We start from the raw sequence: 67,406 nt of genomic DNA on the forward strand, positions 1-67,406 counted from the left end.
GACAGCCAAGGACAGATGCGACGCTGCTCCAGCACGCACCTGGTCCTACATACCTGTGCCCTTGGCTGCAGTCCCCATTTGGGGATGGCTCCAGAGGGCTGCCAGGGCCTGCTGGCACCCTTTTCCTTGCACTGACTGCTCCTTCTTGCAGCCACCTACCAGAAGATCAGCCCGCTGGCCGTGCCCAAGGAGCCGGTGGAGGCCGGGAGCAGTTACTCCGTCACTCTGTACATAGGGGAGCAGGTGTCGGCCATGCCCCGAGCACGCTGCCACTCCTTCGTGGCCCGAACAGGGAGCCCCCGGGACACACGAGGGGAGAAGACCACCAGCCCCCCTCGCACCAAGAACAAATCTGTCTTCAAGAAGTTCTTTGGGAAGAAAGAGTGAGACCCAGACAAAGGGAGAAAATGCCTTAACCTGCCTCTTATCCTCCTCTTGGGCCACTCTGGCATGGTCTCTACTCCCAGCATCGGTTCATGGCTCACTGCCTTCCCGGGGGCAAGAGGCTGTGCCAAGGGGCTCTGCTTCAGCCAGCCCCGGGGCTGCCCTGTGCCCCAGCCACTGCAGCCCCAAGCCTCAGCCTGGTGCTGAGCACCCCTCCTGCCCAGTGCTCTCCCTGGGTGCTGCTGGCTCCCCAGGCATCCTAATGACACACAGCACAAGCAGAGGGGGGTGGGTGATGGTTTTTATTAAAAGAAAAATAGACACTTAGTGTGGGAGCTTCTTTGTCCAGCAGCACGCGTCAGCACAGGAGGAAAGGAGCTTTCTGCAAGGGGGTCCTTGCTAAGGAGTCAGGGGAGCTTCAGATGAGCCCTGCAGTGAGGTTCAGTCCTGCTTGGGGGGAAGCCTGAGCTGTTTGGTGCCTTTCACAAGGATGCTTTGTCCTGTGCTTCCTCTCTGCCTGCACTCAGCCCAGCTAATCCCACAGGCTATCTGGGCCCCTTTTCCCTGCCCTGGGAGCTTAGCAGGGAAGTCACTACCTACAGAGTAAATACTCCTGCCTGCACAGCCCTGCCAAGCCTGCCTAGCCTTGCTCTCTCACAGGATGGCTGCCAGCCTAGATCACGGCAGGTGAATGCTGCATGACACAGGGGCAGGGGTGTGTGGATAGACCCCCATTCCTACAGCCCAGATATTTTTGCAGTAACTTCACCAGAGCATGCCAGTTTCAACTGCCCCATTTTGCCGCCTGTACTGGGAAGGGGTAAAAGCAGCTGGTCCAACCTGCCCTGAGCCTGTACCAGCCCTAGAGGGAGAAGGGGAAGTTTCCAGGGACGTAGGTAGCAGGGCCTCTCCCTGTCGGGCTGTGAGGCTCAGCTGTGCACACCACTCGCCTCCTCAAACACATTGTGGGGCTTAAAATAGAAGTGCTGGCTGCAGCCCAGCTCTGCAGCAAGGGCTGTGAGAGCAGAAATGCTCCTGCCACTCCATCTCCTTCCTGCAGTGTTCCTGGGGCCGGAGACAGGCAGTGAGGTGGAGGTGGGCACACCAGGGTCACCAGCAGATGGACTTTCTCCACATTCCCAGCAAGGGGTGGGGAATGCCCTGGTGTGGGCAGGGGTGTGCTTTCTGAGCTTCCCCTGTGTCTTACCACCCCCACTTGGCTCCATGACTCTTGGCTCTGACACCTGTTTTCCTCCAGCACCAAAGCTCAGCTGCCTGCACTTCCTTAATGGGAAAAGACAAGCAGGATGGTAAGGCTGGGAGGGGAGATGCCCTGGGCAGGGGCCAGGCTTGTCCAGACCAGCGAGGAGGTCAAGGCACAGCATTCCGGCTCCGGCTGCGCATACCAGGAGAGCAGCTGGTGGGCTGGTGCCAGTTCATTCCTGAGCAGCTGCGGGGCCCGGCACAGGGGCAGTGGGTGCAGGGTGCTTTTCTGAGAGCCCCTCTGCTGGCCTTAGGGGTCGATGCTGACCCATAGTGGGGTGGGAGCTCAACAAGAGTCCCACCATGGCCCAGGTCCAGCACAGGAGCATGGGGTGACATGTGCCACTCAAGAGATAACACCATCCCAGGGACGATGCTGGCACCTGCAGCACCATTTTCACTACCCCTGTTGTACAAGCTTCGTTGTCCCCCCCGAGGCAGCTGCCGACCCAGAGCCTCCCCTCTCTCCTCCCCTGTGCTGGCACTTGGCCCCACGGCAACCCGCTGACGAATCCCGCCTGTAGTTCCTATGGCAGAAGCCAATTCCTCCCCCCCCCACTAATCTGCCCGTGCATGCAGCCTCCACCTGCTGAGCCAGCGGAAGCCGTGCTCAGCCAGCCCCAGCCAGCGCCAGGGCTCTAAAACCCACTCCGGCTGCAGAGCCTGTGGGGTGGCAAAGCCTTTGCACCCTGGTCCTGCTGCCGTGGGAAATCCCAGCCCTGCTTGGCACCAGGCAGTGAGGAGTCTGCAGGCAGCATCATCTGGCACCGGGAGAGTTGAGCTATCAAGGTAAGGGCCGGGCGCAGGCAGGGAGGTGACCAGAGTAAGCACTGTTCCTGCTGTGCCTTGTTCTGCCAGGCACCAAGGAGAGGGTCTGGTTCCAGCCTCCTCCGCTGAGCCAAGGTCTTGTTCCCCGTTTCGGCGGCTCGGCAGTCCTGCTCAAGGTCACCCTGCAGCCGGGAGCCTGTGCTGAGCTCTGGGGCCATCACACACTGAGGGACCCCAACCAGGGTCCGGAGCTTTCTAGTCCCAGAGCTGCAAGGAGGGCTCGGAGCCTGAGCCCGGCGCAGAGGGGAGTGAAAGCGGGCAGCAGCAGTGGAGGGGCTGGCTGCCGGCACCCTGCCCTCCTTGCCTAGGCAGAAGGACAGCACGGCTATGCCCCCCTCCCAGGGCAGTAGGGCCAGCCGTCTCTTCCAGGAAGAGGGGAGACACTGGCGAAAAGCCAGAGCCCTGGACACTCCTGTGCCGGAGCTGTGGTAGCGGGGAGACCCCAGCAGCCTCCCGCTCTCAGGTGCGGCCGATGCAGCTGCGGGGGGAGTCGCGGGGTCAAAGCGGGGTGCGAGGGGTGGGGGCGCCGGGCTGCGGTCCGGCGGCCGCGGAGCCGAGGGCTGTCCCAGCCCGCCCGCGCGGTGCCCTTGGCGCGGCGGGAAGCGCTAGGACCCGGCCTGCCGCGGCCGGCAGCGCTGGCACCGGGCGCTGCGGGACGGGACCGTGCCCTGCAGGCGCCGGCGCGGCGGGAAGGAGCCGGCAGCCGCCGGGGAAACGTGTAAGCGACGCGGCGGTGCCCCGGCTGCCTCGGGTGCGGGGGGGTGCTGGGGCGGAGCGGGGCCCGCGGCGGCGGCAGCGCTCGGGGAAGCCCCGGCAGCCGTGCCGCGGCCGTCCGACCGGGGCTCCGAGCCCGGCGCGCTTTCCCTTCCCCTTCCTCTGCAGGAGCGCCGCGGGGCCAGGGAGCCTGTCCGGGAACGCTGTACCACGGGGCAAGGCACGCTTCCCCTTTCGCCATCCCCCGAAACAGTCAGCTGGGGACGGTGCGTGGTTAACCCTGCCCGTGGGGATGTCAGCCGACCACTGGCACGGCCACCACTTACTGGCTCCGTCACCTTCCTGTGTCAGTCCCAGCCTTCTCTGAGTGCTGCCTCCCTCCCTGCCCCGTCAGTCACATGTTCCTGTACGGCCTCGGGGGTGCCTGCACCACAGGGAACAGCTCCAGGCAGCCCTCCCGTTTTGGGGTTCCTGGGGCTGCGCCACCGCTCACCTCCCTGCCAAAACAACTTCTACAACCCCATTCGCCTGTCGCAGGCCCTTTGTCCCAGTAGCTGGGCAGTCTCCCATGACCCTTTCTATTTGTAGGCTGACCGCTGGGACCTTGCCCTGCCCCCTTGCACCATTCCCCATGCAGGTCCTTTCTCCCCAGGCGCCATTCCCTGGCTGCCCTCGGTGTGATTTGGCCCAGGGCAGAGGTCCTGGCTGCATTCTGAGTCCAAGGCATGGCCCAAGGCTTGTTTGCAGGAGCCTGACCTCATGTGCAGGCGGAAGAGAGATGAAGGTACAGACAGAGCAGGGTTTGTAGCATGGCCCTTGACCCAAATCAGTCCAAATCAGTGGTGCTTCTCAAGGTCAGGGCACTGCTCTGCTACCCCTGTAAAGGTCTTAATGCAAGAGATTAGTAAACAGGGTCCCTGCTGCTCCTTTTTGTCCTTATCCCTTCAGTGCCCTGGTGCTGTCCTGGGAAGGGAGTGAACAGGTGCTGTAGGGGCTGAAATGGATCATAAAATGTAGGGAGTGAGGGAAGCTGGCACAGCTGGGTGGTAGGAGATAGTGAAATTTATTAATGGACCTCAGGCTTGTACAGGGAAGGTGATGGAGAATGCGGTGGAGGAGCACCAGCTGTGCTGCCCTGTTTTCTGCACAAACATATAAGAAGTCCTGGCATTCCCTGCCAGGAAATACCTGGAGCATCCCTGAAGGCAAGCTGGATGTCACTGGGACCAGCAGGATGGGACAGACCCAGCAGCAGTGGCAGAGAAGCCTGTCCTCCATCAGAGCAGGCAGCCCTGCCTTGAGCTACTGCCAGCAACAAGACCCTCCAGGGCTCTCCAGAAAGCTAGGGGTTTGTGGAGCTCTTTTTCTTCTTGAGAAGCCTGCTTTTTTGCAGGGAACCCAGCAGCTCCATGACTGCAGATGCAAAGCAGGGCCAGCAGCAGCACAGCTGGGAACTGCATGGCAGTTCAGCTCTGCTGGGAAGCTTCCCGACTTTACCGTCCCAGGACACAGCACTAGCAAAAGTCAGAAGAGACTTTCCCACCTGCTTGCATCCTCTGGAGATGGCAGATCCTGTGTGGAGAGTGGAGAAAGACAGGGGGTTGGTGATGTCTGCAGCTGCTCCCCAGAAGAGGGATCTTTGTGGGAAGCCAGCCACCCCTGTTGTCCAGGCTGACTTTTGTCATCGGGCTTGCCAGAAAAGAGATTTACCGTGTCTGGGCAGCAGTGTTAGAAGAGCAGGCTGTTTCCCTGGAGACTGAGTCCCTATCAGCTGAGTATGGATGTACAGAATAAAGCCTGAGGCCCCGAGTCCCTGGGAGGGTAGTGCCAGGAGCCCCTCTTGTCCCTGTGGCACTCGGTCCCTGGCACAAGGGTGCTCCTGGATGTCTCACAGCCCAGGACCAAGGAGAGAAGCAGGCAAGCTGCCTTTTGAGAAGTAACCTATGCTGAGGAGGTGCGCTTCAAGCCTTTTCCCATCCCATCCCTGTGGAACTTGGGGTTCTCAGCAGGGGGACCAGCCAGAACTCCTTCCTCTGTGGCCTGCAGCTGAGCAGCAAGCACAGCCCTGCAGGACAGCTACCGTGTTCAGGGTGACTGTCACAGTCTTATGTCCTCATGTGATCCATCCTGACCCTGAAATCTGCTTCCTAACACTATCCCTGCCCTTCTGCATAGTGTGTTACCCATAGGCAAACTCTGCTTCTTAAACCACCTTCAGACAAAAAGCTCCTGCTTCTGCCCTTGGACTTCCCTGCTAACTCCCAGATTTCCCGGCTCCCACTCATCCCCAGTCCCTCCATGGGTTAGCACAGCGCACACAAAACAAGCCCACACTTCGGGGCGCCCTGTCCCACTTTGTGCACTTGGCTCCCAGTGCCGTTTATTCCCCCGTGTCCCTGCTGCCGCTCACCGCCTCCTCATCCTCACGGTGACCCAGTGCTCGGGGCCGTGCCAACCCTTCCCTCATCGCCCCGCCCGAGGGGTGGCTTGGGATCCCTCCCCACCGTGGAATGCCAGACCCTCTCCCACCAGCCACCAGCTCGCCACTGCTGCGCTCCCCCAGGCTGGCTCCCGCATTCCGCGGAGCCGCTCAAGCCCGCTCCCGGCTAATTCCTTCCCCGTGCGCTCCCCGCGCTCCCGGAGCGCGCGCCCGGTCTCGCCGGGGCGGGCCCGCGGCTGCCGCCAGGGGGCAGCGCCGGCCCGCGCCCGCCGAGCCGGGGCCACCCCCGGAGCCCCCCGGGATGGGGCAGCTCTGCAGAGGGGCTGCGAAGGGGCCCGAGGCCAGTGCCTCTCCCCGGGGACGGGCAAACTGCCGCGCTCCCCCGGCAGCATGGCCGCGGGGCACTGTAGGCTCCCCGCCGCTCCTGTGAGGGGTGCAGGACCCCCCGAGGGTTCCCTCCTCCCTGGTCCGTGCGAGAGCATTCTCTGCCCACCGGTGGACACTCAGCTTTGCAGAGGGGCTGAGGAAGTGGAGGAGGGCAGTCCCAGTGGTACCCCGGCAGCTGGGCTGCTGGTCATGGGTTTGGCCTGCCCTTCTTTTGATGTCCCATGTTTGTGCTCCGCTGGGTGGCCTGGGGGCCTCGTTTCAGCTTGGGAACCTGCGGAAGCGTGACTGGCAAGGAGAAGAAATGATGAACGGCTGGTACTGTTGGAAACTGTGGGAAAGGGCCCTCCTGGAGACCTCCCTGGGGGATGTTTGGGAGCATTCAGCCGCAGCTCCGCTGCTGATTTGCCCAAAGGGGAAAGCATGACTGGATGGACTTAAGTCTCCAGACGGGATTTAGTCAGCCCTGCCAGACATTTGCACAGAGCGGAATTCCTCCACGCCAGCCAGAAAATGTTGGGCCAGGCACAGACCAGGGCTGGCACGGCTGGGACAGCTCCTGGACCGGTGTTTGGAACCCTTGTCTCTGCGGGTGGCTATGTGCCATGGTCCCCGTGGTGTGGGTGACCACAGAGACTGCCCAGGGAGCAGGCTGGCTGGGAGAACAGGTGGGCCCTGGGCCCTGCCCTGCCACGCAGGGTGGGCAGACTCTGGCTGCAGCAGCATTCTCGGAGAGCTGGAGCTCTGTCTGCTGCCACCAAGGTGCCTCGGGAAGGCTGATGGGGAGCCATGGCTTCAGGCTATCCTCCGGAGCTGGCATTCACCCATCCTACAGAAAGCCACCTTGTGCCTTTGAGATGGTTCTCAGAGACCCTGGGACTCACTGGGTACCTGGCTCCATCGGGCTGTGGATGGACTTTGTCAAAGGGGAAACAGGACCACACAGCAGCTGCCACCCCTCTTCCTCTCACCAGGTTCCCTGGTTCCCAGCAGCCCACAGCTCCCCTGCGGTGTTTTACAAGTGTGGCTGAGTGCCAGCCACTTCTTTCTTAATGGCTGTGCTCCATCGTGGGAGACTGGTGCTGCCAGTTAAGGAGGAGGATATGCCCTCGGCACTGCTTCAATGGGCCAGAGGACCTTGGCTATAGAGTGGCTCCCTCTGCCAGCACCAGCTCCATCCTCAGCCAAGGAGACCTGGAGTGACACCATGACAGGGTGCTTGGAGTGGTCTGTGCCCTGAGTGCCACAGGGTGTTCCTGCCTGCCGCTGAGCCAGGGGTTAACCCTATTTCCTGTGGTACAAGTGGGAGCCTGAACATCTTGAATTTACCCAAGTCTCAGCTTGGGCCCTGGCAGGTGGAGGCTGCCTGCAGTGAGGTAACATTTCACCCTTGGCCCGTGGCGGCACAGCTGTCACTCAGTAACTAGCACCCAGCAGCTCAGCTGCTAATTGGTACCATTAGTCAGTATTTACTCTCTTAATGCTTGTAGGAGAAAGCAAATGGGCAGCTGGAGCTCAGGAGAGGGCAGCAGCCGCGCAGGAAGGGAGGCAGAGGGATGGGGATGGGGATGGAGATGGAGGAGGGAGGGATTGCTGGTGGAGGGATTGTGCCCAGGAGATGGTGAGGATGAGAGACCCTCAGAAGCGGCTTGGGCAGAGGGGCTTGTGTCCCCCAGCCTGACAGCAGGGAGATATCCTGTGTCCCAAAGATGCTGCTGTTCCACTGGGGCAGGCTGCCCCCACCTCCAGCAGCCTGAGAGGGGGCTGGAGCTTGACTGGACCCCACCGTCCATGCCAGGAGCCCTGTAGGCACCGTGGGCCCCTTGCTGAGCTGTGACCAATCAGCAGACAATGGGATTTGTTTCTGCTTGCCCAGCTGGAAAACACCCATGGCCCTGCCACTGGGCTGGAGGCGTGTGGAGGCCCTTCCTTGTCATGTCTCCAGACCATTTGCTCACCAGGGCTGTGAGTGCTTCGGGGGTAGTGGTGTCACCACATTGCATCTCAGTGCTACCAGCGAAGGGCGATGCTTAGCTTGGGGAGGTGGCAGGGGCAGCAAGGGACTCCGTCTCCCCTGCCTTTCCTTGCAGGGTTTCACCCAGGGCTGCTCTGCTGCTGGCAGCGAGATCCTGCTGCCCTCAGGCCACAAGTGAAGAAGTCACAGGCAGCTGCCTGAATTTATCCCTGCAGGTCGAGCCGTGCAAGGAAGCAGAGGGACGACAGGATGCTGGAGGTGTGCGTGGCTCCCTGCAAGCAGTGATGTGCCAGCTGGATCTCTGTGCCACAAGCAGAGCTCAGGAGGGTATCGCAGCCCACTCCTTCCCCAGCTCGTCCCAGCAAGGCTCAGGCCAACAGGTGAGCATGACCTCTGTTCTACAACCTCAACCCAAAATACAGGGCAGGGCACCAAGAGCCCAGAGATCACCATCAGGAGTCCTGCAAGCAATGACTGGAGACCTCCCACCCCAAAAACAGTCTGCCAGCAGCTCTTCAGCCAGGATCCTGCTCCAGGGTCAGCCAGGACCAGCAAGGGAGTAGCAAAACTAAAACAATCGGTCCTCAAGCCATTCACTGACCCCAGCAACAGGCTGAGATGCTTTGCTGGCTATCAAAGCATCCATGATCACTGCAGTCTTGCTGTAACTGGATTCCCAGGAGCCTGTAGTAGGTTTTTTTGCCCTCATTAGCTAATAGATTAATAACCTGCTTGACAGAGCTTCAGTATCTTCTATGTTTCCCTTCATGTGACTGATTAAAATGCCCCTTTTCCCCCTTTCCCTGTACAGCTGCCTTGTCACACATGCAGGCACTCGCATACAGCTGCTAATCTGTTTGCCATTCCACTCCTGCCTGCCTGCTCTGCCTTTCAGACATACTGGCTCTCTGTTTCTCTGTTCTGTGGCACCGAGGGCCAGCGCAGAGGCTCTAGGAGCTGCCCTGCCCATGCCTTTCTCTGGAATGGGGCAGGCAGCATCCAGTGGAGGGAAATGCAGTCAGTGTGAGTCATGCTCACAAAGGGAAGGGTGCTTTTGCAACGGAAAGGAGAGCTGGGTGGCATGCAGCCCCCTGGCCTCAGCTCTGCTGCAGGCTGATGGCCTTGCCGTGCCTCAGTTTACCCAGTCCCTAGCACAGGCACATTACAGGGGAAGGGAAATGTCATTGCAGAGGAGGGCCAGTGGGTTAATTAATGTATGGTTGCAAAGTGCTTGCAAATCTCCAAGGAAAACGGTGGATGTGGGTGCCAAGTGTAAAGGATTCTGGAAACATTAAGTGCCTGCAAATACTTGCTAGCTCCTCAAGCCCTAAAACCCTGATGTTGCCCAAGAGGCACTAAAAATATTCCTTTAGCTCCTCTGATGCAATATCCACTGCCTGGAATAAATCTCCCTTTTTGCTCTTGCTTTCCAAACCAGCTGTTTGTTTGTTTTCCCCTTTTTGGATTTCACAGCTTTAGTTAAAGCAGAGAATTGCTACAAAGGAGGAAGGGGAAAAAAAAGCAGCTTTTGTGGAAGGTTTGGCAGCAAGCGTCACTGAAGGGAGAGCACTTTGCCTGTTTGTTCTTCCTGTCACAAACTAGCTGTGAGCAGAGTGTACAAATTGGGCTCCAGGTGATGGCATGGCAATGCCTGCAGTGCACGTTTGAGTTTTCAGAAAGAAAACTCAAAGGGCTGGGCAGCTTCAGCCCCACCAGAATGTTCTGGGAAGCATGTCCGTGGGACTCCCAGCCTTATGTAAGGGAGGCTTTGCTGGCTGCCTTCCTCCCTTGCTTTCTCCCTTTGCTCTGGGGAGCGCAGCAATCTGCCAACAGCAGCAGCGTGTTCTGGCACCGAGCTGCTGCTTTGGGGACAGAGAGGGTGGGAACACAGCAAGCCCCCGGGCCCCACTCAAGGCTGCCTTTTCTCCTTGCCTGAATTACACAGGGGAGAAACACCCAGCTCTGTGGGTCATACAGTGGTGGGCCCGGTACCAGTGCTGGGCAAAGCACAGCTGGTTCCAGTTAGGAACAGAGACTATTTTCGTAGCTGTTTCCTATTTCAAGGAGGTTTGTTATTGTACACACAGAGGTGAAGATGATAACATGAGAGTCACTAGGGAACAGAGGGTTCTTCAAATGCAACACCTTTGCCAAGATGAAGCAAGGCTGCTTGGCCCTGCAGCAAGAGCTCATGTTTGTGGGGCAATAAATGAGTTGTTACTGGCTGTGCAATTTGTTACCTTCCCATGCACTACAGAGGAGGTGTCCCCCCTCTGAAGCTGCATGCTGCCATTGACATTCCACCACCCAAGGACTTCCATCGCTCTTGGGAGCAGCCGAGTTCCCTGAGGGGCTAAAGTGCCTCTACGGAGAAGAGAACTTTGAGCGAAATGTCTCCTGTCCTGCAGCAGCCAGGGCTGGATTTTAAAGGACGCTCACTCTCTCCCAGACTTTGCCTGCTTCACCCCACGGTGTCTTGCTCGCTCCAGGTCTTCTGCCTACACAAGAGAAGACATCGTTAGACCCTGTCCTGCCAGCTGGTGGTGGGTGGGGGCACAGGTCTGTGCAGGAAGCAGCCAGCAGCCGGTGCTATGCTTAGGAGCTGGAAGCCGCCTTTGTCCGTGCCTCCCCTCGGCTCTGTCTGCTGGCCTCCTGTCTGCCTGTGGTCACCAGCGGCTGGGACGCTGTTCTGCGCTAATGGATTTCATCCCCCATCTCCAGTGAGAGGCGTCTCTATAGAGAGATGTTTGATTCCAGTGACTGGGGAGTGGCTGTGCAGGCAGGACCAGAGCTGCAAATTAGAGAACATTTAATCCTGTACTTTGGTGATGGTAAGTGCTACGCGCCCTGCTGCTGAAAGCCTGGGGTGAGGCAGCGGCTACACCCGCCCTGTTCTGAAGGAGAAACTTCCTGGAATATCCACTCAAAGGTAAATTTTGTGGTGTTTCTCCACCCGATGGGGTCTAAGGTTATAATGGTTGAGGCTGAGAGCCTTGTCCTGGCTTCTGGAAGCACAAGTGTCAGTTTGGCTGGGCAGCGCCAGTCTGGACCCTGGGCTCAAGTTCCTGAGGGAATTAGTTCTCACAGCTTTTAGTCTGTGCTAAAGTTGGAGCTTATTTAGAAAAACAAAACTGTAGAGATGCTCAAATTTTAGCTCATGCTGCTGAGCAGCAAATGTGGATATCACAAGGAGAAACACAGTGCCCGAGCTGCTGTGGCATCCATGTTCCAGGGACTACTAAGGGGGCTTGTGGGGCTCTCTGGGTGACAAAATGGCACATCTCAAAGCCAGAGAGGAGGTGACATAAGACATCCCAAACAGGTGATCTTGCTTTTCTCTTTTGTTTGCGTTTTGCAGAGAAGAGAGGAGATAGGAGAGGCAAGGTGGGGAGAATAGAGGTCTTGTCTGTGTTGCGGCTTACCCAGAAGACCTTCCAGATCAGAATGGCTTACAGAAAGGGGGCTGAGGAAAGGCAGGCCCAAGGCTTGGATCTGTCATTGCCTGGGAGATGCAGCCTGGGAGCTTTAATTGGAGATGAGAGCTTTTAAATTTAATTTGATCTGATATGAATCTTAAATTTAAGGAAAGAGCCTCCTGTTGTACTATCTGGCAGCATTGTCTGCTGCTCTCCTCATGTTGTTAGTGTACCCTACTGTCTGCCCACAGAAGCCCATACCATGACAATATCCATGGCCAGTGCAGAGGCAGAGATCCAGCTGCGGAGGCTGCCTCTGAGCAGAGCAGTGAAGAGGTCTGTTCCACAGGGTGAGACTCGCAGTCATTGTTGCAGACCAGAAAGCACTGGTAGCTGTCTCAGCCCTGTTACCACTGCCTTTTTCTCGGGCTTTGAGGACTTTTTGCTTATGGGGTAATGTTTTGTAGGTCTGTCTTAAAATACAAGCTTGGTGCTTGGATTTTGCAGGAAGACGTGTGTTAGAGATCATCTTGCTGAGAGAGCGTGAGAACGAGAATCTGCCAGAGCTTTTGGGGGTGTTCTAACTTCTGGTTTTAATTTCTAACCCAAACTGATCACCATCTGCAGAGAATTTTCTGAGGCTGTTTATTAATGGAACAAATGATTTAATGGTCCAAGCTGCTTCAGGGACTTTCTGGTGCCACTGCCTGTGCCTGCACAGCACAGAGAATGGAGAGAGCCAGGAGGGCCCGGTTTTCCTTTAAACACCCAGCTACATAAAAAAATATTTCTGTCACTGTTTAACCGCACGGATATAAGGTTAAATTCAGGTGCACTCCCCTCTGCTGGGGGACAAAGTACCTGGGGAATCCTCCACGTTTGCACTTCAGCTGAGCAACATGTTTTGATCACAGCAAAGTAGATATCAATTCTGGGGAGATAGGAACCTGAAGGCAGCAGCCGCAAGAAACTAATCTTAGAGATTGTTCCTGCCCTTTGGATACTGAATACACACAGTACTTATATCCTCCAAATATAGGAGGATTGCTAAGGTGCACAGGGCTCTGCGCATTGCCTGCCGTCCTGGGCAGCACCACCAGGAATACACAATGCAAAAAGCTGTCTTCAGTCCTCTCTGTGTCTTATAGGATCGTAAATGGTTTGGGTTGAAAGGGGCCTTAGGGATCATTAGGTTGCAATCCCCCTGCCATGGGCAAGGATGACATCCAGTAGATCACTAACTCAAGAAAGTTATTTTTTATATATATAATTTTATATATATACATTAAATATATATATATATATACACACAGATATACATGTGTGCAAAGCAAAGCATCTTCTGAGGCTGATGTTACAGCCTTTGGTGCCGAAAATGTGTATGTTTATGTATAAACATGCAGATGTATATTTGAGTGTATGTATATATACACATCCGTATATATGTAAACTTATCTATATCACACCTTTGTGTGGTGACTGCCAGCAGAGTGGTTTTGTCTGAATTGGACTGCAGCATGGAGGACAAGTGAGGAGCTAGGGGCCAGTTCACACTCCATTTAGAGCCATAATTTAATGCATGGCTCCCTTTAGAGCCGTAATATCTGCTAATGCATGGACATTAACGGAAGCCCGGCGCTGGGCGCGGCACCGGAGTTACAGGAGACTTGCTCTGCTTTCCTCCCCTTCAGGAGCAGGCGGCAGCGGGCCGGGAGGGTTTCCCGCCAAAGGCGGGGGGTGGAGATGGGTAGGCGCGGAAATGGGGGGAGCCAGGGGCGGGCGGGCCCGGGGCAGGGACGGCGGCGGAGCGCCGGGCGGCGCGGGGAGCGCGGCGCAGGTGGGTCCGCCCGAGGCGCGCACGGCTGCCCGCCGAGGGGTGCCGGCTCCTCTCGCCCCTCTTCTCCCGGGGGCCAGGAGGAACGGGGAGCGGGCGGGAAGCGGGAAAACCCGCCGCCTCTCCCACGCGGGAACCGCGTGGCACCGAAGGCGGCGAGCAAGAGGCGGAGTTTTAGAGCGGTTCGGAGGCGGCGAGTTTCTGTCAGCCCCGGGGAGAGAAGGAGACGGCGGGCAGCGGTGGGCGCTCGAGTTCGAGGTACTGGCTCAAAGTCGCCGAGCTTTTGGCCACCCCGGCTCCCTCCGAGGCTCCGCGCGGCGTTTCAAAGCTGCCGTATGCGTGGGGAGCCTTCCGAGGGAGCCGGGGGATTCCCCGAGCGCAGGATTCGGCGCCAAAGCGTGGGGAGAGGCGGCGTGCGAGTCGCGGCGTGGGGGACGGGGAGGGGGTGTGTGTGTGTGTGATGCACAGATGATGCTTTTCGGGATGGGGTCCTTCCTTGCTACCTTGCACGGCAACTACAAATCCCCTTTCATAGTTACTGCCGCGGGGAGAGCATGTCGTTTTGGGGATGCGAAGCGGAGCGGCCAGCACGTGGCTCTGGGGATGCAAAGCGCAGTGATGCTCTGATACTTGGGATGCAGGACTTCACCGAGGGGTTTGTGCCGCGGTCCTCCGGCTGCAGAGGTGCACATCCCTGCCGAGTGGTGCATGTCCACGGCGGTGTCTGGCAGCCTGCCCCGGCCGCGGGTGCGGGGGGGACCCGCTGGCAGGTGCGTGGGCAGGGTGCCATGTGCTGCTGTGCGAGAAGTGGGGCAGAGCCCCCTTGGCTGGCAGAAAAACTGCTGAGTCGGGGTTGCCCCCGGTCCTGCTCAAGAAAATGCTCCCGGTTGGCTGTGGGATGTTGTGGATGATTTCAATGAGTGTTTCTTTCCATTCCTGAGTAAACCGTCAGCGTTGATGGAGAGCGGGTCCAGGCAGAAGCGCCAAGAGCTCCTGTGGAGCCCTTTTGTGCTGTCCTCCTCACCTCTGTAGTTAAATCTGCGCCTCACACCCCTGCTAGATGCTAATACTGCCAGACCAACACAGTCCCTGCCTGTACTCACCAGCGCTCCCATCCGCCTCTCGGGAATGGGCTGTGGAATTGCAGACTGTGTGGGAAGGCAGCAGCAGCTAAGCCCTTGAGCTGTGGGATCGCAGACAAGTAAAGCCTGTGTCCTTGATCCCAGGGCTAGGGGCTGCAGGAAGAATTTGTGCAGCTGTTGGCCACAGCTGGATGCGCTTCCCGACTGCTCCGAAACAGAAAACAACCCAATGGCCCCTCAGTTGCCTGTTGTGAGCAGACACAATTGAGGGACTTCTGTGAGTGCCGACATGGGAAATCCCACTCTCCTTCTGCACTGCATCCTGGCTTGGTGACATTGTTCCCACTCGCCAGCACCTGCAAGCTGCTGGACAGCCTCAGGCTCCCTCGAGCCTGCCTTCTCTACAAAGCTGTCTCAGGATGTGACTGTGCAGGGATGCTTTTCCTTTGGGTTCACTGGTTATCTTTGTGCAGCTCATGGGCATGATAGTGTCAGTCCACTGCTGACACCACACATATGCCCCCCAAAGCACTCCTGCTCCTGCCATTGTTTTTTGCTCCTGGAAAAGACAGGCAGGTTTGCTCTTGGCTCACCAAAAAGTTTTTCAAAGAGCAAAGGCACTTTCTTCTCGGCACCAAGGGCTGTAACATCAGCCCCAAAAGATGCTTTGCAGGATGACTTGTCCCTCCACAACCAGTGCAGACAAGAGGTAGAGGCTGTACCAGATACCTGGAGTGAGGAGGCTGAAGAAATTCACTTCAGCTTAAATCAGCAGATGTGGCACCAGCACACACAGGACAGTATGGTACCTCCATCCTGCAGTTGTTCCTCTTCTCCATTCCTCACCAAGCTGCATAATTAAGTACTGGCATCAATTCCCCAGCATGGCATCGCTGCTCTCATTATCTTGGGCTGGGAGGTGTTAATAAACCTCTTCCTCTCTGAAGATGAGCCATGGGCTTTGTTGTTGCCCTTGCCTGACCTGTCTTATTCTTTGTTGTGGTATGGGGGTAAGCCAGGGTGGGGAGGACAAGGCACGCGTTCACCCACTCCCGTGCTGCACCTTCTTCACTGCCCAGCTTCATTCCCAGCTCTCCTGGCAGAGGCAGGGCCTCGGGACCAGCCCATTGGGAAGGAGGGAGCCCAGCACCACCTGTGTGCCCTGTCCAAATGGGAAGGCACCAGCCACGGGCTTTAGGAAGCCAGCAAACAGCTTCTGGTGGTTTCCATGGGACACATGTAGATCTTGGTTGTTTTTGTTCAGTGCAACGTCCAGGCCCTTGGCAAATGTACGGAAGCTGCAACGCCCGCTCTCATCCACGGAATTCTGTTTGCTTGCAGTCCTTGCCAGCTCCGTACTCACCCCACAGTGTAAACCTCACTTACCTTCCTGAGCCTTCGCAACACCGAGCCCTGTCCTGAGACCCCTGCCAGCCCAGCACTGCCCTACTTGGAGCTGCAGGACTGCCAGGTCTCAGAGTCTCATCTCCATGCTAACTTGTGCTCAGCTGTCAACAAACTGAGGCCCAAAGCACTATGCAAAATGAGCTACAGGCATTTGCTGCTGGGCAGGAGTCAGGGTTTTACTCGACACACAGCTATCTTGATTTGATTAAGCAGTGCTATAAAGACTAATTGCTTCTTAGATTAAGAGTGTGCAAGATGTGGGATGGGGAAAGAAGTGTGCAGAGTAGGGACAGAGCCTGGATGGGTTTGGTTACATCAGGATGTATGGTTTGGAGGGACTCAGTTCCCCAGCTGGGGCTGCAGCACAGTACTCCACCCCATCTTCCACTCCAGGTTCCATGGACCTAGCTGGAGGGTGGGGAGAGGCTGTACATGGGCTCTGGGGTTCCTGTGTGAGAGAGGAGCTGTGATGCTGCATGAGGAATGCATCTGGGGATTGTTGTTCTCGTAATACAAGGGAAGCTGTTGCGTAGGAATAACACTAGTAAGTTCTTTATAATTTCATTGCTGATGGTAGTGGTCTGAAAAATGTCCCTGTTGTGACCTTTTGGTCCTGCTCTGGCTTGGAGCAGGCTTTTTCCTGGTCTTGCCATTCCCCAAGAAAGGGCAAGCTCAAAGCTCTGTGTGTGTGGCTGTCATGCACTGACTGTGACACAAATTGGTGAGTCTGGCATTCTGGGTGCAGTGCTTAAGACTCTCTTTCAGCCTCTTGGTTAAGCTGTGGGTGAGCAGAGTCAGGCTTCCTGTCCAGCAGACCGACTTTCCTCGGGACCAAAAGGGAGCAAAGACCTATTGCCTGCCTGGTGGCTCATGCAGAAGCTGTCAGCAGGAAGTCAGGCAGATTTCCGCAGAGCCTTCTTGCTTCTTCCCATCACAGGACTGCCAGTGAAACTTGCTTTTGTTCATTTCCTTTAGGACTAGTCTGATAGGAAGGCACCCCGCTGTGAAATTTCCAGCTGGAAATTCATGGAGTGAGCAGACCAGGAAGCTGCAGAGGGAGGAGGCAGGCAGGGGCTGGAGGTGAAGAGCAGGGCTCGGAGGGACGTGACTGAGTGGGCAGCAGCAGCGGGACTGGAGGGTTGTGCCATCAACCCTCTCACCCTCTGAGCAGCCTGCTCTGGCCTCGTACTGAGGCTCAGTCATGGCAGCAGGGCTGTGTCATCAGCTGTGCTGTGCCAAGGGCAAGCCATCCACCTGAATGTCTATCTGTGTCCACTGAAGTGGCTCCAGCCTCCTGCAAAGCTGCTGGGGATAAGGGTGTCCTGCCTGGGTTGCCCTGCTTGGTGTCTCCTCTGCTGCCCAAACTGTGGCTCCATACATGGTCCTCATCCCTGCCTGGTTCATTTTGCCCAGCACCTCCAACCACAGATGCAGTTGGCACCTGTGGCTGAGGGCCTGTTCACCTGGCTCGAGCCTGTGAGGGCTTTGGAGTTTTGCTCGAGTTTTTGTGCATGGTAAGCCCTCATGAGAGAAACTCCCCTGTTTTAAGCTTGGGGATAACTCCTGGAGAACAGCCAGGGAGGAAGGAGGGACTGGTGACAGATCTGGCTTCTCAATCCTGTCTGAGGCTCAGGGTTAAAGGAGATGCCGGCCTTATCTGCCTTGCCTGCTCTGCCTGTGACAGGCAGTGTAATTTCCTGGCCTCAGGACCAAGTTGGAGGCAATTCCATTTTTTTATCCTCCCTTAGTGCTGTACCCTCAGCTCCCTGATGGTATTTGCTCTGGACTGGACTTCAGCCCCCACAGGGAGCCCACAGCTGCAGGATGCACACAGTGCATGGTGCTTTCATCCCATCAGGGTTTGTAGGTGTTGGGCTGTGGCTGAGGATGGCAGGGTTGGGTGGGTCTTCATGGCATCCTGGCAAGAGCAGGAGTGTTATCCATTAACCGCAGGAGGACACAGACCAACGGCAGCACAGCCAAGCTATTATGGAGTGATCCGCCCTACCCTGCAGCTTCTTCTTCTCATCTTCACACCCTCTCCTCGTGGCAACACAAGGCTGGCGTGTCTGTGTGGTGAACCACGTCTGATCTGCTAGCATGTTTCTGAATAGGGCTGGAGGCAGCTGTGGGGTGCCCACGTGACGTGGGTCAGAATCCATGCCTTGCAGGGGGAATGAGGAAGGTGCTGAAGAGCATTGCGCTCTCCGTGCCTGGGCTCTGCAGCTGGGCTTGCTCCAAAAGTGGAGCCTTGACCAGAAACAAAACCCGGCATCAGTAAATAGCCTGACAATTGATACTCAACACACAAGTCTGCTGTGCCTCCCTTCCTTCCCTGTGGCTGTGAAGGGGATGCAGTGTGTCAGAAGGGACTGCTTCAGCAAGGCTCAGGCCCTGGGCTCCCTATCACCTGGCATCACTGTGCAGGTACATCAGCGTCCACCCAGGCAAGCCCTGACAAGACACCTTGCCAGATGGCCAGCTCACCTCAGTGGAGGCTTCTGTAACCTTGGGTCTCCCAGCAGGGTGTCTAGAGCTGCCTTCATCTCCTCTGTTCCCCACATTAATCTGGGGAGGCTCAGAGGCTTCTGGAGCCTGCCAGCCAATGCCAGTGGCTGCAAAGTGCCATTTCCATAAGAGCAGAGCACTCGGTGGCTCTCATCCAGAGTTTTTCGTGCTTCCCTGAGACATCCTGAGGATGCTCAGGAGGCCAGACAGGCTGCGATACCATGGCTGTGGCACACTGGGCGGTGGCTGTTTGCACTGACGTAGCAGCACAGGCTGGGATTTGGAGGGGATGTGACTTGCTCTTTCCCAGCTTGTGGCTGGGCTTATTATTGTTGGTTGTGTGTGAGATTCTGTTTTGCTGGCATTTGGGCAGACACAGTGGTTCCCACCTCCTGTTTGCTCTCCCCGCCTGATCCTACTTGCATAAAGATTTTCCTGTTTACCGCTGTTTAGCCAAGGCCAGTGCCAAGGGTGGGAGGTTTGAGCTCTGACTTATTTGCTCTGAAGGAGGTGTCTGCCTCAAGTCTTGCTTTGGCTCCTCATGTGAGACCTCAGTCCTGCCAGGCTGTTTGGGGAAGCTGAGTTACTCAGGGAAGAGGGTGCCAGAGATGGTGCTTCTGCCCTGGGTGTTTGCTCCAACTCCTTTGCTTGCACCACATCACTGACAGCACGCTGCCTCCTTGGCTTCCCACTCCTCGGTCCACAGATTGTGTGTTGCACTCACATCTCTTCTGTGTCTGCCACAGAACAGGGATATGAAAACCCCGCTCTCAGCAGGCAGCCTCTTCCCTGCTGGGAAACATGCAAGCAAATGTGGCTCCTCGAGTCCCTTCAGCTCCTGGGACTTGTGGGGATGGCTTTACCCCACTCTCTGGAAATAGCTGCAGCTTTGGAAGTGAGTGGATTTGGCACAAGCAGACCCACACAGGGCATCCATCCCTTCTCCTTCCTTTTGTTTCTGGGGATTGTGGGGTGCCCCTTGGCTGGCACAAAGTGGGTTTTTGAGGTGAGGGCGTGATAGACACTCCCTGTCTCTTGGAGTATGGCCACTGTGAAATAGCTGCATTTAGCATCTGAAGCCAGTTCAGGATTTGTAAGATGCTGTGGCTGTCTGGGCAGTGAGCAGGATCTTGGCAGGACAGGTGACTGACAGACAGACTGCACAGGAGCCTGACAAGCCCCAAAACCTGCTTCTGTGCTCACCATCCCCTTCCTCAGTAGGGCTGAGACATTTAATGCCAAAAGCAGCAGTCAGCCAGGGCCCCTATTCTGAGCTGGCCTGGAAGCAAAAGGGCCCTTTGGTCTGTGGGGACCCAAAATAGCCCATGTATTTCTGTCCCGGCCACTGGGACTGGCAGAGGACAGAGCCAGCCTCGACTCACCACAGGCCAGTGGTGGTTGGCTCCTGCATGTCTGTCCCATCCTCTGCCAAGGGGGCTGCTGCTCAGTGGGGAGGAATTTCCTCTCTGAATTTTGGAAGCTGGGGAGATGGTGACACCAAGGGAAGATTGTGTTGTTCTGGCTCTGGTTTTGTTTCTCTGTCCTCCACTAAATTGGAAACAGCTGTGCAGCCCAGACCAGCCTCCAAAAAACTGCTGAGGGGGAGCAAAATGATCTCTGCTCCTGGGCCAGTACCCCAAACAGGAGTTGCAGCCTTCTGCTGGGCTGCCCAGGTACAACGGCAAGGTTCACTTTGTCCAGCCCTGGGGATACTCTCCCTCCTTCTTGGGGGGCAGCAGCACCCACTGGTTTTGGGCAGCTCTTGCCTGCTGAGGATCCTGCCAGTTTTGCGCCTTTGAATCTGGCTCCATAAAGGAAGGAGCTGGAGCTGGAGCTCTCTCCTGGGAGGTGGAGGTGCCGTGGGATGCAGGAGGTGGCCAGGTGGCAGTGGGCAGGGGTTTGCTGCAGGCCAGTGCTCTCACTGCTATTTGGTTGCTGGCTTTTCCTGCTCTTCTATAAGCATCCCTGTTTTGGGGACAAGAGAGTGAAGGCTCAGATTCTCCTTGGGGAAAGGAGTTCCTGTAGAGTACAGGGTGACATTTGGTTTGGGAGAGTGGTTGAACTGAGCCTTCCAAGCCTCTTCTGCCTTGCCCCTCACAGCAGGACTGTTTTGAGGACCTCTCAAACAGAATGTAAGCTGTCCCCATTCTTCTCCAGACCGTCACTGCAGGTTTCTCCATGCTCAGCTCCCTTATGTTGTTCCTGGCTTGACTCCTTCCTGGGTCTGCCAGCTCTGAGCTCAGTCCTGTAGCCAGCAACATGAAGCAATGAGGGGGGAATCATCTCCACTCTACATGCCAGCACCCTAGGGGTGCCAGTGGCAGGTGGCCTCCTGCAGTCCTGCTCTTCCCCTCTGGTACTGCTCCCCAAGCAGTGACTTTGTGGTAACCATGTGTTGTTGGTAGACATGGCCCTACTGAGCCCAGGAGATGGCAGGCTATGGAAAAATTCATCTTACCCCTCTTTCATTCCTCAGCTGTGGGATTTTATCCACTGGGTTTCCTCCCACACATTCATTGAGTCCTTATCTTCATACTTGTCTGGCTAAGAGCTGTTTTGCTCTCAGCCTGTTTTGCTGTGGGCTCCTCTTTCTGTCTCTCATCTTTGCTCCCCTCAGCTGCAGACAGGAGGGCAAAGTGGGACATGGTCCTGTCAGCTCAGCCCATCCCTCTGACCTGCTTTAGCTGCTGCCCAAGGTGTGGCCAACCAAGATACCATGGTGCAGACAGAGACAGGGATTCCTCTTGAGCAAGCATGAAAGCAGGGACGGGAAAGCTGCTAATGCAAAAGAGGTGCATCTGAAAAGAGGTGCATCTGACAGCCACATCCCAAGGGGTCTTACCTAAGTGCTTTCCCAACTGACCAGGGAGCATCCCTCCTCCCACCTGACTGGGTGGAAACAAGGACCTGCATGTGGACAGGCAAGAGCCATAACTGTGCCTTGTGTTGTGCACAAGGTTGGCATTGCCTTTGTCCTCTGTGCATGGCTGTCCTGGAGTGTGGTGGCCTGTGCCGCTACTGCGTCAAGACACAGGCTCCTCCATGCAAGGAGGACTTGCTCCAGCTCCAGGCTGCCTCTGGCTGCTCCTTGTCTCCCAGATGAATTTTACATTAATGATATCTGGTTGTTCTCCCCAGGTGTCCTGTAAGGTTTTCTCCATTTGGAAGCGGAAACGTGGCTTCCTGCCATTGTGCTTCTTCCTGCTGCAGCCCCCAGATCGATTAGAGGGAAGTACCCCTTCACCCAGTACTTCCCTTCCCCATGGTCCCCGAGCAGCCCCTCCATTGGCCAGCCTGGCATCCCTGGGGACTTGGACCAGCCCTGCAGACATGGGCTGTGAGGGTCCGCTGGCTGCAGAGGATTGCTGGACGAGGATGAAGGTCTGGGGCAAGGCATCCCCAGGCTCTCCCCAAACCCATGTGGTCCCTCAAGAAGCCACAGTCAGGTGTTGTGGGCTTGGTGAGCTGTGCATGCCCATAGTGGATCACTCTGTGCCTCTTCCCACTCCTTGCAGCTCCTGGAGGTGATGAAAGCTGCCTGGAAGCACCATCCAGGTCCTGGAGATGGTTTCTGCCTGGGCTTGGAGGCTTCTGCAGCTGCACTGAGTGAAGCCCTGAGCAAATCCCTCCCTCTGCCCTTGGGAGAAGGGGTCTTTATTTTTCTAAATTTCCACAAATAGAGACTGAACTTAGCCCTGGAAAAACGTGTCTCCTTCCACAGCCTCCCAAAAACCAGTTTGGGGTTGTGGTTTGGAGTGGACAGTCCTTTCCCTGGGGAGAGCAGCCTAAGCAGGTGCCATCAGAGAAACCAGCTTCTTGGAAGAATCCTGTCTCTGCAAACAGTCTCCTGAGATCAGCTTATCTCTCCTCTGCTGACGCCTGCTCATAAATGACGTTTTCCCCCTGCTCCTGCCCTTCCCCAGGCGCTTGTGCCTCCTCCCGCATCCCCAAACTGCCGGCTCTGGAGCAGGCAACAGCTCCAATATTTGTGGGGCTTTTCCTACCTCTGCCAAGGCCGCATTGTCCCTGCATCGTCCTGTGGCTTGAAGTGACAAGGAGCAAGGGGCTGGGACCGCCCTGTCCTTCTGGTAAGCTTGTTGCGGTGACATTGCAATGTCCCTCTGGAGCATTTTGATGGGATGTTGGGCAGGAGCACCCATCTCTGCTCCTGGGGGGGTTTTCTCTGGCCAGGGACCAGATTGCACCTGGGCTTGGGCACTCGCCATGTGCTGAGGAGAGATGTGTGTGGGCTCATCCTGGGGCTGCCATCGATGGCGTTTGACCAGTATTAGTCGGGGCTGGGAACCCACTCAGCTGCCCTGCTGAAGGGGTGGATATTCAGGACTTCCTGGAGCTCAGTAATGGTCTGATAGGGGTAGTCAGACAGCTGGGATAGTCCCAGCTGTGCCACCTGGGGTAGTTTTAAGGCTGGCTCTTCCCTGTCACTGTCCTCTGCCCTCTACCTGGTGGGAAGCCCTGCTGGAATCCCTGGGGAATTTGCTGCGCAGCTGGATCACTTTACCTGCCTGGGGCAAGGGCCCCCAGGGAGCCTCTCAGGGCTCCTTGAACTCTCCAGATAAGGAACTTCAGCCTGGTTGGTCTACACAGTTCAAAACACACCGGGGCTGAATGCTCCCCCTGCACCACCCGGCATCCGAGATAACAGCAAGTGCTGGGAGCAGGGTCAGTATCCACAGCTGCTGCTCTGTGAGGAGTTGGTGGTGGCCGCCAGCGCAGCAAGCCCAAAGGCACAGGGGCTTTAGAGGTGCCTCTTCTTTTGTCCATGGAGGAGAGGAGGGAGTGAGGTGAAATGGGTCAGAAACATTGCCCAGGGACCCTCATTCTGTGGAGTGAGGGTGCTGCACAGAGCACCTTGTAAGAGGTTTTTATCTGCTGTCCAAGCCCTGGCAAAGCAGAGGACTTCATCTGCAGGCAGCAAATTAAGGGAGAAAGCAGAAATACCTGCTCCCTCCTGCTCCCCTGCTAAGCTGTCTCCTCAGGACGCAGGCACGGAGTCGGGCTGGAAGAGCAGATGGCATCACAAAGCTGTTTACTGAGAGGCAGAGAGGACAAGAAGAATAGGAAGTGCTATTGGCTTGCTGGTGGGAACTGCCAAAAAGCAGTCCAGGACTAGGAAACCTGCTGCAGGATATTGGATGGATGAGGGATCGGAGGAAGAGAGGCCATAGCAGGAAATACAGATGAAGCTTTTACTTCTCTGTTAGCTCTACAAGAGCCTGAGCAGTTTCTTCCACCTTCCTTAGGGGAGCTCCTCAGAGCAGAGGAAAGGTTAGAAAGCAAAGGTAAACAGCAACAAGTGCCTCGGGCCAGGCAATGTTCCCCAGAAGGAAAGGGAGGGTGAAGCGGCTGGTTGTCACTGCGGCCCCTAGTCATCCATTTGCAACTGCTCCAGCCCCCAGGGACTGGGAGGAGGGAAAGAGATGACGCTATTTTCTAAGAAGTGCTGAAGGAACTTCAGGGAAAAGCCAACTGCTGAATCTGCTGCACGTCCTGGGTGTCTGTGCAGGGACGGGGCCTGTGGCAGGTGGGAGGCTCCTGTGGAGGGGCCCCCAGGACTGGAGCAGCACTTCCTAGGGAGTCTGGGCTCAGAGTGCTCACACTGCTTCTTCCAAAAAATTCCGGCTTTCAGCCCGAGTTCTTAAGGGAACTTGCTGGTCAAGAGGGAAAGTCCTTACTCTGCTCCATAATTAGTATGAAAACAGGAAGGAGAGTGTAGGAGTCAGCAGTCAGTTTTTCCAGAGAAAAGAGATCTTTGCATTGGTCACATGTTTTTTCCACACATTCATGAGTGACCTGGAAAAGAGAATGAGCAATGAGATGACAGGGCTTTGCTGAGGTGATTGGATTACTCAGGTTCATGGGGACAAGTGCCAGCTAGGAGGAGCACTGACAGCCATTACACCAGGCAACTGAAATTCAGTTTAGATAAATATCAAGTGATAGACAAAGTGGGAAGGGAAGAAGCCCCAAATCTACAAACAAGATTATGCACTGAGCCAGCCATAAGCCGGCCACTCACAGCAAGGCCTGGGGCTATTTCAGATAGCTCAGTGTGCATGAAAACACACACTGAATCATCTTTCCCAGCTACAAAGCAGGAAAGCTTTGTGCAGCTCTTCAAATTGGTGTCTCACCCCCACACAGTCCCTGTGTGCCCCCAGCACCAGCATCTCTGTAAGGATCGAGAGGAGCCAGGGAAGATTTGGAGAAAAGCAACAAGGAGGACTGAAGGCATGGAGCCATGCCTGAATGACTAAGTGAGCTAGAATTTCTGTTTGAAAAATGTGCTGTTGGGTGGATACAATCCAGGTCTGTAAAGCAGCCACTCCAATGTTCATCCACCCTTTGATGTTGAAGGCAAGGGAGCCCTGGTGAGGCCCTGCATGTGGGGAGAGCTGCTGTCCCCTTCTCAGGAGCTCCTGAGTTGAAGGGGGAAGCAGGATTTCACAGAAGTGAAACCTACCATGGCTACAAAACACATGAAGGTCATGTCCCTTCCAGCTCAGAGGCTGGGGAAACAGTTGGACAGTTAGTCCACACCCATGCCACATTTACTCTTTCCTAGCATCTGCTTTTGCACTCTGATGGAGACCAGCCTTTGAGCTGGACCAGCCTATGCTTTGACTCAAGGCACCTGCCTACCCTTATTTTGGGGAGGGCTTGTTTTTGTCTCTGCCCTACGGCGGTGGTGCGCAACTGTGCACACTCATCTGTCTTGTGAAATACAAGCGTGTGTCCTGAAGGTGGAGGTGGAGGTGGAGTTGCCTGCAGCCCAGCACAAGGTAGGAGGATCCACAAGCAGAATGGTCAGAGTTCAGGCACGCATATGAAATCTCATGAAACGGGCAGTCTCGTAAGTGTTTCCTATCTTCCAGCTGAGTCATGGCCACCAAAGTTTCATGTGACCTGCATACCTGTGCTGGGCTTGTTCCCTGTCTGCAGATAAACCTTGAGGGGCCCCTGGATCAGCCTTCCTGGCAGGAGAACTCTGATGTCACCCAGTGGGCAAGCGGACATGGTGGATGGGGTGAAAGGCTGGTGGGGCAACTGGTCCTGTCCCATCCTGGCCATGCATGCTGACATTATCCCTGCAAAATGATCCCCTGACAAATGGTGTCAGGAGGACACAAGGTGCTTGCTGGTGAATCTGCTGGTAGCCCTTTGGCTATGGACTGCCAGAACACTTCTACACTTGGTTTGGTGTAAACGGCTTTTCTTTAAAAATTTGGTGTTTCTGGGTATAATTCCATGGTGCCATAGCATGCCTATGTAGCACCAGGGAATTGCTCAAGTGGGAAAGTAAGCATGCACCGTGCTCACCCTTGGTGAAGGCAGCAGGAAAAGGTGGTGTGGGGAAAGGGAGAGGTAGGGAAGTGTCCAACGCCAGGTGACAAACAGCTGCCTGCAGGTGTGGCTGTCCTGCAGTGCAGGTTTTTCTGCAGAGGTTAGGCAGTTTTGGTGACAGCTGGCTCTGCCATCAGCTCCCCGGGCTTGGCTGGAAATGGGGCTGCACATGGCCACTGAGGGTGTCACTCAGCATCTGTCACAGCGTTTGTGTGTCATGAATGGGCAATTAAAAATGTGCCATCTCTTGTTTGTACCGGCTCAAATATTCTATCTTATGGTTTATTAAGCCCAGTCTTTGTGATCTTGCTTCTCCTGCTTACACATCACTTCCATGGGGTTAAGACAGACTGCTCTATGCCCAGGAAGAAAAGGGATGTCCTTACGCCAAGGCCCCGCACCGCTCCTTCTTCTCTGTGTCCCTCAGGATGTGCAGGCACCAAGCTGGTGGCTGGGCTAAACACCAGCAGACTCCTGCGGGGGGCGGTTGGAGCTGTGCTGTGCCAGCTGGAAGAGTGGCATCTGTTCCATGTCCCATCGGGTAGGGCAGCTCTCCCCAAGTGGGAGCAGGGTTGCCACCTGTTGCTGGTGTTGGTTCATGTAACCTTTTCTGTTTGTTGTAGGGTTCTTTGTTACAGCCAGCAGCTGGAAGTGTTTCCTGCTGTAATGACTGCTGCCCTTGGCAGGCACTGTCTCTTTGTGGAAAAAATTAGGAGGCATTTAGCGAAGTGAGACAGAAAACAAACAGAGCAGGGCAGGAGACTGCAGGCCTGCCAAGGAGGCTGGGCTCCTGACACAGGGATGTGGGCACTCTCTGGACGGAAGCAGGAGGTGGTGGGAAAGCAGCATGGTGGAGCGCCCTGCCCCGGCAGCCCCAGAATCTTACTCCCGACCCCCCCTGCCTCTTCCCCCACACCTCCGGCTCCTGTCATCTCCTCCTCAGCACCTTTCTGTTTCTCTCTTCCCTGGATGGTTGGGCAGCGGGACCTGGGCTGCGTGCCAGCTCTGGTACCCGATACTTCTTCTTGTCCTCCGCGGGTGCCACTAGACCCACAGGGCTCCAGCCCCCGTGACTTGAGCCAGGGCCCACCACTCACCCCCAAGGGCAGGGGGTGTGGAGCAGGGGACACACTGCCTTCAAATACTCCGAACACGGCGCTCACCCTGGCTCTGTCCTCTCTCCCAGGTATGTCTATGGGGTCAGTCCCTGCCCGTTTCTAGGGACAGCGATGTGACCTGGTGGGGGTTGGAAGGGGGATCAGTGGCTTGGCTGGCAAGGGGAAGCATGTTGGGGCTTGCTGGGACCCACAGGGGAAGCTGAGGTTCTCTTGCCTATTTTGGGTTGAGATCTGTTTGCTTGGAGACAAGCAGTGGGCCCGGTGGGGTTTCTGTGTGCAAGGCAGTTGTGTTTGCAGATCCCTCTGCTAATCCCGAGTGAGGATGTCTCCTCCCCACAGAGGCACTGGCAAGCTGCCAGGAGGGGATTTTGGGATGTTTTCTCTGGAAGCCCGGATGGCTCACAAGGGCAAGGCAGGAGCTGCCATGCCCCCGAGCTCTATGTGTGGGAAGGCAGGGGAGCGGTGCTGCAGATGGCTCCGACATCAACAGGGTGGCACCTGCCGGGTTGGCAGAGCCCTCGATCCTTTGCAGGCATACTGTTGTCCTGCTCTGTCTTTCCCACGCGGCCCAAGGGGTTTCCAAAATCCCTCTCCACAATCCACCGGCTATGTTTCGGCTCCATCGTAGCTCAGGCTCCGCCGCCGGCAGGGTCCTACCGGAGGAGGAGGCGAGCTCTGCCCAGAAGCCCACGGGCACCTGCGCCAGCACAGGCTGCGCTGCCTTCAGTGCGTGCCGGGGCTGGCAGGGACTACAGATCCCAGCATGCTGCAGCCTGCCTCTTCCTCCTCCTCCTCCCCCTCCTCCTCCGCCCTACCTGGCAGGGCGCGGGCAGGGATGCTGCAGGCGGCGTTGGAGCAGGCATCCCCGGGGCATGTCCTGGGGGGGCCGGGGACACGGCGCAGGCAGCCCCGCTGCAGGTGAAGCCCTGGGAGAAGTGCCGGAGCACCCCATGCTGCGCCGCCCCGACTGGAAAAGGACAAGGCAGGCCTGCGGTTCCTCCTGGCGGCTAATCCCCCTCTGCCCCGGAAAGAGGGGGTGACCGGGCAGGGAAAGTCCCTTCTCGGGGCTCTGGGGGCCACGTCTCTGGGGCTCTCAGAGCGATGCCTGAGCGGTGCAGCGCCCGAGCAGGTGGTGACGGGAAAAAAGGAGCGGTGGGTGCCCGGGAGGGAACAGTGGCGCCGGGGACGCCCTTGGCTTTTCAAGGTGACCCAGGAAAGGGCTGTGAGAGCCCCAGGGAAGTGGAATTGAAAACGGGAGATTTGCTGGTTTTGGCCAGAGAGGCCGCTGAATTAAATGTGCCTTTTGTGCCACCGAGCCCCGGGGTTGGAGGGAGCTGGGGCAGGCAGGGTGGGCAGACACAGCCCACTGCGCACATGCTTCGCTCACAGCCCCAGGATTGGGGACAGAGAGCTGCAGGCTCACAAATCCCTTAAGAACCTGCTGCAAGCAGCTGGGCAGCCAGCATGAGCAGCCTGGGTATCTCGGGAACACAGTTTCCTTGCGGAGGGAAGGCTTGCTGTGCCCGGCCAGCAGAATAGGCTGTGTGCCACAACCCTTTGGCTTAAGGACTCCAAGCTGCAGGTTTCCAAAGCTCCTGTGCTGTCCTCTCGTCATTTTCTGGGTTGGTGTTTGACTCTCAGTACTGTGGAACATTTACTGGCAGCATGGGTTGGGGTTAAAACCAGGGCTGTCCCTGCCTGGCATGTGTCTCTCATTTTCCCATAAAATCTTCTGTTTGCTTTCCAGACGGAGAGCAGCCATAAGACTTGCTGGGACCTGTGCTAACTCTTGCCACACAAGATGACAGCAAGAGACGGGCCCCAAGATAGGTAATGATGGGTTCTGATGTAGCTGTGGGGGCACATCTAGGATACCAGGAGGTGAGGGAGGACAGGGGGACCCAGCATCTGGGAGACCCCCTCTCCTGCATGCTAACTGGGCTACCAAGCTGTCCCTTCTTTTTCAGCTTTTCCACAGCAAATGGGCTGTAAACTGTAAACAGTTCCCTGTAAACACGCTTGGGAAGACTAACTCCCTCCCAGACTTTGTGATGGATGCTGTGTATCTGGGTGCCACATGCTGAGGAGCAGCCAGCCTCTCCCTGCCTTTGTGGCCTCCTGGGGAGGGCCTTCCACAGCCCCTCTGAAGTGCCACATCCCTGGCAGTCCAGACTAGCAAGGGCTGTGGGGCAGGGCACTAAATATTGTCTGGTGCCTCCCACTGCAGGGTCAGGGACAGTCAGAAGCAATACCCAGCTTCCGCTCCAAACCCAGCTCTGTCCCCTTCACAGGTACAAGGCTGTCTGGCTGATCTTCTTCATCCTCGGCCTGGGAACGCTGCTGCCATGGAATTTCTTCATGACCGCCAGGGAGGTGAGGGCTTCCCTCCTGCTGTTGTCCATGACAGTAATTGTCCCCTGCCGTGTCTAGGGACCGTGGTGTAGATATGGCAGCATGGCACAGCATGCAGAGGACCACAAGCGTGTGTGACCTGGGTGTGACGAGTGGCACTGAGGCAGCAGGAGGGATGGGCATGGGTCTGAACAAAGTATAAGTGTGGCCTTGGAAGGCCTCACAGAATCTCAGCCCCACCAGGCTACTTCCTTTGCAGTATTTCATCAGTCGCCTTGAGGACTCGGAGGAGACGAGCCATGTCAGGAACCAGACTGATGAGGGCACCGTCACACCCTCCTACCTGCAGTCCGTGTTTGACAACTTCATGACTCTCTGCGCCATGGTGCCCCTCCTTATCTTCACCTGCCTCAACTCCTTCATCCACCAGCGGTGAGCCTTGCTCCATCCTTGCCCCTGCCAGCCCCCATAGGGCCACCCTGCCCCGGCCTGTTCTCCTGTCCCAGCACTGAGCCAAGCTACAACCCATTCAGTCAAGTCAAAGGCAAAACACCGGTCTCTTGTCTCAGGGGTTGGCTGGGATTCACACAGTTAGAGCTTGGTCCCAGCCCCAGGTTTTTAGGGGGTTGGGTTTTCCTCACTGAGACCTTCATTTTGTAGGATTCCCCAGCAGATCCGCATCTCAGGCAGCCTGGTGGCCATTGGGCTGGTGTTTCTAGTCACCGCGATCATGGTGAAAGTCCCCATGGAGCCTCTTCCCTTCTTCGTCTTTACCATGATCAGCATTATTTTCATCAACTGTGAGTGAAGCAGTGAGGGAAGGAGAGGGACACAGCCCCATGGCTAGGGCTGATCCCTCTGGGAGAAAAGCATGAACCTCACTGTGGAAGAGCCAAGGGGGAGGGGGACTTGCCTTGCCTCGCAGGGCAGGGGCCTTGGCTTCCTGCAGAGGTGCTGGAAGTCCTTGCCTTTGGTTTCTCATATCTGCTCATCTTCCCCCTTTGCAGCCTTCGGCGCCATTCTCCAGAGCAGCCTATTTGGGCTGGCAGGGCTCCTGCCTGTCAGCTACACGGCCCCCATCATGAGCGGGCAGGGTTTGGCAGGCACCTTCGCTGCTTTGGCAATGATCTTCAGTATTGCCAGTGAGTAATCCCTGCCTTGCAGGTGACAGGGCCCTCCCAGACCACTGCTGTCACAGCATCTGGTGAGTGGAAGATGGCAGCAGGGCTTTGCTCCTCTCAGCTGTCATCATCTTCCTTTCCTCTCCCTTCCTGTGCTCTCAGTTGGTGCCCAGCAACCCGAGAGCTTCATCGGTTACTTCACCACGGCCTGTGTGACAATCGCGCTGGCAATCGTCTCCTACGTAGTTCTGCCTCACATGGTGAGACTGCTGTCCTGGTAGGGAAGGGCTTGGGGACATCAGACCTTTGCACATCCCAGCACAAGAACCGTGGCCCATTAGCAGCGTCCGCTTCTTGTGTCAGGGCAGGTTCTCCTGTTCTCCCTGAGCACTCTGGGATATTTCCCACCAGTATAAGATACCCAGTATACTTAGGGTATCTGAGTCCCTGGGTAAGCAGGAAAGCATCAATATCAGACATAATTGGAAGGAATACTCTGCCCATATTGCCCATATCTGCTGTTGTCACACAGCCCCTGGCAGCCTTCTTTCTGCATGAATGAGTCCTCCCTGCTGTCTCTCTGCAGGATTTCTTCCGATACTACTCCATGAAGGACAAGACAGAGTACCGCGTGTACAATGCAGAGCTGGAGACCAAGAGAGATCTGATTAAGAAAGGTGAGGGGCTGAGAAAAGGAAGAGAAAAGAGAAAGAGAAAGAGCTTAAAAAAAGAATGAGACAGAAGGACTGAATTAGATCTCGGCTTTCTGGGGTCTGCTATGCCCTACTTGTATCTCTCCCTGCAGACGAGAATGGGATGGAGCAGAATAACTCAAAGATCATCCCTATCCACAACCCTGATGAGCAGCCCTCTGTCATTGCTATTTTTAAGAAGGTCTGTGAGTTTCCAGCGAGCCTTGTCCTGCCCTCCCTTTCAGGATGGGCACAGGTGTAGGAGAGCATGGGGAGAGGAGACCAGCCCTGCACTGGTCTCTTGCCCTGTGTTTGGTACCAGCATTTTTCTCTCATCTGCCTAGCTCTGGGTCTTGGCTCTGTCTGTCTGCTTTGTCTTCACTGTCACCATCGGCGTCTTTCCTGCCATCACAGCTAACGTGTCCACTGTCCTCGGAGAGGGAAACAAATGGGGTAAGTGTGCCAGGGATGGGGGTGGGGTAGGGAAAAACTGATAACAAGGTAAGTGGGAGAAAAGAAGGTGGGGCTTGAAGGTATGTGGTGCGGTAACCCTGTCTAGATGCCAGGTGCACACCAAAGCTACTCCAGCTGGACAGGGGAGATAAAATATGACAAAAGGCTTTTGGGTTGAGATAAGGAGAGTGAGAGATCACTCATCAATTACTGTCACAGGCAAAACAGACTCAACTTGGGGAAAATTAATTTAACTTATTTACCAGTCAAATTACAGTAGTATAATGAGAAATGAAAACTAAATCTTGAAACACCTTCCATTCACCCCTCCCTTCTTCCCAGGCTTAAGTTTATTTACGATTTCTTTATCTCCTCCCTCTGCAGTAGTGCAGGAGGATGCGCTATTTCTTGAGGGGTATGCGGGTTGCAGTCAGTTCTTCACACATTTCCTCTGCCACTACTTCCTTCTCAGGGGGAGAACACCTCCCACTCTTCCCCTCCTCCAGCATGAGGACCCTCTCATAGGAGGCAGTCCTCCTTGAAGTCCAATGTGAGTGCTTCCCATGGGCTGCAGTTTTTCATGAACTGCTTCAGCCTGGGTCCCTTCCATGGGACACAGTCCTTCAGGAACAGACTGTTCCAGCATGGGTCCCCTGCAGGGTCATAAGTCCTGCTGGCAAACCTGCTTCAGAGTAGGGCGGTCTTCACAGGCAGCAGGTGGATATTGACTCACTGTGGACCTCCTTGAGCTGCAAGAGTGCAGTCTGCCTCACCATGGTCTTCACCACAGGCTGTAGGGAAATTTTTGCTCTGACATCTGGAGCGCCTTCTCCCCCTCCTTTTCCACTGGTCTTGGTGTCTGCGGAGCTGTTTCTGTCATATATTCTCACTTCTCTCTCTGGGTGCAATTGCACACATTGAGATTTTTTTTTCCTTTTTAATATGTCATCCCATAGGCCCTACCACTGTCACTGATGGCCTTTCCCAGTGGTGGGTCCATCCTGGAGCCATCTGACATTGCCTCTGTCAGACCTAGGGGTGCTTCTAGCAGCTTCTCTCAGAAGCTGCCCCTGTAGCCCTGTTACCAAAACCTTGCCACACAAGCCAAATACAGAATGCTGGAAAGGAAGAGGGAACCACTGTGTATGACGGTTTGGATGTGGACAGCAGCCTGGCCGGGAGACCATTCCAGGCCTTAGTGGGAAACTGGTAGGACCTAGACCTGAAAGACAGTCAGTTTCTGTGCAGTGGTATGAGGAACTGGGGCACACTTGGATTCTCACTGACCATCCCCTTCTTCAGGTCTCTACTTCATTCCTGTCTCCTGTTTCCTGCTCTTCAACGTCTTTGACTGGACAGGACGGAGTCTCACTGCCCTCTTCACATGGGTAAGTATGGGGCAGGGAGCAAATGCCAGGCAGTGTCTATCCCTAGGTCCTTCAGCCACAGCTCTCACTGGGGCTGCCATCCATTGTTTTGGAGCAGGAAGGAGGTGCAGAGATCACTCCTCCTTTAGTGCAGATTTACAGGTCAGAGCCGAGAACCACAGTGTTGTTCTGTCCTCCCACCTCTCTTTCAACACGGGTTGGATGAAGCTGCCTCCTCCATTTCAGCCTCTCTGTAAACAAACCTTCACTCCAGCTATGCAAACGACGAGACAGGATGGCGACAGGGAAAGAGGGTGAAAGACAGGGCAGCCCAAAATAAGTGAGGTGAAAGACAGGGCAGCCCTCTGGCCTTGGCACAGGACACAGCTGCTTCAAAGACCCTTGTCACAAGAGCAGGGCAGGGCCATGCCATGTGGGTCACAGAACTGTCCCCTGACACATCCCCTTGCTCTCATCTCCTCAGGATGGGCAAGGAAAGGGACTTTCCTGTCTGGATCTCTTCCTGCCTCTTCACCCACCCCCAAGCACTGTTTCCCCCTGTATTGTTCAGGATGTTTGTTTGGAGAAGCTCCTCAGGACCATGTGCCCCATGGGGTCTGCCTGGGCCTGCCTTCCCCCCGGCCTGGAGCTGCTTCTCCACTGGCCATCACTGCTTGTTGCCTTCGGTCTTGGCCATGAGCCGCCTTGCCTGGTGTCCAGGCCACAGCCTCCATGGCGAGATGACCCAACAGATGTTTCCAAAACAGGGCTGTGTGGAAAGTCTGACTGCATGTGGTTTGGGCCACATTTCCCTGGTTGGGGCCCTGCTCACTCTTTTTCTCCTCAAGCAGGAGAGACAGCTGCTGTCTCCAGTTTGCCCCATAAACATGGCAGCTGGCCTAACCTCAGTTTCCTCCTGTGTTCATGGAGCTTCCTGTGGCCACGCCAGCCCAGCAGCTCCCAAGGCAGCTGTGGGTCTCTCCTCACCTCAGATCAGTGAACCCTGTCATCTGTGAATCTGGCACCTCACTGAGGGGACGAGGTCTGTCTGTCTAGGGGCTGCCTTAGTCCCAGCTGCAGGGACAACACTGGGGGATGGTACCTCCTTCTTTGTCCCAGCCTTAGTTGCTCAGGAACTCTGGTAGGATCTAAGGAGACTGTAACTCGGTCCATGCCTTTCCCAGCACATTCCAAAACAGCCCCAGCATAATCCCTTTCTCAGATTGCTGGATCTTGCCCTGCTTGCTGGTGGATGGCATAGGACGCTGAAGAGCTGGCTAAAGCCCAGTTTGCAGGCACTGACGTGCCAGAGGGGCTTTACCTCAGCCACCCTTGTTCTGCACACTGGCTCACTGCATGAGCGTGCACAAAGCTCTCTTGCCTGCCTGTCTGTTGCCAGCAAGGGCTTAACAGTTGCCCACAAGCTCAGCTCAGTATTTTGGCTCCAGTGCTGTTTCAAGTCACCTGCAACAGGGGTTTCAGACCTAGAACCTACTTATGACTGCAGGTAGTGATGCTGAGATTTGCTGCAGCTGAGAAGGTCTCTCAGCAGCTCTGTGGCTCTTCCACAGCCCTGGCGCAGTAGGGACAGCCTCTGTAGAGCCCCTGCCAGCTTGCCATGGGATGGGGAATGTCCAGTTCTCAGCTGCTCAGCAATCTGTGTTTTTCTCCCAGCCCGGGATGGACAGCTGCCTCCTGCCAGTGATGGTGGTCCTTCGTGTCATCTTTGTCCCTCTTTTCATGCTGTGCAACGTGCAACCCCGTTACTACCTGCCTGTTGTGTTCTCTCATGACGCCTGGTACATCGTCTTCATGATCTTCTTCTCCATCTCCAATGGCTACCTGGCCAGCCTTTGCATGTGCTTCGGGCCAAAGTGAGTGCGAGCTGGGGACAAGGGAAGGGTTGGTTATGCCCCCAGATGACAGCCCTGGAATGACTTGGGGAGTCTAGCTCTGCCCAGCTCTGGCTTCTGGAGAAGAGGCCACAGGCAGAGAAGGGAATTGTCACCCCCCACAGTGTCCGATCTCCCAGGCTTGTGCCTCCATATCCTAGGGATGAGGAAGCTATCTGGGCTCTCCATTTTCCCCACCTGCCGCAGAGGGGAAGGGGCTGAATGCAGTGAGGATCTGGAGGGGAGCAAAGCATGGCACAGCACCCACAGCAGGGTGAGCAGCCTTGCCCAGCATAGGCAGCACAAGTAGCCTGTCAGTAGGGGTCAGAGAGGGATGTCCCTGGTGCCAGGAGCTTCAGGGTGGCCTGCCTGATGCACTTCATGAGCCAACAGTGGGGAGACTTGGAGCTCTTGTGGCTCTGGGAGCCAAGGGGGATTTTCTTGCCGTTCCTCTGCTGCAGACAAGCCTCCCAGCTCCACTGAACAGTGGGGCACTGGACACATATCCTGAGGATGGATCTAACACCTGTTTCTCCCCTAGGAAAGTGCTTGTGCACGAAGCAGAGACAGCTGGAGCTGTCATGGCATTTTTCCTGTCACTGGGTTTGGCCCTAGGAGCTGCCGTGTCCTTTCTGGTCCGAATTCTCATCTAGCAGAGGCACACAGAGGGTGCAGGGACACCAAGACATGGCTCTGCATCCTCCACTGAGGCCCTGGACACCTCAGCACTGTGGGGAAATAACAGCTTACACCTGTCCCTGCCAAATCACACTGCCACAGCAGACATCACACCCAGGGATGGTTCCACTCCTGCGGGTTGGCCTGGTTCCTGCCACGCTCGGCTGTGTGATGCCTTCAGGCCTACGTGCCTTCTCCTTCCCCATGCTGTGTGTGTTGTAAGACCCCCGGGATCTCCAAGAAGTCCAGCTGTCTCCCATGCTGCATAACTTCCCTGGCTCGAGGCCAAAAGCCATTTTCAGCCTCTTTCTCTCTGAGAGAGTGAAAGGCTGGTAACTAGTGTTACTCCTTCTCTTGCCCTTGTCTCCAAAGCACCTAGGAGATTCTCTCCTCTCCTCCTAGGGGGCCTGGAAATGTACCACACCCCTCCTCCTGCTGGTAGACTTGTGAATGGGGAGGAGAGCCCCAGCCAGCCTTGCCATCCCTGCTCTCTGCTATACGCACATCCCCCGCCCAGTGTGTCCCGAAAGTGTAGACATCTGTGTCCCAGCCACAGAAAGAGCCAACACCATGGCTAGGCTGAGGGAGGAGGAGGTCTCCACACCCCACCTTCTCCCCCTCTCCTTGCCTCTCTTCCCTTTTTTTTTGGTGAATCTCACATTGGTATTTTTTTTTCAGCCTCCTAGTTGTGTGACAGGAGGTTCTACTGTGGGTTACAAGAGGAAAAGCAGCAACTCCCTTCCCAACAAAGCTGCCTTCCCTACCCATGTGTGCTACAAGGGAAGGGCTCACCTCTCCCTTGGCTTTCCTGTCCCTTGTCGTGTAAATGTGTCTATACAGTTGCCATTTTCTATAAAAAGAACAAAATGCTCCTTTGGGTATGTGTTTTTGTCTCTGTCGCCACAGGGGAGAGGGGCTGTGGAGGGTCAGGGGTTGAAGTGAGAAGGCCCTGGCATTTCCTGTCCACCCTGTAGTCCCCTGCCACCAGCGTCAGAAATTGTGGGAATGGCATGTGCATGCCCTGCACAGCCAGGCCCAGCTATGAGGACACAGCCAATATGGGAAGGGGATTGTAGAACCATAGACTCAGAAGGGGTCAGCTTGCAAGGGGACTTGAAGATCATCCAGTTCCAAACCCCCTGCCATGGGCTGTGACAACTTCCACTCCACCAGGTTACTTGCAGCTCCATCCAGCCTGGCCCTGAAGACTTTGAGGGGTGGGGCATCCACAGCTTCTCTGGGCAACCTGTTCCAGTGCCTCAGCACCCTCAGAGTAATAAATTTCTTGCCCAACATCTAAACCTTCCCTCTCTTTGAAACCATTCGCCCTTGTCCTGTAACTACATACTCTGTCCCTGCCCATCTTTATTGTAGGTGACCATCAGGTACTGGAAAGCCACAATTAGGTTACACCAAAGCTTTCCCCAGGCTGAACAATCCAAATTCTCTCAGACATCCCTTGAGGAGAAGTGCTCCATCCCTCTGATCATGTTGCTGTTCCTCCTATGGACTATCTCCGACAGGTGCAAGTCTTTCCTGTGCAGGGGACCCCAGAGCTGGGTGCAGCACTGCAGGTGGGCTCTCACCAGGGCAGAGGAGAGGGGCAGAAAACTGTCCCTTGCCCTGCTGGTCATGCTGCTTTGGATGCAGCTCAGGACACCACTGTGGCTCTGAGCTGTGAGGGCACACGGTGAACTCATGGCCAGTCTCTCATCTACCAGCACCCCGGGGATGCTGCCCTCGAGGTACACCAAGGGACCACTGACATCTCTGATGAAGAGCAGATGCACCTTCACATTTTGAGGTGCAGTCACCTGCAGCACTGCATCTTGGGAGCTTTCCTTGAGCCTGGGAACAGCCAGAGTGCCACCTCCTGCTCCTGGGGTGAACTACACCACCCTGCCAGCGGGAATCCCCCTCCCTCAGTCCCACATCATTCACACCCATCACCTCTTTGCACCACCAGGCACCAAAACCCACGTGGGAGCTCGGGTCCCCTCATCCCACTTCCAGCTTCCTTTGCTGGTCAGGGCTTTTGTACCCACAGCTTCAACACGGAATCACAGAATGGGTCAGGTTGGAAGGCACCACAGTGGATCATCTAGGTCCACCATCTCTGCTTAAGCAGGGTAATCCTAGAGCACAGGGCACAGGATTGTGTCCAGTTCTTGAGCATCTCCAGTGATGGAGTCTCCACAATCTCTGTGGGCAATCTGTTCTCTGTGTGGGTCACCCACACAGTAAGGAAGTTCTTCCTCATTTTCAGGCAGAATTTCTTGTGCATCAGTTTGTGGTTTCTGCCTCTTGGCCTATTGCTTGGCAGCACAGAGTAGAGCCTGGCTCTATCCTGCACACCCTCCCTTGAGATCCCTTATAGGCATTGATAAGCTCCCCTCTCAGTCATCTCGAGGCTGAATAGGCCCAGCTTCCTCATCCTTTCCTCATAAGAGACGTGCTCCTGTCCCTTAGTCACCTTTGTTACCCTCCGCTGGACCGGCTCCAGGGGCTCCACGTCTCTCTTGCACTGAGAAGCTCAGAAGCGGACAGAGTACTGCAGATACTGGAATGGTAAGGCTTAAGATTATTTGTATTATTATTTCCCTAGCACACTGAAAAGACAACGTCTCCTAACGCTGTTTTGCAACGGCGACGCGGGCCGGCCACACACTCCGGCCCCGACACCTTCTGTCCCCGCCCCTCCTTCCGCTGCGCTTAAGTTCCACGCAGCCTCAGGCCGGCAGAACTAGGCGGCTCCCGGCCTCGGGGGGAGCTGCAGGCTGAAGCTGGGGCAGTGCGGATTCCGGTTCCCTGCCCCAGCCGTGGAGCCGAAGAGGCGCCCCTTAACCTCTGTGGAATACTCTGGAAATGGTTTTCTAGCCGCAGCTGTATTCCTCCGCGACGGGGCGCGGAAAGGAGTTCCTGGCCGGGGCTCCCCGCCGCCCCTCGCCGGGGCGCTAGGAGGTCCCGGTCCTGCGGCCCTCCGAGCGTCGCAGCGAAGGGCGGCGGGGAGCCGCGGCTGGCAGCCGCCGAGCGGCAGCGTGAAGCCGAGCGTTCATCGCACCCCCGCCCCCGCCATGGCCGCCGCTAAACGGCAACGCCGGTGCCTCCCATACACCATCGATCTGTGGTTCGCTGACCAAGACCCCTTTAAGGCGGAAGGATACAACGTGCCGTGAGGTTCCCCGCTCGTTCCGTGTCTATAAAAAGCTGCCGGCGGAGGGGTGTAGTTCTTTCGCGGCTCCCTCACGCCCGAGACGGTAGGGGTCGGATGGGGGATGGAGCCGGGCCTGATATTTCCCCCCCACCGCCCCTTCTCTGGTTCTCATGCCCTGAAAATGCACTGAAAATAGGCATGTGTTTGTCTTGTAGATGCCCGAGAAAGTGCAGCACGAGGAGGAGGATGCGGAGACCTTCGCCTTCCAGGCGGAGATCGCCCAGCTCATGTCGCTCATTATCAACACCTTCTATTCCAATAAGGAGATCTTCCTGCGGGAGCTCATTTCCAACGCCTCCGACGTGAGCCCGGGCGGGAGTGGGCTCCTTCCTCTGCCGGGGATCCGGGTCGGGCTGGTGTCCTTGCAGGGGTGCCCGGGGAGAGGCCGATTCCTGCCTCTCCGGGAAGGCTTGTGCAGGGGAGGGGTGGAGGAGGCTGTCGAGTAGGGAGGCCGTGTCGAGCATCCCTCTCTTCCTCAGGCCCTGGATAAGATTCGCTACGAGAGCCTGACCGACCCCTCCAAGCTGGACAGTGGGAAAGACCTGAAAATTGACATCATCCCCAACCCCCGGGACCGCACACTGACCCTGGTGGACACTGGCATTGGGATGACAAAAGCAGACCTCATCAACAACCTGGGCACCATTGCCAAATCTGGGACCAAAGCCTTCATGGAAGCCCTGCAGGTGGGTTGCCTTTGGCTGCATGGGTCCCCTGGGGCCTGGGTCACAGGCTGGCGCTGAATGTACAGATAATAAATAAACAATAAAAAGGCCCTGCTGCCTTGTTTGCTGTGGGAAATGTTGGCCTAATTAAGTGTGCTTCCCCTATCTCTCCAACGCTAGGGAGGAGCTGAGGGTATAGCTGGTTGCCTGTTGGCACTTGCATGTTTTTCTCCGTGTGCTTGACCCAGTTCTTTGCTGCTGTGAATCAGTCATTTTCTACCTCCACCCTGCTCTTAGCAGCTGCTCTCTGCTTTCACAGGCTGGTGCAGACATCTCCATGATCGGGCAGTTCGGTGTGGGTTTCTATTCTGCCTATCTGGTGGCTGAGAAGGTGGTTGTCATTACCAAGCACAATGATGATGAGCAGTATGCTTGGGAGTCGTCAGCTGGGGGCTCGTTCACTGTCAGAACTGACCATGGTGCGTATTGTACAAAAAGCCAAGCACGTTTTCCTGCCAGCAGCTCCCCTTTTGCTGGTGCTCCCTACAGCTGTGCTGAACTGTTAGTCACGCTGGTTAATGCTGAGTAGCACATAATGTTTAGGCTGGAGGAGCTGGTCACGCTTGCTCTCTGCCCTGAAATACTGATGTTTCTCTCCCCGTGCTGCAGGTGAGCCCATTGGACGTGGCACCAAAGTGATCCTGTACTTGAAGGAGGACCAGACTGAGTACTTGGAGGAGCGTCGTGTGAAAGAGGTGGTGAAGAAGCACTCCCAGTTCATTGGCTACCCCATCACGCTCTATGTACGTAAGGAAAGGACTGTGGAGACCAGATGGAAAGCTGGAGGCAGGGGTGGGTGGTGTTTGAAGCAAGAGCACAGAAAAGGCCCAGCGTATGATCTCTTTTGGTCCCTTCTGTAGTTCCTGGCTGCTGGGTACTGAGCAGTGGTGCTCTCGGGTTCTGTGGCCAAAGGTGGTTTGAGGCTGGGGGCTTCCTGGAGGTGAAGGAGGTGGGTATCCAGCCACACTAAAGGCTTGTGACCTCTGCAGCTGAAGGTCATCTTAAATCAGCCATGGAAAAAGGAGAGTTTCCTGACAGTTTCCTCTTCTCAGACACAGCTTTTGGTTGCATGACAAGGGGCTTTTGAGGACCGGCTCCAAGAGCTTTCATTGCAGATGATGCATTTGTTTGGCCTTGGAGGATACCGTTTTTCTCATCTGGAGCTAAAGGATTCTTGGTAACTTCGAACTAAACCTGACTACTGCTTGTTTCTTTCTCCACAGCTGGAGAAAGAACGTGAGAAAGAGATCAGTGATGATGAAGCAGAGGAGGAAAAAGATGAGAAGGAAGAAGAGTCAGTGTCCAAAGATGAAGAGAAGCCCAAAATCGAGGATGTGGGCTCTGATGAGGAGGAGGAGGGAGACAAAGGCAAGAAGAAAAAGACCAAGAAAATCAAGGAGAAGTATATTGACCAGGAGGAGCTGAACAAGACCAAGCCAATTTGGACCCGCAACCCTGATGACATCACCCAGGAGGAGTATGGCGAGTTCTACAAGAGCCTCACCAATGACTGGGAGGACCACTTGGCTGTCAAGGTGGGTGATGGGCTACCCTGCCTTCCAGGGAGAGGCCCTTTTCCAGCCCTTATCCAGAGTCACCACATGGTTGTGCCTCTGTGGGACTGAGCACTCTCAGGCCACTTGGTGATGGAGCAACCTGCACTATGACTCCCATGCAGGTGGAAGGATTGGCAGTGCCAGTCCATAAGCAAGACAGGAGGATGTGGGGTCTCAGAAAAGCACTGACTTCTCTGTCTCAAGCCTGCTGTATGCCAGAGGACCTTGGCACGTAGGGGATAGTGGGCCTGAGCAGGAGGAAATACAGGCTGCTTGGATGTTAGAGGTGTTGCTGTGCCCCCTTGCCAGCCCAGTGCTGAGGAGTAGCAGTTCAGCCTCCCTGCTGTGGGAGCTGGAGAAAGGAGAAGTGAAGCACACCAGCAGCTGTTTTTTTTTCCTGGTTCCACAGCACTTCTCTGTGGAAGGGCAGCTGGAGTTCAGGGCTCTGCTTTTCATCCCACGCCGTGCCCCTTTTGACCTCTTTGAGAACAAGAAGAAGAAGAACAACATTAAGCTGTATGTGAGGCGGGTCTTCATCATGGACAGCTGTGACGAGCTCATCCCTGAATACCTAAGTAAGAGCCCCCTGCCTCAGCCTCCCAGTGCAGAGCTGGCATCCCCACAGCCTGTGGTACCACTTCCAGTACAGAGGGACTGGATGAGGTGCTAGCTGGTGTGGGTGCATAGCAGTCAGTGTTTTAGCTCTTTTCTTGCTGCGTTGAAGCTCAGAATCCTTAACCTGACACCTCTTCTCATTCCTCCTATGCAGACTTCATCCGGGGTGTTGTGGACTCGGAGGACCTTCCTCTGAACATTTCTCGTGAGATGCTCCAGCAGAGCAAGATCCTCAAAGTGATCCGCAAAAACATTGTGAAGAAATGCTTGGAGCTCTTCTCTGAGCTAGCAGAAGACAAAGAGAACTACAAGAAATTTTACGAAGCTTTTTCCAAGAATCTGAAGGTGAGTTGGGCACCCTAGACCTGGAGGAGGGAAGGGCCCATGACCCATCTGTTGAGGAGCAGTCTTGTTCCTATGCTGTGTCTCCTCTGCATGGATGTTAGGATTAAGGGAGTGGGTCTCGCGAATGCCTGAGTGCCTTTGTGGGCACCTATCCCCTCTGGCTGCCCTAGGCCAAACACTCAAATGATCAGGAGCTGGGCAGATGGCTGTGCCTCAGGGGTGGCCAAGTGCATCCAAGTCCTGTCCTGGAGACTTCATGCATCTCTTCTGCTCCCAGTTGGGCATCCACGAGGACTCCACCAACCGGAAACGCCTTTCGGAGCTGCTGCGGTACCACACGTCCCAGTCAGGCGATGAGGTGACTTCGCTTTCTGAGTACGTGTCCCGTATGAAGGAGAACCAGAAGAGTATCTACTACATCACAGGTGAGCCAGAGCTCCTCTGAGCCTAACAAGGTAGATGCAGGTAACCTGCATACGAACCCTAATTTAAAATACTTCCTGCTGCCTTCAGCAGGTCATCCCTGCTGAATTACAGCTCATTCCTGGGGGCTGGGGAAAGGCCATCAGGCCTAGAACCCTGGCTGCTGCCAGTTTTATTTTAGGGATCCCAAGTGACAGGTGGTGTTTGTCCTGCTGTAACCAGCTCTTACGTCTTGGTAATGTTTCATTTCTACCCTCCACAAACACAGGGGAGAGTAAGGAGCAGGTTGCTAACTCAGCCTTTGTGGAGCGTGTGCGGAAGCGTGGCTTTGAGGTTGTATACATGACGGAGCCCATCGATGAGTACTGCGTGCAGCAGCTCAAGGAGTTTGATGGCAAGACCCTGGTATCAGTCACCAAAGAGGGGCTGGAGCTGCCTGAGGATGAGGAAGAGAAAAAAAAGATGGAGGAGAGCAAGGCCAAGTTTGAGAACCTCTGCAAACTTATGAAGGAAATCCTGGACAAGAAGGTGGAGAAGGTGAGATGGGCAGGGAGCTTAGACCTGCGCTGGAGGGTGGAGGGCTGGGTCCTCCGTGCTGCAGGTGAGGGCCCCCCCTCAACGCATGCCTCTCATCTCCTGCAGAGGAGCCGCTAGAGGAGACTGGAGGTCCCAGCATGCACCATCTTGCTCTAAGCAGCCAGGCTGCAGGTGAGGGGCACTGACCCAAATACGTGCATTGATGGGAGAGGGTAAGTGTGGGAAACGTGCAGTGGTTGCTCTAAGTGCTGGCTGAACTGTCCAAATTAGTCTGCAGCAGTCCTGGAGCTGCTTGGAGCATCTCTGCTTGCTTTGGGGTGTCCCCAGGTGAACCAGGGGCAGAGACTTGGGCTGTAGTGTGCTGTGGCTGGGCCCAGTCCAGGGCTTATGGGGGCCTTGCTCAGCTGACCTTTGGCTACGTTGGCAGGTCACCGTCTCAAACCGGTTGGTCTCGTCTCCCTGCTGCATCGTCACCAGCACCTACGGCTGGACAGCCAACATGGAGCGCATCATGAAAGCTCAGGCACTGCGGGACAACTCTACCATGGGCTACATGATGGCCAAGAAGCACCTGGAGATCAACCCTGACCACCCAATTGTAGAAACCCTTCGCCAGAAGGCTGATGCTGACAAGAACGACAAAGCTGTTAAAGATCTGGTGGTGCTACTCTTTGAGACTGCTCTGCTGTCCTCTGGTTTCTCCCTGGAAGATCCCCAGACCCACTCCAACCGCATCTACAGGATGATCAAACTCGGGCTTGGTGAGTATCCACGCAACTTCTTGTGCCTGCAGCAGGCCTGAAAGCAGGTTAACTGGTCAGGCTAGCGTCTTGGGGCAGGGGGAGGCCAGTATGGGAGCCATGCTGCTATGATGTGCTGAAGTGGCTCTGTACATAAGGTGGCCAGGAGAAAGTGTAAACCTGGAACAAGGTACTTCAGGAGGGCTCTGGACTCTGTTCTCCACAACACCAGGTGCCACCACCAGGATGTTCAGATGACAAGCTGAGGCTTTTTATTCCTTCAGAATAAATGTGAGAAGTCTGTCATGGGTTATGTGACCCATCTGGAGAAACAGCTTGTGCTTGCACACAGCCTTTTCCTCCAAATTCAGCTAAAATGTAAGTCAGAAGGTGCTGTGGCTTGGCACAACTAAGTTAGTAACTCTGTGCTGCCTAGTCTCAGTAGGAGTAGGGTTCTGTTAGTCAAGTTGCAGGTAAGGGGACTGTATGGTATGAATTTCCTGTTCAGAGTACTCAGAAACAGCAACCCACAGGGTTGGAAACTGATGAGCTCTAGAGTCTTGCAACTGCTTTAGTTGTGACTTGACTGGATTTACTGCACTTTCTCTAGAGAAACGTTCATGGCTTAAACCACATTTTCCTGGCTTAGACTCCAGGGTTTGTGGTGCTGGGTAACAAGTCTCTTGTAGTTAATCTTTAATGGCTAAGGAGTGCACTCTAATGGCATAGGTAGCATCCATATACCAGTGTAGATGTTACTGGGAAGATGCTGCTGATTCAGGATTAGTGCTGGAGTTGACAATAACTTGTAACAATGTTGACTTGCAATTATTAGTTTTTAGCCTGGAGGAAAGGAGACTGAGGGGTGACCTCATTGCAGTGTACAGCTTCCTCACCAGGGGAAGCAGAGGGGCCTGCATTGATATCTTCTACATGGTGACCAGTAACAGGACCTGAGGGAATGTCATGAAGCTTTGTCAGGAGAGGTTTAGGTTGGATATTAGTTAAAGGTTTCTTACCCAGAGAGTGGTTGGCCAAGGAACAGGCTCCCCCTGGGAAGTGGTCACAGCACCAAGCCAGCATTCAGGAAGTGTTTGGACAACACTCTGAAGCACACAGTGTGATTCTTGGGGCTGTCCTGTGTAGAGCCAGGAGCAGGACTTCAGTGATCCTTGTGGGTCCCTTCCAAATCGGAATATTCTATGATTCTGAGAACTGTTGGATGTTAATAGCCCCATTCCTCAGGCTGGGGGCAGGAGCCAGGTTTACTCTGGGAGAGGCTGTACATCTGGGATTAGGTGTCATGTGGAGGCCTTATCTCTTCCTTTCCTCCCCTCTCCCAGGCATAGATGAAGATGAGGTGGCTGCAGAGGAGCCCAGTGCAGCTGTCCCTGAGGAAATCCCCCCTCTGGAGGGAGATGAAGATACATCCCGCATGGAAGAGGTAGACTAATGGAGGAAGGTTCTTCCTTCACCTGCCAGACCTCTGCTCTATCATGTTTGCTTAGAAGATGGTCTGCCCCCACCAGCTGCTACTGACTTCTTGGTGGTGTCTATTCTTTTGGCTCTGTTTGGTTGGGGTTGTTTTTGGCAGGGTGCAGGAGGGCATGATTCCCTGTTTGTTAGTAGTGATTCAGGTAGCCTGAGGCCTGTCTGTTGTGTGTCTTTCTGCTTGTGTAGGGACAGCTGAGGGGGAGTGGAGCTGTGAGCAGGCATCAGGCTTCCCCTCTCTCCCCCTCATGGAGTGTCCCATGTTACCAGTAGGCACCAAACACTGTCCTTATTCCATTGAGGTGGGAGAGCCCTTCCTCTGAATTGCTGCCTCCCTGAAGCCCTGGGATAGCATTATGTATTTTGGTTAGGTTTTGTTTGATTATTTTTGAGTTTTTGTTCTACTGGAATTAAAGAATTGATGATTTACATGGTGGAGTCCTTTGTGTTTCATGCCTACTCTGCTGAGGAAAATCTCAGCCTGTCCCCAAGGGCACTGGACTCTGCTGTGTAGGTCTTCCCTGTGCCCTGAATGCTTGTCTGAGCCCTGCTTTAGAAGATCTTTATCTCTTCCATGCCCTGGCAAGATGAAGTGGGTGGAACACATGACCTGCTGTGCAGGGGTCATCTCCAAAGAGCAGTAGTTCTCCACCTGGAGAGCTGCATGCCCCCAGCCCGGGAGCAAATTTGCAATCAGTGTGGGTTAGCTGGGTGAGCTGTGCCAGGGCCTGAGCTGCTGCTGGCTGGTTTGATCTGAGCACTCTGGGGCAGGACAGCAGCAGGAGCCATCTGCCTGTTCCACTGCAGTGTGGAGCAGGGTGGAGTGACAGCTCAGGACTGTAGTCAAGCTGCCTCTCTTCAGCTGTCGGGCCAAAGACTCAACTCCTTTCCTCACCTCCAGCCTGCCCTTCCTGGCCTTCTGCAGCCATTGGGTGTTGGGCAGTATCTGGCTTCTTTCCATCTGTGTCCTAGATGAGAAGCCTGGGACATCACCTCTGACTGAGCTGCCCCTTGCACTGAGCTCACACTCTGTGAGGTTTGTCACCCCTGGCCACAATGGCCCTTGGGGTTTGTCAGAGAAAAGTGACACTTAATTTCTCTTGCTGCCCACATGCCAGTTGCCACAGGCACAAAATAGAAAGGGCTTTAGCCAGTATCCATCTTCAACAGGGACACAGAGCCTGCTGGAATCCCTTGCAGCACACCAAGACACTGACTGTGCTGCCAGGGTGGGTGCAGCCTGCCAGGGCAGTGGTGGAGCTGAGCTAGCAAATTGTTTTAAACTAGGATTTCTCTCTCGATAGGCAAGTGTTGCCAAATAGTGAATCAATAAAAATTAACTTTTTAAGTTAATGTCCTGATTTCTTTTTCCACTAATGTTTTGTTTAAAATCTACATTTAAATTAGAAAGGTTATCCCATTGTATCCCATTCCTAAACTGACAATGTAGGTTTTTGTTGCTTTGTTTTTAGTCAAAGGAAATCACATTCCATTTTCAGTCTGTCAGCAGATGGTGGGTGCAGACATTTGGGTGAATTTGGGCAGGATGAAAAGCTGTGAGGTTGCACAGGCACCTCCAAAAGCTCAGAGCTAGAAAAGGAGCACTGGTAAAACTGCTGGAGAGCCAAGTGCTCTGAAGCCTGGGCCGTGCTCAGCACCAGCTCTGGTATCCCTCCAGGCTCAGCTAAGTCACCACTGTCCCTAGTTTCCTCCTCTGTTTCTCTTGTAACCCTCACCTGAGTGTCCCCTTTCCCTAGCTGTGTTAGGCCCCAGTCCTGTCTCTGACCCCAGACTCGCCCTTGCCTACACATTTTTTCACCAGGCCTCCCACAATTACCAGGAGCGTGGACCATCCACACCTCAAGCCTCTCATGGCTCTGGCTGCTGCAGTACGCCCCACAAAGTGCTGCAGCACCGGGGGCCCTGGCTGGCAGGTGCTCAGCCGGCTTCTGTATCACCTCTTGGTAGCTGCCCCACTGGGAATTCCTTAAGTTGCACCATGCAGAGCCTAGGAGCCAAACTAGGCTCAGGCTAATGGTTCCTTTGCCTGCTCACCAGAGTAAACAGCATTCCAAACCTGGCTGTGCTCCCCAGCTGTGTGTGCAAGGATCTCCTGTCAGACCTTGCAGCTTGGAGTGCAACCCTGGTTGACACCAGCCTTGGCAAAGACAGACAGAGGCACCTGTATTTGGAAACACAACTCTGCTGTCCAGACTAGGGACACAGGAAGAATTGGAAATCTCTTCCCTCCTTCCAAGTATATGGAAAAAAAACCCCAACCAACCAAAAAAAACCCCCAACATTTACGTCCATGGCACTATATGCAGCATATTTTTAATTTAATAAAATAAAAACAGAAAAAAGTTGCCTTGCAAAAGTACCAAAACCTGCTGGTTTGTCAGTCAGGTTGTGTTGACGAGAAAAGGATTGACCGATAAAACCCAGGCTTTGGGGGAAGAACAGCTTTCACTGCTCCATCCCCTGCTGTCTGCGGAGCAGGAACAAGGCACCGCAAGCAGGCTCTGCCCCACGTCCTAACCCTCCAGGCACAGACTCTGGCCAGCCCCCAGGAAAACCAGGGCCAGTGCCTCCAGGTGGCAGGAAAAAGAGGGGTTGTTTGTGCTTGTCTGAATGGCAACTGCAAAGCCCAGAAACCATGGCACTGAGGGAGCCCGAGGTGGTGCTGGGGTTTCGGGGCAGTGCAGCCTTTGGCCTGTAACAACAGCAGATGTAACCAAAAAGCAACCTCAAAGGACTCGGCAAGCCTTGGGAACTGCCCAGCTCAGGTGCTGCATAAAAATCAGCCTGGGCTGAGGGGGGCAAAGAAGAGTGTCCTGGAGCAGGGGTAAAGAATTGATAAAACCAAACTGGGAGGTACTGGCTCTCACTGCAGTGCCCTCCCAGAGCAGATCCCAGGCCTGGGGTAGGACAGGCTGGGAGTCCTTCCCTTGGCTGTACCTGTACTACCCAGAGCCCCTCCTGGAATGGAGGACGAGCATTCCCCACCCTTCGATGGGCTCAGCTTGGGACTTGCCTCACTCAGAGGTGTTTCAAAAAGAAACCTAGTGTTTTGCTTGCCCTTTCCTCCTGCCAAGCTCTGTAGTACTAACAGAAATGGAGGAGCATTAGCCAGAGGCAAGACAGTGCCAGGGAAGAGTTCCCTTGTTCATGAGTGACTTTGGGGAGAAGCCACAAGACAGAGGTGGGGCAGGAATACCAGCAGCCCCATGCTGGTGTGTCCCCAGGCCTGTGCCTTGGCTGTAAGTCTTTCACCTATTAAGGCAAATGGAAAGGTTTGGAGCTGCATCAGCCCAGAGCGTTTCCTGGGCTTGTTCCAGCCCCTTTCTCAGGAAAAGCAGGTGGAAAACCGAGTCACTGGTCCTGCCTATTCATATCCCACTCTTCTTCTAAGTGGGTTCTGAGAAATTCAGCAAATACCCTTGAGTGGAGGCAGGACAGCAGGCATGGCTTAAATGCCATGGCCTCCGCTTCCTTAGACCTTTTGTACAGGGGTCTCGCCCGGCGGGAGCTTCTTACTGCGCTTCTTCATGCGGCTGCGGGCGTAGACTCGGAGGAAGAGGGCCATGAAGACAACGGCTATGCCCAGCCCACCCACAACAGTGACAGTGTGGCCGTAGATGAGGCAGGAGAGGAGGATGGCGAAGGCCTGTCGGAGTGTCATGATGATGGTGAAGACAGCTGCCCCGAACTGGTTGATGGTGTAGAAGATGAAGAGCTGGCCGCAGGCAGAGCACACAGAGAGCAGCACGGCGTGGGCGGTGAACTCCGAGTGGCGGGCCATGAAGCGCAGCGACTCCAGCAAGGCACCCTGCTCCAAGAGCGAGCCCACGGTGAAAAGGCAGGAGAAGACGTTGACGCCAAACATCATCTGCACGGGAGACATCTTGTAGGTGAAGAGAGCGTCCTGCCAGTTGGAGGTGAAGCTGTCGAAGATTATGTAGCCAGCCAGGAGCACTATGCCAGAGAAAGTGGTGACAGTGGACACTGTCCTGTTAGGAGCGCTGGAGAGCAGGAACATGCTGACCCCGACGGAGATGAGGGCAGCAGTCAGGTACTCCCAGTACTCGTAACTTTTGCGTGACACCAGTTTGCCCATCATCATCACTGGGATCACTTTGGAGGCCTTGGCCAGCACTTGGGTGGGGAAGCTGATGTATTTGAGTGCCTCATACTGACACCAGCTGCTGAGGATATTGGAGAGGGAGGCAAAGGAGTATTTGTACATAGGAGCCCCATGGCGTGGCTGCTTGGTCAGGGCACAGTACAGACCAGCCACTGTGAAGGCCAGGATGCGGTTCATGAACACGAGGAACTGGGAGTCCTTGAACTTCTCTCCGGGGTCTGTTTCAGTAGCACCGTACGTTCTCGTCATCACACGCTCCTGGAGGACACCCCATGTGAGGTAGGAAGCCTGCAAAGCAGCAGGAGCACAGGGAGAGTCAGGACCCACAACAGCAGTTGCCAGCAACAGGAAGAACAGACCCCAGGAGATCCTTGCTTTTCCCAGCGTTGCTCATCCTCTGTATGGCAATGCTCCCCTGAGACACTGGGAGACAGGACCACTCCCCACTCCACCCATCTGAGGGAACCCGCTGTCCCATGTGGTTATAACCAGGAACATCCTGTTCCAAAGCACACCTGCTCAGTGGACAGGGGGGAAAAGCCCACAATGTAAACATCCTGGTGAGAGCGAACAGTTACGCTTTGAGCTGCTTTAAGCCTGTGGAATCAGACGGACCGAATCAGGGAACGTTACTGATACACAGCTGCGGTTTTGGTGCCAGCTCCCTGCGGCAGGTCCTGGCAGTTTTCCCAGTGGCCTCTGCATAGGTTTTCACTTCCAGCTCCCTAGGCCTGGTTTTTACATCCTAATCAATTCTAGTTTCAAAACCAGCAGATAAAATTGTCCACAAGGGATGATCACTGTCCTGGTTGTCATCTCCACTACTTTTGGTGCAACACCAAGCCCCTCGCAGAAGTAACAGACTTCCTCTCATCACCCATCTCCCAAGAAAGTAAGACACAGAGAGATGGAAGAATGTGGTGGCCCACAGCATATCTGAATAGGCTGGGGGAGTAAGCCAGAGAGTGAGTTGTTTACTGGCTGCAGGACAGCTGGGTTTTTCTATCTCAGTGCCCACACTGCTATTTTTTTGTCCTCATAGATCAAAAAAGTTGCCCTTCCTAATGATGCTCAGGCTGTGGCTGAGACTTGGGGAATCTAACATTTTAAATTCCTGTTCATCTGTAGCTGAATTAAGTATTTTCTCTCCAGTACTCAAATTCAATCCATCAAGGCAGAATGCATCAGCCCCAGACAGTGACCCATGGGAGGGCCTGGGATAAAAGAGGGCTCAAACTATGTGCTTATAGGACATCAGAGCCAGAACAAAAGCAGCCTTAACAACCTGCTGAATCACAGAATTTTCAGAGGCTCTAGAGGACTGTGATCAGACAGACAGGATGCTCCAACTCAAATGACAAAAGCTAAATGGACCTCCACAGCTCTTGGAGGTGGACTGTCCTGTCCCAGCCTCCAACCCTGCCTCGATCAAGGACAGCATTGCATGCTTGGTCTTCAAGGAACCGGCAGTCACTAACCACTGGCTACTTCCTCCTTCCAGAATGGGACAGCCACACATGCACAGGACCCCTACCTGTAGACCAGCAGCACAGAAGAGCAGCTTGAAGACATGTCGGGCTGTGGAGGACTCTGTGGGCTCTGCTCGGGGTGGCAGGGAGCCATCATCCTGATGTACAGACTTCACCTCAGAGCCAAACACACATGATTTGATGACAGGGAAGCAAATGCCTCTGCCTGAATAGGATAAGAGAAGATGGAGACACAATTAACCAAAGCCTGGGCACCACATGCTGCACCAGCTTGAGGTGAAGCCTTCCTCCTCACTAGGCTCCAGATCTGCTAGTATGGGGGCCTCAGAGAAATTTGTTTCAGGATAGCAGCTGGACAGCACTGGGACACAGCTCTGTGAGAGGCTCAAGCCTGACAATGCAGGTTGAGGAAGGGAAGCTCCCGCTCCTACCTGTCTCCAAGTAGTTCCTTCTCTTGAAGTACTGGATGAGGAGGAAGCCCGGTACCACAATACTGGCATAGCCAGCAGCATTAACAAAGAAACGGAAGAGCCAGAAGTCCCCCCACGAGTCCTGCAGGGCAGGGGCGATCTCTTCACCTGCAGCCATCGCAGGGAGGGAGGCCAGCAGGAGGGGAATGCAAAATCTGCAAAGAGAGAAAGAGGCAGGTGGTGGGCTACTGGTACATGGGCAGCTCCACTCCACATGCCTGTAATACCCACCATCCAGCCTGATCCTCATCACCTGTAATATGGCCACCCAGAGCCCACTGCAGCGACAACAGTGATGCTGGCAGCACACACAGTAGGAAGAGTCCTCTGGAGCTGAAAAGCACAGGCCAGACATCCATGTTTGCTTCTGGTAAAGGTGGTTGCTCTGGAACATGTGGACTTAGAACCCTGGATTCCCAGGATTAGAGAGAACACTGCTGTAACCATCTGGTTTTGACTACACTCTTACTCCAAATGTAAGGAGCACCTCACACCTCACCTTTATAAGTTAAACTTTAGCACAGCTTTTGGGTGGAAAAGGTCACTGAACAGAAGAATTTAGTCCTACCTAGAAGCTCATGTTTCAAGCCTGTGGCAATGAGCAACCTTTCTCTGGAAGCAAACAGTTCAGAGCTTTTCCCTCCAGCTAAAACAGGTGAGTGGATAAGAGGCAGGGTTTGGGGCTGCCAGCCTCCCCCACCTCCCCATGCAGCCCTGGAAGTGTGCCAAGGCATTCCTCACAGCTCAGAGGAAATTACCAGGGTTCACCCGCTTGGCAAAACACAGCCAGAAAGCAAGGCTGGAAAGGAACTTTCCTACCAGCTGTCTAGTGGGATTTTACCAGGACTGTGCTGTATGATGAGGTATAGCTGATATTCTTCAGCTGTAGCTGTAGGAAGTGATCTAGCCAGCTTTAAAACAGCTTTAATAGTCCTTGAAGGAGTTCTTCCCTTCACTGTCCTCCCTCTCACAGAGGCAAACCTGCAATATTCAAGGGCACTAGGTACTCAACAGAATGAGCAAGCAGGCAACAACTTCCTACACCCAAGGCCACCTGCATCCTCCCCTCACAAAGCAAGCTGCAGATTACTGCATCAGGGTAGAACGTTTCCCTGGTCCACGCTACATCCCTGCCCCAATTCCTCTGTTGAAAAAGCCTCCTAGTAGCCTTGGGTACCAGGTGAGCGTGCTGTGGGCTGGCTACATAAAGACACACCAGAAAAGCTCCTGTGACTGAAAGGGACAGAAATGTTACTTCCTCCTCCAACAGAAACAAGCGAGTCAGAGGAATTTAGGCCCTATTTAGGGTGCACCTGGCCCCAGTGTTGTATAACTGACCTCCAGTAGCTCCCACATGAAACTCAGGAATTTACAAAGTTAGGGACTTTACTTGGAAATTTACAAACTTTAAGGACTTTAAAGGCAAGAAAGTCCCCTGCCATTTCATGAGCAAGCACTCCCATCAACCTCTTGAGAAAGACCTCAGGGACTTTTCTCATCTCAGCTACTGTGGCCAGGCTCTTGGAGTTCAATAACCTGACCAAAGCTGGGGCTGTGTTTCACCCAGAAAACTCCCTTCTGTGACTTAAAAGACATAGGAATTCCCAGAGCAGGGAGAGGTGCACATGGCTAGGGGTGGATTTCTTTGCCTGCTTCCAACTCCTCTGTCTCCCCCCTCCCCTGGAAAAGACAGTCGGACGCCTCCACTCAATCTCTCCTGCTGCAGGGGCACCATCGCAGGCTGCACAGATGCTGTGGTGCAAAACTAGGGCTCAGTGCTCCTGGGTTTGTCCATATTAAATAACTGTGGCTGATGGTGGGGTGCAGAAACGCCATTCACTTTTGCAGAAGTCAGATATAAATGACAGGGTCTGTTGCCACATTTGCAACTTGAGATGGACTGCAAGCTCCATTCAGCACGATTGCGCCTGCCGTTACCCCGCCAGCTCCTGCAGCGCTGCCATGGGCGGAGAATCAGCTCTGCTCTCCCACAGCGAGCGTGAAGAGGAGGCTATGGAGGGACAATGGCTCTCTATGCCTGCGCTAGCAATTCCCAGGCCCTGAGAGCTGACTCAGAGCAGCAGCCCCTGCCCTCTCTGCCGAGGCTGGGAAGGAACAGGGACGCCAGTGTTACAGGTAGAAAGCGGGGGGGGCTGAGCAGGCAACATGCTGAGGCATGAAAGGAGCCTTATTCTGCGGAGCAGCTCAGGAGCCGAGACAACAGAGCCGGCCGCTGCTCCCCTGGGCACTGCAAGGGCAGCTCTCAAAAGCACCGCTTCAGAGCCGGGCTGGCACCCAGCCTTCTGCCTGGGATGGGCAATTTGGGTCCCGGCTCTGAAAAAGATCCCTGCCTACAGCCCTGATACTCTTCAGCGCGCCTCCAGCGCCTGGAAGGGCTGAGGTCAAACGCAAGCTTGGAGCTGACAAGTCCATACTAACAGCTCGGAATCTCGTGTCTGCTCCCAGTCCCTGTCCCTGCACGCAGCCGGGTCGCAGCGGTGCCTGCCATTGTCGCCCCAGGGCGGACGGCCGCCTCTGCCCAGGGGCCACGAGCAGAGGCACGGGCTCCCCGCCGGCGTGGGGCACCTCCGCCCCGGGCACGGCGCGGGGCTCCCGGCAGGGGAGAGCCCTACGCTTGCCGCTCCGGGGCTTCTCTGCCCGAGGCGCCGGCGGCCCCGCGGGAGAAGCAGCGAGCCGCCGGCTGCGGGACGAGCGTGGCCCCGGCGCCGCCTCCTTGCCCGGCGGCCACGTTCGCAGCGAGCAGGCCGGCAGCGCGGCGCAGCCTTCGCCCGCCCTCGCCGAGCAGGGCAGCTGCCGCCCGCGGGCCGGCCCGCCCTCCGCGCCCGCCCCGGCCTCGTTACCCACCTGCGGCCCGGCCCCGACCCGCTCTCGGCCGGCTCCCCTCGGCTCCGCTCCCGGCGGCGGCGGCGGAACCCCGCCCGGCGGGCGCGCTCCGCGCCCCACAGCGCCCCTGCCGCTGCGGAGGGAGCGCGGCGGGCGGGGCGGGGCGGGCTCCGCGATCGCAGGAGCGCAGGATCAATCAGGTTTTAAAGGAGCTGAGATCATCGAGCCCAAGCTATAAGCGGACACCACCATCTCAACTCACCAAGTGCCACAATCTTTCCTTAAACACCTCCAGCGAAGGTGACTCCACCACCGTCCTTGGTCTGTCTATTCCAATGTCTCATCACCCTTTCTGTAGAGAAATTCCTCCTACCATCCAACCTAAATCCTCTCTGGCACAGCTTGAGGTTATGTCCTCTTGTCCTGGCACTGGTTGCCAGGGAAAAAAGGCCGATCCCCACCTGGCTACACCCGCATTTCAGGGAGGTGTAGAGAGTGACAAGGTCTCCCCCGAGCCTCCTTTTCTCCAGGCTAAACACTCCCAGTTCCCTGAGCAGCTCATCATAGGGCTTTTGCTCCAAACCCTCCCTTCACCTCTGTTGCCCTTCTCTAGCCATGCTCCAGCACCCTCTTGAAGTGAGGGGCCCAGAACTGGACACAGGACACGATGGGAGGCCTCACAAATGCAGGATGATGACTTCCCTAGTCCTGATGGCCACACTATTCTTGATTCAAGCTAAAAGCCTTCAAAGCTGACCCCCAGCCCCATCCCTGCCCCCTGTCTCAGGTTAGCCCCCTCTGAGCTGCTAGCCCTGCACTGGGCTGGGGCAGGTGCTGCCCAGGGGCTGCAGGTCAGTACGGCACCTACTGCAGCCCCGCTTCCAAATCCCCTATCCCAGCCCCAGGCATGGCTGCAGGGCCAGCTGGAGCCAGCACGTGGCCACACAGTGATGCTTTACAAGACAACTTTTCAAAACAAATAGTTTTATTTTAAAATAACAAAACAAAAAAAGAAAAAAAGTGCAGATCATTTCTTTCTGCCTTTTCCCTTTGCTCCCAGCTGCAGCCCTGGCCACACCATACCACACTGCCCGCAGCATCTGTAATTGCTTCTTCGGGCAGCCTGGAAATGCTTCCTGGCCCTTGTGAAAGATGTCCTTGAAACAGCCCCATGGGTTTGCAGCAGGGTTGAGGCCCTGCCAGAAGGTGAGAGGCAAAGATTCAAAAGAAACAGAGCAATCCATCCCAGGACTGCTGAAGAAACCAGGCAAGGTCCAGAGGCCTGGGGGGTCCTTACGTTGCTTTCCTGGCAGCATTCCCTTACAAGAAGGGAGGAAGAAGACAAGAGCTCAATCCAGAGCATCCTGGTCGATTGCACCATCCAGTATTTGTCCCAAACAATAGCAGCTGCTCCCAGGCAACAAGTGAGGAATTTTCCTGGCTGAGATGGGGTAAGTTATCTGTGCCTCCATTCCCACAGCACCTTTGGCTGATTTCCTAATGCATTGCATGTGCTCATCTGGCTGGAGAAGTAAGTGGCAGGGAAGGGTGGTGAGCTGAACAGTAGGGATGGGAAGATAATACTGCCACTTCTTCCACTTTCAGCCTGGGAGGATCTAAAACCCAGGGAAGACCCATACCCTAAGTTTTCTAAGCCCCTTCCAAGGCAGGAGAGGGGCAGGATCTTCCTGTCCTCTGTGAAAGAGGAAACAACAGCACAGTAAAGCAGTGAGGTGTCAGGCACAATGGCAGAAGCAGGGATCCGTAACCTGTTCTTCAGCATCTCCTCTGCTCTTTCTCCAGCCCTGCAGGCAGATGTTCGACAAGACAGCATGGGAATAGAGCACCTTGCTGGGATCCCCAGCCTCGGCCCTGAGCACCAGAAAGGCTCTGCAAGTGGGGAAGGCCCTGTGCTCCCACTCACCTTCTGCGGTGTGAAGGACTGGGGGAGCAGGCAGACTGGGGAAACCCCTGTAGCCCTCATGTCCCCAAGCCCCCGCCATGATGCACAGCCTCCTGACGCTGTGGGGTGTGTTAGATCACATGAGACCTCTGGTGCCCACAGCAACAACAAACATTTATTAGAGTGAGTGTTGACTCTCCTCACCCCACACTTATTCTGATGGGGTGCCAGACGATGCTGTCTGGCCCACAGTATGAAAATAAGTCCTCTCCTGCTCCTTCCCTGTGTATGCTGGAGATCCCCACAAGTCAGACCCATGGCAGGGAGGGGAAATTCAGTCCTGCCGCAGTGCACAGATTCTAGAAGAAAAGCCTCCCCTGTGTAGTGCTCATAATGCCACCTTTTTCCATCTGGGAAGGCAGCCTGAGGCAAACAAAACTTTTCCAAAGAGGGGAGGGGCAGTGGGATAAGTCTCCCAAAGTGTCTCTGCTCCCACTGAACTGCAGGCAGGCAACATCCTAGTGGGCAGCAGGGCAGCAGCACAGAGGAAGGAGGCAGCCCAATGGGCCAAAGGAGTCCATCTGCTCATTCAGAGCACACAACAGGCTTCCCCGAGATCTTCAGGTCATCAAAGGGCAGCAAGGCAAGGAGCTGCAAAGACCAAGGGTATGGACATGTAAGTATCCGGGGTTGTGTCTCCACCAAGCTGGGGTAGGGGCCCAAATCTTCTCCCCTACCCAGTCTTCCAGCCTCCCACATCCCCAGGGAAGTGCCAAGAAGCCCTACTAGGCTTTTCCTGGGGCTCGAGGCAAAAGGCAGTTATCCCACACGTCAGAGAGCCAATGCTCACAACATATAGGGAAGGATAGGAAGAGCTAGAAACTCCTCCTAGGCGGGTCCCTCTCATCATCCAACTCCTGCACCCCCTGACACACTTGCAAAGCCACAGGCTTCCCCCCACAGAGACTCACATCATCATTGCCATCAGCCAGGTCCTGAGCCGTCTCATTCTCCATGTTCCTCAGCAGGGTGTCAGCCCCAGAGTGTGAGAGGATGGCGGCGATGGCAGCATCCTTGCGGCCCACGGCCAGGTGGAGCGGAGTGCACCCGTTGTACATCTGGGCATCCACGTACGCCCCGTGGCGCAGCAGGAACTGCACAGCCCTACGGTTGTGGCACTCCACAGCCAGGTGCAATGGGGTCTTCCCGCTCGTGCCCTCCTGCAACCCACAGATCACAAGGGTGTGGGTGGGGGGGGTTCCCTTATCTGGGCCTTGCAGCACCCACCCACACCCCCCTTGACTGGGTGCAGAGGGCAGTCCCCACCCTGACTGCTGTCACAGCACCCAACAACCTCTCAAGGACCTTTACTCTCTGCTCCCTCAAAATTCAGTGCTCCCAAGCCTCACAGCAGTGCCTGCCCCAGGGCTGAAGGGAGTGCCCAAAGGAGAGACCCACCGTCCCAGCCTTTACAAAACATCACACCATGCCCAGTCTTACCCGAACATCAATGTTGGCGCCACTCTCCAGCAGCAGAGACATCATTGGGATGTTCCCTTTCAAGGTACTGATGTGCAGACAGGCCAAGCCTGTGATGGGGAGGCAGAAGAGAGAGCCACAGTCAGCCCAGACCACTCTGGGGCACACCAATCCCAGCTGCATTCCCATTCTGCTGTGCTCCTGGATCCCTGCATACACATCTCATGGTCTCTGCCCTAATCTGGCCTCCAGCTCTGCCACTGTGCTGCTCCCAGGTCTCACCTTGCCAGTTCTGGAGCTGCAGGTCCTGGTGGTGCCCACGAGGCTGAGCTGTGCCATCCGGTGTGGCTGGGCCCTCCAGCAGCTGCTGGGCACACTGCAGGTGCTGCTGCTCACAGGCCAAGTGCAGTGGGGTGTTGCCATTACGGTCCTGCAGCCCAGGGTTCACTCCCTTGTGGATCAGTGCCTGGATCACGCTGGGCTGCTCCAGGTACACAGCGAGGTGGAGCGGGGTCTGGAGAGAAATTAGAGAGGGGACAGATGTCACCCAAGAGGTCCCTGGCTGGGTAATAAGTGATATAGACTTTATGATTTACAGAAGGTTTATTTTTTTTTTTTAATATTAAGAAACCCATACTTTTATAGACAGTTATGATACAGCTGGACCTAATTGGTCTTCTAATTAAAATACTACCACTACTGGTTAATTAAGAAACTACCTTTTGGTAAACAAATCTCTGTAACACATTCTACATGTTCACAATACTAGGTGTAGTAAGTGAAGATAAGAATTGTTTTCATTCTTTTCTCTGATCTCACATCCTTTCCCAGAACGATGCCTGGGAAAGTTGTGTTTCTCTCTGTGGCCAGAGAGCTGTTGCCACAGGGGAGGATGCCCTGTAGGACACCAGGTGTGATGAGCCCCACCAGTCTCCAGGAGCTAGCCTGGCAGCAAGAGCTGACTGCCACGCAGGACACCCCCATCCCCGTGGTGACGTTACACGTGGCTGATACTGGTGGGGTCACACAGCTTGCTGTTCCCCTGCACCTCAGCTCACAGATCACCCATGGAGACATCTCATTCTCCCAAGTTATCTACCCTGTCACATTCAAGCCATGTCTCTTCCGTGGCTGTCTGCAAAGTTTGTAAAGAAACTCTTCACCCCACAGTGCTGGGAGCTGTCACACATCTCTCTCAGGGTATCTCCACCTCCCTTATTCCCCTCCCTGCAAAGAGACTGCACACACAGGACCTTCACCATGCTCTGCGGGAAGCAGGTGTGGGGTTCTGGGGAAGGGGCAGATGGATTGAGCAGCTATCCAGGGAACAGCCTGTGGCATTTCTCTTCTTCCCATCTTCTGCCTATCACAACACCGTACCTGGAAAAGATCATTTTGGATCTCCAGCACCTCCCTGGGTAGCTGAGCGATGCAGCAGAGTGCTACAGCTGGGACACAGTGGATAATGGCCAGATGAACCAACCTACAAGGGGTTAATGGTGACAGGAGAGAAAAAAAAAGAAAAATAAGTCCCGAGTGCCATGCTCAGGAGCAGAGATCCTTCCCTGCTGCATGAAGGATTAATCTTCCTGCTTCCTCCAGTCTCCTTCCCCCAGCTTGGAGGTCCTCCATCTTGCCCTCTCCCTGGGGAAGCTCAGCAGAAGACCAAGGCAGGAACATTCTGCTGAGGCTCCACATGGCAGTCCTTCACTCTGATCCTCATGGGGAACAGACCCTCCTGTCCCTGCTAAGCAACACAGGGCCCTCCCTCAGACCTCACAGCATGTGTAGGGTTTCAATCTGGCATTGCCCAAAGCCAGGCCTCCAAGCCTTTGGTGTAGGTCCAAAGAGCCTGGGATGTCTTTCCCAGAGTCCAGGAGCTGGGTTTGGTGGCTGTGGAGAGAGGTCTGGGTTCTGGCAGCTACCCGGGGAATTCCAGTTCCCTACTGCCAGCTGCACACTGTACTTCTGCTTTCCCCTCCACAAAGGCAAACAGTCAAAGCTGGGCAGGAGCCCAGGGCTGGTCCAAGATCACCTGCATGGCACGGTCCCTATTCCAGGCAATCTGCCAGTCCCACACTGATTTCCTCTTCTCTCCCCCACATCCTTCCCTTTAAGCACTGTCATGGCAGGGCTAGCACGCAGCCCGCCAGCACAGAGGGACACCAGAGATGCAGCTGTCAGAGTCTGGTGGCAAGCAGGGAGCTCTGGTCCTCAGGACTGTGGTCCCCACAGCTATGGGGTGGCCAGACACCCGAGTCCCCCAGCCCAAGGACAGCTCTAATTTCCAGATGGCCCCTGCAGAGTCAGAAGAGAAGTGAGAGCACAACAGAGGCAGCGCTGAGAGGGAATTTCCAGTCTCCCCTGCCAACCCCCTGTCTCCCAGGTCCCCCGCACTGAAGGCCCATCCTCCCACCACAGGGCAGCCCCCACAGGCCAAACCTGGCCACCATGGTCAGCAGGCAGCATCTCCCACTCTGCACAGCAAGGCTGGCATGAGCTCAGCCTCCTGACCCCTCACCACTGCACTAGAGGCCCTGGGTGGCCTCTGTCTCTGGAAGGAACCAGCTCCAAACTGAAGGCTGGGCTCTGCCACCCATGCTGCTTTGATAGAGACTGACAGGGCCAAGAGATGGAGAGTGAGAGCTGTGCACAGCCCTGGCAAGATACTCCACTCTCCTGACAGCCCAGCTTTGGGATGCCACCTGCAATGTGGGGCATAAAGAGCATCCCTCCGCAGGCAGGAGAACAACACCAGGCCCTAAAGAACTGCAGATAAGAAGTGGGGCTGGGGCTGTCTTTTTGCCCATTGCACTGGGACATAAATGTGCTGAGAAGCTCAGAGGCCAGTCCCCAAGAATGTCTTTTATTGACCTCCTCCCACGTCCCACTTGAAGATCAAGCCAGCATCTGGGACCCCAGGCATCTTCAGCTGAAACCTCATTTTGAAGGCAAAATACATTCTACAGTTTCTAAAGGCGAGTTCCTCTTCACACCGCGGCCAGGGACAGGCTGTGCCCAGCAGGAGAGGCTCTGTCCCCAGGGAAACCCCAGGTTATGTTGCAGCAGGGAATTTCCCACTGGAAGCGGGGGGAGGCCACCCACACTTGCTTGCCCCTGCACAGCCACGGGGCGCCTCCTCACTGCCAGCACCCCCAGGGCAGGGGAGAGGGCTGCAAGCAGGGGCCACGGGCAGGGTCCGGCCACCCTCCATGGACCATGAGGCAGAGGCACAGCCAAGGGGCCCAGCCCAGGAACAAGGAACCAGCTGTAAGGACAGCCCTCCCCTCATCAGGCTTTTACTAACCTAGCTTAGGTATGATCTGAGCAGGGAGGTTCCCTGCTGGGTTTTGCATCAGTCCCTGCGGTAGCACCTGAGGTGCCCTTTGCACACTTGCAGGGACAGTCCCTGTTTCTCCAAACATGCTCCCAGGCACCACGTGCGGGAAGAGGCTGCAGGATCTGCCTTCTTCAGGTACAGCAGAGTTAAGACCGCTCAAATAAGGGACTTTCCACAGCAATTCAGCTTGAACTTTAAACCGCTGGTGCTTTCGCTTTCCAGAGCCACGCTGGGCTCCCAGGGGAGAGAGCAGTTCTCATGGTTGTGTCCCACGGCAGACAGCCCTCGTGCCCCAGGAATCCCCCGGGCCCCTCTGTCACTACCCGCACCACACTGCACTATCATGTGGGGATGAGCGGGGCCGTCACCCGGGGGAGATGGAAAGCCCCGAGCAGCTCTCTGCCACGGCCAGCACCTCACTTTTCCTGCCTCGGCTGCTTTTGCAGCTCAACAAGGCAGTGGAGCTGCTCGGGGCTGGGCTGACACTGAGCTACTTTGAGCATCCATGCTACAGAGGCAACGGGGGTGACCATTCCCCCGGCCAGAGCTCCGGCTTCCACCTCTCAGCTGGGATGTTCCTGCTTTGAAGGATTGCTTTCCCCCCCTCCCCCCTCCTTCTCCACCCGGATGCAGCCTCCTCCTGGGCTTTCATTTCTGCATTCGTTCCCGCCTTTCCTCATTATCAGCCCTCAACTTCCTGAAATGGCTGCAAGAACCTGAGCTACTTGGGGGAATCATCACAAGGCCAGTGGGCTGGGAGGAGCTCGCCCAGGAGCACATGTGCACTGAGGCATTCTGTGGCACCGGCAGTGCTGCCAACTAGGAACTGGGATTGTCTCCTAACTCAGCAAACCTCTTACACCCAGGAGACCCGAGGTGCAGGCATCGTGTCAATCTCCACTTTTTTCCACCGAGGCTACAAGCACAGCTCTCACTGTGTCACAGCAGCCGCGTGGTCCGTCTGCTGATGGGCTGCTGTGCGCTGGCACATCGTGTGCCAGAGCCAAGGCATGGCAATGGAGAGACCCGCTCGATGCCAGAACCTCTCCGTGCCCAGCCACAGCAGTGTGCCCTTGCCAGAACAAGCCCTCCGCCCTGCCATATTCACATCCTTGCCCATCCCAGGCTGCCTGCACATCTCTCCTCTGCTTTCCTCCACTTGCCTGCTCGCTCCCTCCCTCCCCATGCTCTTGCCCGCAATGCTCCTGGCTGCAGCCACAGGGGTGGGTGTGCAGCAGGAACTGTCAGAAAGGGCAGCAGGGAGTTTTGAAAAGGGCATGGGATGGAGGAGCTGTGAGCAAGGGAAACACAGCAGGAAGACAGACTGCTGGGGTCATTCTCAGCTTTTCCACTTGCTCACCAGCTCTGTCCTGGCATAAGGGGACTCAACACTGTGAATCACAAAGGCATAGGACATCCCTGGCACAACCCATAGGGTTGTTATCAGAGAGATAACAACTCTGGAGCAGAGAGGTTGGGGCTGTCCCTGGGGATATCCCAGGGAATGAACATGCCATGCCCAAAGTGGTCCTGGCTTAGGCACAGGAAAGCATCCATTTCCACAGCACTGTCCAACTCCAACTTCTGAGTGTCCTTAAGTTCCAATGGGAAAAGTTCCCACACATGAGGACTGGAGGCAGGAGAACAGTGTAAGGGGTGACCCAGCTCTGACACACAAGCAGAATGGATGAAGTCTCACCAGTTCTCTGGCTATCTTTTTCTATCTTTTTAGAAAAGGAGCTGACCATGCAGATCCCCCCCTCTGTAGAGCAAGACACCTTGTCCACAAAGCAGCCTCTCCCTTCACCATATCACCCCATAAGCACCTTAATCATGGGATCCAGCATTCAATTGAATTTGCTTTGACAAGTTCTTTCCCTCTCTAGATAAGGTCCCTGCCTGCAGCAGGAACAGCTCATTCCCAGCTCCTTGTTTTGGCTGAGTGGAGCAGAAGATGATGCAAACAATTCACACAAGAGAAACTTGTTCAGGGGAGGAAATGGCCCAGCAGCAATAGAAAAGAGAGCAAGGGAGGAGGAAAACAGCAGGGGAATTCCACTCTTACCCTGCTCTCCTGTTCCAGCCCTGTAACCTGCACTGCTAACCGCTTCCTCAGCCACCAGCATGAACCTCTGCCAGCGGCTTAGCAAGCACAGCTCATCCTGCCCTGCAGCCCTGAACCAGCCCAGCCTGGCTCCCTTCCTTCCTCCCCACATACCAATGCAATGCTGCCCTGCTCCATAAAGCTGTTCCAGCTGCCCTCTGGCAGCTCCAAGGGAGCAGTGGATCTCAGCTGCCTTATCCCATGTTCTGTGCTCCTGCAGGTTTCATCGCCCCTTCCCTGGGAAGGGCACAGCTTGAATTTGAGTGGAAGGGGGAGTTTGGGATGCAACTGGAGGGAGGCTGCAGCTAGAGGCATGCAAAGCCCTTTCAGCCATGTTGGGTTCAGCATTCCTGATCTCCAGTCTGGGCAGCAGCTGCTTCTCAGCCTGCTGTTCCTGGGGCCAGAGTGAGGGGTGGGAACTGACAGGTGAGCAGAGGAGACAGTCTCACCTTTCCTGGGGTGCTCTGCAGAAGGTCTGGTCTGAGTGCTTGAGGATAAGGGAAGCTGGAGGCTGACTGGCAGGAGAGGCAGAAGGGCTGTGGGCACCTCGTTTTTCAGTGAGGTGGGGACGAGAAGGTGCCCTGACCTCACAGCCTCTAGATTCTGCACCTACACATTTGAGAATTTTGCTCCATTTCTGAGCAGATGGTGGCTCTGGGATTGCAGAAGCACTAAACATCAGATGCATGTGGGCTGTTCCCTGCAAAACAAGGGGCCTGTCCCATGCTACTATCTAGGCACAGATGGGCCAAGCCAGAAAACAAGTTAGCCCACCCACCCCAGCAAGGGCCAGTCACCATCAGAGAAGCATGATGAACAATTTCAATAAAAGCAGCAAATATCCCAAAAAGTCCATTGACTGTGGACAGTGCATTTCAAACAGAACAAACTCACGCCTGACTCCTTGGGAGGCAAATACATTCTACAGTTTCTGTACACAAAGAGATATCTTGAGGTCAGACGAGCCTCTTACAAGAGGAAAGCGCCTGGACTTTGCCAGAGCCTGTACAACACACCCTGGCAATCATTTACAAACCCCAGATATCCTCACTGTCTCAGGATTTTCTTTTAATGAGGCATGAGCCGTGGGTCTAAGATACCTCAGGGCCCCCCTTCAGCTCTGGATCTGCCCCAGTCAGAGGGGCTTCCCAACTCTGTGACACAGAGCATCCCACGCAGCTCATTGATAGGCACGCAGTAACCATTCTCACAGCTCAGAGCCCACAAGCTCTTCCTACACAGTCATGTCTGACTCCTCATTTTTTCACGTTATACTAAAAAAAACCCAAACCCAAGCCAATAAAAAAGAACAATTTTTTGTGTTTAATTAGCTGAGCTCAACCCTCTCCCAGCAGCAGTCAAGCCTGCCTGCAGAGTGCAAGGACCTGAAGCCCTCCACACCTTGGCTGATCTGTTACAGCCAGGCTTCTGCATCTCAGGACACGGAAATTTCCAGCCATTCTTTCCCTTCCCCTGTGCTGAAGTTCCCTGTGTTTGTCCCCAGCTCCGAGGCAAACCTAAGCAGGTGGAAAGTTTGAAGAAACTTCCTCCAGGCCAGGCTGAAGTCATCCAAGCAGGCAAAAAAACCTCTTGCATGCACGATCTCAGAAGGCTGCCAGGACTTACCCACTTTACGCCAAGGCTGTATGTGTGTGACCCCTGCAGCAGCCAGAAACTTCTGGGGCATTCCAAAGCAACTTGTGCATAGCTTCCTGGCCTTGCTTAGAGGGGACACCAAGCTCTTCTGTTTACCAAACTCCTGAGCACACAGAGGAAGAGCTGAGAGTTCAGGGACAGACAGCTGGACACAGGAAAATCTCCCTCCTGGCAGACCTATGCTAGGACTCACTTTCTCTAATGCCCCACAACTGGCAGCATGCTAGTGAATAACTTGGAATGGACTTGAATCCTGGCAATCAAGCAAGGTTTCTGAAGACCCTCTGGTAAAATCAAGAGCATCTCCACTTTCCATTAACTATGGCCATCCCACTGCTGGGCAGCTGGCAACAGTCCAGCATAGCAAAGCAGGGGGACTCCTAGCCTGACCAGCAACAAGGTGTGCTCCCTGCATCTGACTTCTTTAATCCTTCTCCTAAAACTGAGTCTCTCCAGTCCTCAGTTTCTTTTTCCTTCCTTCTTTCCTTCCTTCTTTCCTTCCTTCCCTTTTTTTTAATCTTTGCTGTCACACTTTGAGCACTCCCCCAGGTGCACAGGGGTTCAGCAACACCCTTGTACAGCAGGGCAAGCAGTGAGAAAGCAGCCGAACTGGAGCAGACAACCTGAATGGGACAACCTCTATTCCCCTGCTCAGGGAAGATCTCCAGCCCAAGACCACGAGACTCAGGAGGGTTATGATTGGCACATGCCAATGAATGGTTAGAAGTGGCTCTTGGCCCCTTGAAGATGAGCCTCATGCTCAGTGACAACCCATGCAAGCCAGGGAGGCCCCTTCATTACCATCATGTGAAGAGATCACAACATCAGCTCCCATGGGGCCCTGATTTTACTCGATTAACTGTCCCCAAGCCCTTGTTAAGGGCCCACGAGTCACTGGCACGTGATTTCTTATCAGCAGATGGGGCACCACTTGTCTCTGGTGGAAGGAGGAAGTCAGGCTTCCTCTGCTCCCCTCCCTCCCTGAAACACACAGCCAACCAAAACCATGCAGTCCCATTTTCCATCTGAAGGAGGCCTAGGTCTTCTGGGATCGAGCTGGGGTCCCTCAACCTTCACCCCTGCAGAGGTGCTGCACTGCTTTGCATACAGAGCCGCATGCAGAAGACAGTCACTCTCCTGCAGAGACACTGTCCCCAGCCTTTCCATCACCACGACATCAGGTACAATGGCAGAAAGCTGTGTGCAGTCAAGAACCAGCATGGGCAGGAAGGAAAACATGTTTTTAAGTCCTGGAGAGAGGAAACTCTGCTTAAGTTCACACTCTCATGAATCAACTGTGCCTCTCCAGAGTTGTCAAAGGCTGACATCAGCCCAAGGAAATGGGGAGGTTTTCTCTTGTGCTGGAACAAAAACAGGTGATCCCTTCACACCCCATTTCACCTCCAAGGAGCTGGTCCCACACTCATTCTTTTCCCAGGATGGTGGAATTGTGCATCTGCCAGGTGAGGTTGGGAAGGATGGGGTTTCCTCAGTGAATCCTCACAAAGGTTGAGGTGGTCTGGAGGTTGGGGCACAACAATAAATCTGCCTGCAGTCCCCTCAGAGGCAGCCAGGCCCACAGCTGGAAAGCCCCTCTCTTCACTTCCACACAGAGCTGTCCCATCAGGACCCAAGTCAGCAGAAAAGGAGTTTGTTTACACGGAAGAGACAGATTTTTGGAGCTGTAGGTCACAAGGAAAAGATGGATGCTTGGAGGAGACCATTTGAGCTTGAGTGCACAGGGTTTGTTCTCTACCTGCCCACACAAAAAGCAGGATACAGATCACTGCCCAAAGCGCACCCACCATCTTCCGCTTGCCACCTCGTGCTTGACTTCTCCTGCCTCACAGCTGAGCCACACTCTCTTGGGAACTAATGTGTCTTATTACTGTGGCTCTGACTTCCCTGAGGCAGAGAGGCTGCCAGTGGCACAAGGGAGCCACGGAGAGGATGATATTTGGGCAAATCATTCTTGGAAGACAGCACCCACGCATTTCACTGGCCATTATACCCCCATCCTTCCTGTTAGCCAATTTCCTTCCTGACAAAGTGAGACTCCTTCTAACTTTGGGCACAAGGAGAGACAGTTTTAGCCCTGTTGCTTCATCCTGCCTGCTCTGACGCTCCTCTCCTGCGGAGGCAGGCAGGGAGGTATCCAATGAGGATCCTGCTGACACTCCAGCCGCCCAAGCATGTGCTCTTCACCTCTGCCTCCACCTCCTGTTTTTATCCCACAAGTGCCAGGCTGACAAACACAGGCACACCTTGAGATGGCACAGGTGGGTGAGCCTGAGGGAGCTACGGACAGTGAAGATTTTTGTTAGATGTAAAGCCAAGACTTTTGCCAGCTCCCTTTGTGCAAGCCCAGTGCTCCTCTCAGCTCAGTACCAGCCAGGGCATCTGGGGAAACAGGAACTATGTAGGCAAAACCCCTGGACTTTTTGCATTTTCAAAATTACAATTACAGGAAAGTGTAGTTGCCCAAGTCTTCTAAATATAATGATAGTATGATTTTAATTCTCTGCCTGGAGCTGGTTTGTGGCAGACATTTAAAAAAGGCACACAAGGAAATATGCTGCTGACAGAGATGAAAAGAAGAAATGAAGATGGGTTTGTCTGGCCGGATGAAAGGGATGTAGCCTGTGGCCATCTGATCCCTTCTCTCTGGGGACCTTCTGTCACTGGATGAGCAATTGCATCACAGACTTTAGCATTACTATCAGCCCTGACTCGTTTTCACATACAAAACCGGTGGCAGTTCAATGAGTTCCTGGGTGCTCACAGTCCCCATCTGCATTGACCTGAGTGGTGGATGCTCAGCACTTCTAAATATAAATGCCACCTACCTCTGCCGCATGGTCAGAAGGAGGGACAAGAATAGCGGAGGCACTTATCCACAGGCTCACCACTCTAACCACAAGAATAGTTTTTTCTCCCAGCAGTGGGAGTAGATCCCAGGAAAGCCTGTCTCCTGTGTGGACATGATGAGCCCAGAGCTGTACAACCAGCAGATGTACAGCTCCCTCCCTCAGTCTTAACAGATTTCCTGTTCTGAAA

At 55.1% G+C, this 67,406-nt stretch overlaps 4 protein-coding genes across 14 annotated transcripts in view; 2 read left to right on the forward strand and 2 right to left on the reverse strand.

Annotated features, from left to right (window-relative positions):
• Window positions 1-2,182: 2,182 nt before the first annotated feature.
• SLC29A1 (solute carrier family 29 member 1 (Augustine blood group)) lies at window positions 2,183-36,145 on the forward strand. Of its 9 annotated transcripts, none has more exons than XM_038131805.1 (14): window positions 2,183-2,436; window positions 8,204-8,368; window positions 28,466-28,548; window positions 29,010-29,091; window positions 29,330-29,502; window positions 29,731-29,870; window positions 30,078-30,212; window positions 30,354-30,451; window positions 30,778-30,868; window positions 30,997-31,085; window positions 31,228-31,336; window positions 32,639-32,724; window positions 34,378-34,577; window positions 35,137-36,145. In XM_038131805.1, exons 3-14 carry the CDS (start codon window positions 28,520-28,522, stop codon window positions 35,246-35,248), a joined length of 1,344 nt encoding a protein of 447 aa, XP_037987733.1. In that variant the 5' UTR covers window positions 2,183-2,436; window positions 8,204-8,368; window positions 28,466-28,519; the 3' UTR covers window positions 35,249-36,145. The 9 variants fall into 9 exon arrangements, with proteins under 9 accessions (XP_037987733.1, XP_037987734.1, XP_037987735.1 ...); XM_038131806.1 differs by lacking the exon at window positions 2,183-2,436 and adding an exon at window positions 2,481-2,938; XM_038131807.1 differs by lacking the exon at window positions 2,183-2,436 and adding an exon at window positions 3,020-3,193.
• Window positions 36,146-38,318: 2,173 nt separating this feature from the next.
• Window positions 38,319-45,348, forward strand: HSP90AB1 (heat shock protein 90 alpha family class B member 1). The gene is made up of 12 exons (XM_038131795.1): window positions 38,319-38,530; window positions 38,643-38,789; window positions 38,967-39,173; window positions 39,472-39,631; window positions 39,822-39,955; window positions 40,436-40,747; window positions 41,178-41,343; window positions 41,538-41,728; window positions 42,006-42,153; window positions 42,420-42,688; window positions 43,116-43,449; window positions 44,772-45,348. Exons 2-12 carry the CDS (start codon window positions 38,643-38,645, stop codon window positions 44,879-44,881), a joined length of 2,178 nt encoding a protein of 725 aa, XP_037987723.1. The 5' UTR covers window positions 38,319-38,530; the 3' UTR covers window positions 44,882-45,348.
• Window positions 45,349-46,396: 1,048 nt separating this feature from the next.
• Window positions 46,397-53,970, reverse strand: SLC35B2 (solute carrier family 35 member B2). 3 transcript variants are annotated; one of them, XM_038131802.1, is made up of 4 exons: window positions 53,889-53,970; window positions 50,985-51,178; window positions 50,598-50,758; window positions 46,397-49,351 (listed from the first exon to the last, which is right to left on the reverse strand). In XM_038131802.1, exons 2-4 carry the CDS (start codon window positions 51,139-51,141, stop codon window positions 48,413-48,415), a joined length of 1,257 nt encoding a protein of 418 aa, XP_037987730.1. In that variant the 5' UTR covers window positions 51,142-51,178; window positions 53,889-53,970; the 3' UTR covers window positions 46,397-48,412. The 3 variants fall into 3 exon arrangements, with proteins under 3 accessions (XP_037987730.1, XP_037987729.1, XP_037987731.1); XM_038131801.1 differs by lacking the exon at window positions 53,889-53,970 and adding an exon at window positions 51,277-51,840; XM_038131803.1 differs by lacking the exons at window positions 50,598-50,758; window positions 53,889-53,970 and having other exon boundaries at window positions 50,985-51,065.
• An 864-nt stretch (window positions 53,971-54,834) lies between these two features.
• The window catches only part of NFKBIE (NFKB inhibitor epsilon), a 14,573-nt gene continuing 2,001 nt past the window's right edge, over window positions 54,835-67,406 (reverse strand). The window contains exons 2-6 of the mRNA XM_038131815.1: window positions 58,630-58,732; window positions 57,532-57,763; window positions 57,271-57,359; window positions 56,742-56,990; window positions 54,835-56,421 (exon numbers count right to left, since the gene is read on the reverse strand). Of these exons, the coding sequence (XP_037987743.1) occupies window positions 56,356-56,421; window positions 56,742-56,990; window positions 57,271-57,359; window positions 57,532-57,763; window positions 58,630-58,732 (739 nt within the window). The 3' untranslated portion in view covers window positions 54,835-56,355. The remainder of the gene's footprint in view (window positions 56,422-56,741; window positions 56,991-57,270; window positions 57,360-57,531; window positions 57,764-58,629; window positions 58,733-67,406) is intronic.

This window comes from Motacilla alba, chromosome 3 (genome assembly GCF_015832195.1).
Source record: "Motacilla alba alba isolate MOTALB_02 chromosome 3, Motacilla_alba_V1.0_pri, whole genome shotgun sequence".
NCBI lineage: Eukaryota > Metazoa > Chordata > Aves > Passeriformes > Motacillidae > Motacilla > Motacilla alba.

What these genes read in the sequence shown, in the direction of transcription:
- SLC29A1 (XM_038131805.1), top strand. Translation starts at nt 28,520, where the DNA reads ATGACAGCAAGAGACGGGCCCCAAGATAG. An exon ending in AGAGACGGGCCCCAAGATAG is followed by an intron (nt 28,549 to 29,009) that starts GTAATGATGGGT and finishes TCCCCTTCACAG; the next exon opens with GTACAAGGCTGTCTGGCTGA. An exon ending in CAGCATTATTTTCATCAACT is followed by an intron (nt 29,871 to 30,077) that starts GTGAGTGAAGCA and finishes CCCCCTTTGCAG; the next exon opens with CCTTCGGCGCCATTCTCCAG.
- HSP90AB1 (XM_038131795.1), top strand. Translation starts at nt 38,643, where the DNA reads ATGCCCGAGAAAGTGCAGCACGAGGAGGAGGATGCGGAGACCTTCGCC. An exon ending in AGGACCACTTGGCTGTCAAG is followed by an intron (nt 40,748 to 41,177) that starts GTGGGTGATGGG and finishes CTGGTTCCACAG; the next exon opens with CACTTCTCTGTGGAAGGGCA. An exon ending in TGGACAAGAAGGTGGAGAAG is followed by an intron (nt 42,689 to 43,115) that starts GTGAGATGGGCA and finishes CTACGTTGGCAG; the next exon opens with GTCACCGTCTCAAACCGGTT.
- SLC35B2 (XM_038131801.1), bottom strand. Translation starts at nt 51,470, where the DNA reads ATGGTTACAGCAGTGTTCTCTCTAATCCTGGGAATCCAGGGTTCTAAG. An exon ending in AAGGAACTACTTGGAGACAG is followed by an intron (nt 50,759 to 50,984) that starts GTAGGAGCGGGA and finishes TATCCTATTCAG; the next exon opens with GCAGAGGCATTTGCTTCCCT. An exon ending in TCTGTGCTGCTGGTCTACAG is followed by an intron (nt 49,352 to 50,597) that starts GTAGGGGTCCTG and finishes GCTGCTTTGCAG; the next exon opens with GCTTCCTACCTCACATGGGG.